General features: G+C 46.9%; 8 protein-coding genes across 12 annotated transcripts; 4 read left to right on the forward strand and 4 right to left on the reverse strand.

Annotated features, from left to right (window-relative positions):
- Positions 1-1,756: 1,756 nt before the first annotated feature.
- On the reverse strand, positions 1,757-3,500 carry LOC4330315 (pentatricopeptide repeat-containing protein At1g74900, mitochondrial). The gene has a single exon (XM_026022797.2). It carries the CDS (start codon positions 3,440-3,442, stop codon positions 1,967-1,969), a length of 1,476 nt encoding a protein of 491 aa, XP_025878582.2. The 5' UTR covers positions 3,443-3,500; the 3' UTR covers positions 1,757-1,966.
- Positions 3,501-5,026: 1,526 nt separating this feature from the next.
- LOC107280018 (E3 ubiquitin-protein ligase EL5) lies at positions 5,027-5,482 on the reverse strand. Its single transcript, XM_066307673.1, has one exon. It carries the CDS (start codon positions 5,480-5,482, stop codon positions 5,027-5,029), a length of 456 nt encoding a protein of 151 aa, XP_066163770.1.
- Positions 5,483-8,540: 3,058 nt separating this feature from the next.
- LOC4330316 (rho GTPase-activating protein 5) lies at positions 8,541-11,765 on the forward strand. The gene is made up of 5 exons (XM_015767605.3): positions 8,541-9,102; positions 9,972-10,092; positions 10,200-10,319; positions 10,665-10,895; positions 10,996-11,765. The coding sequence occupies exons 1-5, from the start codon at positions 8,645-8,647 to the stop codon at positions 11,533-11,535; spliced, it is 1,470 nt and encodes a 489-aa protein (XP_015623091.1). The 5' UTR covers positions 8,541-8,644; the 3' UTR covers positions 11,536-11,765.
- A 3,874-nt stretch (positions 11,766-15,639) lies between these two features.
- On the forward strand, positions 15,640-16,980 carry LOC4330317 (transcription repressor OFP8-like). The gene has a single exon (XM_015767606.3). The coding sequence runs from the start codon at positions 16,017-16,019 to the stop codon at positions 16,860-16,862; it is 846 nt and encodes a 281-aa protein (XP_015623092.1). The 5' UTR covers positions 15,640-16,016; the 3' UTR covers positions 16,863-16,980.
- Positions 16,981-29,083: 12,103 nt separating this feature from the next.
- Positions 29,084-35,308, forward strand: LOC4330318 (CAAX prenyl protease 1 homolog). The gene is made up of 14 exons (NM_001416826.1): positions 29,084-29,315; positions 30,153-30,300; positions 30,426-30,510; positions 30,587-30,682; positions 31,698-31,763; positions 31,932-32,030; positions 32,177-32,290; positions 32,500-32,610; positions 32,704-32,766; positions 32,848-32,940; positions 33,992-34,105; positions 34,317-34,388; positions 34,472-34,537; positions 34,786-35,308. The coding sequence occupies exons 1-14, from the start codon at positions 29,285-29,287 to the stop codon at positions 34,903-34,905; spliced, it is 1,278 nt and encodes a 425-aa protein (NP_001403755.1). The 5' UTR covers positions 29,084-29,284; the 3' UTR covers positions 34,906-35,308.
- A 151-nt stretch (positions 35,309-35,459) lies between these two features.
- Positions 35,460-37,674, forward strand: LOC107280019 (pentatricopeptide repeat-containing protein At1g11290, chloroplastic-like). The gene has a single exon (XM_066307301.1). It carries the CDS (start codon positions 35,508-35,510, stop codon positions 37,617-37,619), a length of 2,112 nt encoding a protein of 703 aa, XP_066163398.1. The 5' UTR covers positions 35,460-35,507; the 3' UTR covers positions 37,620-37,674.
- A 298-nt stretch (positions 37,675-37,972) lies between these two features.
- Positions 37,973-40,035, reverse strand: LOC4330320 (2-C-methyl-D-erythritol 2,4-cyclodiphosphate synthase, chloroplastic-like). The gene is made up of 3 exons (NM_001416828.1): positions 39,566-40,035; positions 39,314-39,444; positions 37,973-38,392 (listed from the first exon to the last, which is right to left on the reverse strand). Exons 1-3 carry the CDS (start codon positions 40,026-40,028, stop codon positions 38,159-38,161), a joined length of 828 nt encoding a protein of 275 aa, NP_001403757.1. The 5' UTR covers positions 40,029-40,035; the 3' UTR covers positions 37,973-38,158.
- A 972-nt stretch (positions 40,036-41,007) lies between these two features.
- LOC9272080 (protein REVEILLE 6) lies at positions 41,008-46,162 on the reverse strand. Of its 5 annotated transcripts, none has more exons than XM_066307069.1 (10): positions 45,634-46,076; positions 44,617-44,674; positions 44,180-44,303; positions 43,943-44,065; positions 43,710-43,829; positions 43,217-43,326; positions 42,894-42,953; positions 42,278-42,404; positions 41,805-41,905; positions 41,011-41,729 (listed from the first exon to the last, which is right to left on the reverse strand). In XM_066307069.1, the coding sequence occupies exons 1-9, from the start codon at positions 45,792-45,794 to the stop codon at positions 41,871-41,873; spliced, it is 918 nt and encodes a 305-aa protein (XP_066163166.1). In that variant the 5' UTR covers positions 45,795-46,076; the 3' UTR covers positions 41,011-41,729; positions 41,805-41,870. The 5 variants fall into 5 exon arrangements, with proteins under 5 accessions (NP_001403756.1, XP_066163166.1, XP_066163165.1 ...); XM_066307068.1 differs by having other exon boundaries at positions 43,710-43,832; NM_001416827.1 differs by lacking the exon at positions 42,278-42,404 and having other exon boundaries at positions 41,008-41,729; positions 43,710-43,832; positions 45,634-45,968.
- Between the last annotated feature and the right edge of the window lie 10,863 nt (positions 46,163-57,025).

Here is a 57,025-nt window from a genome sequence, read left to right on the forward strand (position 1 = left end):
AAACTCAGTCATTAAAACCAACAGTCTCTACTAGCAAAAAGCAAGATACATATGCCAATATGCAACCTCCATAATATAATGATGGACATCTTTTCTTTTTCTTTTTGCTTTGTTTGAGGAATTGGGTTTGCCATCTATACCCTATTATTGGAAACTAACAACTCACTAGCACATGATTTTTTTAATTATTTTTTAGACTTTTATTTTTAAATTTTATGAATAGACCATTCCAAAAAGTATTTCCAAATCTGAACCTTTTGGCCACGCCACCATGGTTGGCGTGGCTAAACAACGCAATATTTTTGGAATGGTCTATTAATAAAATTAAAAAATAAAAAAAATCCCACCACATTAGGCTAAGATCAGCATACCTAGCCAGTTTGATCATTTGCAGTTGCAAACTTTGCAGATTGTTGGATTTCTTTTATCGTCCCTCTACCTGTGCAGATGTAGAGATGCTCAGATGCCCTATCTGTCTTCTTTAGCAGCGCATCAACATGATCGGCTCCTGGGAATATCAATATTGACTTGGCCAAATCAATGACTACTGGAGCTCTGTGGCCTTGCAATACTCGCACTCCAAATACACCGACCTTCAGGCTAATGGCCAGGCATGGTGCAGTGGCGGTAGATTGAGATTTTCTTGACACTGTGGCCAGTACTTTCCTGATTTAGCATACTTGAGGTTTCAAGCATTGAACCTTTTCTCATCCGCAGGACATCAATGCTTCTAATGTTCAGGCATTGGTGCATAAGAGGGCATGGCTTCCAAGCATTCTCATGTGAAATTATGCAGTAATGTTTTTAAAAAAAGTATGTTTTATGTTTTCTCCTCCAGGGTGAAAACACATCTTGCAATTGTTTGCTAATCTATTGATCTCTTCTATCTGAATTCCAGCTATAGATGGCCATGTGGGCCGCCCGGCACGGCACGGCCCAGGCCCGGCCGTGCCTGGGCCGAGGCTTGTCGGGCCGGCACGGCCCGACCGACGCACCGGGCCGTGCCGTGCCAGCCCACGTGCCGCACTCACAGCCCAGGCACGGCCCAACACGCCTCGGGCCGTGCCGGGCCGGCCCGAAGGCACGATGGGCCATCGTGCTTTTCCTCAGAATAAGTCTAAATTTTCTCCCTCCTATTGGGCTATGACATTGTATAGCTAAAAAAAGTCTATTTTACCTCCCTCTTCTTTGTGATGTGGTATATAAATAGCTAAAATAAGTCTATTTAAGGTCCCTATTCTTTAGACATTGACATTTATATGTCTATTTTTAGTCCCTATACTTTGTGTATCGGGTCTGGCCTGCCAGCCCATCGTGCCAGGCCAGCCCGACCGTGCCGGGCCAGCCCAGCGTGCTGGTGAGGAGGCCCAGGCACGGCCCGACGGTCGGGCCGGGCCGGCACGGGCCCGACCCAAGTCGGGCCGTGCCGTGCTTGGGCCGGGCCAAAAAGGCGTGCCGTGGGCCGGGCCTTCGGGCCTCGGGCCTTATGGCCAACTATAATTCCAGCAGATGCTGCAAGAATACCATCAAAGAAAGTTGACAACAAATGATCAGAACCTGACAGTGGCAGTTCTTTTTAGATAACAAGTTTGCATCTCAAAAACATGCTTGAAGGTCCTTACCAGTCACCATAAATCATTTGGTACACAGCTTTGGAACCTATCATTCCAAACTGCAATTGCACTAGTAGAGATAAAGAAAAAATCTCTGTAGGAGCCCGCTCAAAGACTGAAACAAAAGATAAAACCAAGAACACTAACTGTTATACTCAAACAATTGAGTGAATTTCATGTTCAGACTCAGAATACATACCAATAATCAAGTGATATTTGCAGTTGGACTCATCATAGGACCACCTATGAGTACTTTTAAAACTGATATGGTGCTCTGAAGGCAAGAATTCACTTCTGTAACTAAGCCTCAGGATGAACATAATCTCAAATGTTTCGAGAACATCAAATGTCAATTACAGTCTTATTTCTCGTTGCAAACGTCTATATTTCTCTTGCATTCTCAAGAGTTTCCGTGAAAGCTCCTGATTCCCTGTCAGCATCAACCCGTTCAACACACGGTTGAACATGAACCTTCTAGGCAGATAACCTCTATCCACCATTTCTTCCACCATCCTTGCAGCCAGTACCATGTCCTCAGCCCTCTTGCGCATAAACATAGCACTTATTATGATGTTGTATGTGTCTTGGTTGGGCAGGCACTCCTCTCCTTTACTCATCTTCTCAAACAAATCCAAACCCTTTTCCATCTCCCCTTCCTCAAATAAATACCTTATAAGAACATTGTATGTCTGAACGATGGGTTCGCAGCCTCCATTCTTCATCCTCTCCAACAGCTTCAAACCTCGGTCAATCTTCCCAGCATGGCAGAGGCCTCGGATCAACACAGTGTATGTAACCACGTTAGGGACATAGCCCTTAACACGCATACCATCAAACACCGTTACTGCATCCTCCACATTACCCTTCTTGCAGATCACCTGAATAAGCGCATTGTAGGTAGCAACCGATGGAGCACACCCTTCTTTAGCCATTTCATCAAACACCTTGCGAGCTTTCTCCAGCTGCCCGGCAACACCCAGCCCATGAACCATGGTAGTGTACGAGACGACGTCGGGCTTACAGCTCTCGTCTTTACTCCCCCTCTTCTTCATCTGGAGGAAGAAGTCCCATGCGTGCCGTAGCTGTCCAGCACGGAAGAAGCCTTTAAGGATGATGTTATAGGTGGTCTTCGTGGGGGCAATACCGGACTCGACCATCAGCCGCAGCACGTCGAGCGCGCGGGAGGTGTCCTTGACGCGGCACCATCCGTCGGCGAGCGTGTTGTACGTCACCACGTCGGGGGTGAAGCGCTGCTCAAGAGCGCGGACGAGGGAGGCGGCCTTGCCGGCGTGGCGCGACTTGGACAGAGCGTCGAGGAGGGAGTTGAACAGGGGGAGGTCCTGCGCGACGCGGTGGGAGCGGTGGAGCGAGAGGAAGAGGCGGACGGCGAGGTCGGGGCGGCGCTGCGACACGGCGAGGCGCTCGAAGAGGATGGGGAAGGTGCGCGGGGTGAAGGCGAGGCGGTGGCGCGGGAAGAGGCCGAGGATGGAGTTGGTGAGCTGGCGCGGGCGGCGGAGGCGCGCGGAGAGGTCGAGCGCGAGGTCGAGCGTGGAGGGACCCACGGCGTGCGCGCGCGGCGGGAGGTGGAGGAGCGAGTGGAAGAAGAGGAGCGCGCGCGGCGCGTGGTGCCAGAGGAGCTTGAGGACGGAGTCGGCCACGGGGGTCGGGAGCGACGGCGCGACGGCGAGGAGGGACGCCGAGAGGGAGCGCGTCGAGGCCGGCGTGAGGGCGGACGAAGGGTGGTTCAGCACGACGGCGGCGATCTGGCGAGGGCACGGAGCTGGTGCGGCCGAGGTCGGTGTCGGCGGTGGGCGGGGCAGCGGCGGCATTGGAGAGCTTCGTGCCGTTCGGCGGCGTTGCGACTTGCCAGGAAGAGGGGATCGGTTCGTGGAAGGAACAAACGTGCAGTGTGCATTGCCGTATCGCATGGTATGGGCCGAATAATTCACAGCCCGGAGATGCTACGGCCTATCGGGTATCGGCCTATGAGGCCCAGAGGCCCATCTCCAAACGAGATGAACCCGCCATGGCAAAACGTGGCCTTCTTGTCATATGGATCCTTGCGAGCTGTCAAGTGAACTGGGAAAAAGTACACCCAAGGTCCCTCAACTTGTCATCGAGATACAAAATCGTCCCCCAATCGCAAAACCAGATACCGGCATCCCTCAACTAACAAAACCGTTCCCTCGGTGGTTTTGACACCGGTTTTGTCCGACGTGGCAGCTGAGTCAGCGTGGGAACCACGTGGGCCCCACATGTCAGACAATCCACATCAGCCTCTCTCTTTCCCTATTCTCTCCCTCCTCTCTCTCTCACTCTTCTCTTCTCTTCTCTTCTCTTCTGGGGCGGCGGCTGGGGCGACGAGGCGGCAAGCCGGCCGGCGGCTGAGGCAGACGATGCCGGGGAGAGGCGAGAGAGTAGGCGGCGGGCGACAAGGCGGCGGCGGCGGCTGCGACGCGGGAGAAAGCGAGGGCGGCGGCCGGTCGCGAATGGCGTCAATGAAGCTGCGTCGCCGCCGGCGGCGAAGCGGCCCCGCGCGGGCGGGCGCCGCGGCGTCGGGCACCGCCGCGGCGCGGGCGCGGAAGCGACTCGTTGTCCACCTCCCACTTAGGGAGATCCAGGCGAGGCTCCCGGCGAAGGAGGCGGCGGTGCGCCCGATCCGCGCCCCGCGGGACGCGCTCGAGGGCGTCGGGGAGTACGTCGACCGCGCCGTGAGGCCGGCCGCCGCCGTGCACAGCCTCGAGCCGCCGCTCCTCGCGGCGGGCTGTGCCGCCGCTCCTCGCGGCCTCCGCCGTCGCCGACGACCTCCCCGGATACCTCGCCGTGATGTCCCGCTTCAAGGAGGCGCTCCACTTCCTCTCCGACAACTGCGGCATCGCCTCCCAGTGGCTCGCTGACATCGTCAAGTACCTCGAGGACCGTAGCCTCGCCGCCGCCCTCGCCTTCTCCCGCCTCGCAGCCGCCGCCGCCGCCTCGTCGCCTGCCGCCTCCTCCTCTCCCGCCTCGCCCCGGCAGCCTCGTGGAAGGAGCAGCCATCGGCGCGGGGCCAGTCGGCGTCCTCGGCGAGGTGGCGCCGCAGCTCCTCCTTCCTCTCCCGACGCTTTTCCCCGGCGGCAGCAACCGGAGAGTAGGTCCCAGCGGTGGTGGTGGCGGCGGCGAGCGCGGCCGCGTCGGCCTTCCTTCGCGGAGCCACTTTCAGTGGAGCGATTTGGGGAAGGGTTGGAGACATGAGTGGCTAGGAGTAGCCGGCAAGCACCACCACTCCGTGCCGGCCCTACTCCCCCGTCGGCATCGCCGTGATGCTCAGCAGCGGCGTCGCCCTCGATGCGGCCGTCACCTGCCACGAAAAGTACGGGCACGTCTGGGAGGTGAGCGCGGCCATGGCGGGCGGGCCCGTACGTCGTCGTCGCGCATCACGGCGGCGTCGGCGGGACGGGAGAAAGAAGAGGCGGCGACGACACGATGACGGTGAGGCGGCAGCGCGGGCAGGTGGAGTGGGAACCGAGCCACATGTCGACGCACTCGGCGTGGAAGCCGTGGCCGCACCGGGGGAGGAACCTGGCCTCGTCGCCCTCCTCGAGCTCCGCGAGGCACACCGCGCACTCGATGCTGTCGTCCTCCTCCTTCACCGCCGCCGCCGCCGCCGCCATGCTGTGGCTGTACACCGTGACCAGCAGCGACCGCAGCACCTCCGGGTCGACCCCTCCTCCCCTTCCACCTTCCCCGCTGCTCCCAGAGCGTCGCCGCTGCGGCCGCCCCCGCCGCCCATGCCCGCTGGAGAAAAGTGAAGAGAGAGAAAGAGGAGAAAGGGAGAGGAAGGGAAAGAGAGAGAGGGAGTGACGACGTGGCATGCTGACAGGTGAGTCCATGGTGACTCAGCTGCCACATAGACCAAAACCAGAGTTAAAACCACCGAAGGATCTCGGGTGATCGGTTTTCTATAGTTGAGGGACCTCATGTATCTGGTTTTGCGGTTTGAGGACGTTTTCGGATCTCGGTGACAAGTTCAGGGACCTCCGGTGCACTTTTTCCAGTGAACTGCGAATCTGTGATGACTGACGAGCGATGCTGGATGATTATGGTCCATTGCATCCATGCTCCAAAATCTATTTTTGAAGCAAGCATACCAAAATTCGATAATGACATTTGCATGCACTAACGAACCAGGTTTAGATATATACTAGTACTCATCATGTCTACAGGTTTCAGAATAAAGTCTTTTGACTAAAGCAATGTGTCCGTTATCCAATCAAGAGGACCTCAGGCCACAAGACATGAAAAAGAACATCAAGTGTGTCCCACGGAAAGGACAGAAAAATGTCTGGATCTTATATATACTCCGTAGATTCTAGTAGTAGTGTGCTTTAAGAGCAAGGTCAATAGTATAGTCTGCTGCTGGCTCCATTATCTCCATATCATTTTATAGCTAATATTACAGTTAACTAATACAATAGACTAGCTATTGTGCTTACTACATCTCATGAAAGAAATATTTAATTATACATGCACATACTTTATGAGTACTTACAGTGTATGATCAAAAGTGAACTTCATGTTTGTGGCCATTCATGTTCTGAAACATGAGTTCTTATGTCTACATGAATAGAATTGAATGGAAGCTATCGAAAATCAGATGGAGCGAGGTAAAAAAGAATACACTCAGCGGCGAAAAAATACACGGAAACAAAATCCGCTTTTTGTAAACAAGATACGCATACATCTGAGATCAGGCAGAAATAGAGAAAAAACCAAGAAAAGAAAACCAAATCCACTGGTACGGAGGACATCAGAACTACTGAACCACTCCCTAGCCGATTGTTTGTTTTAATCAACGAAATCACCCACAAGACAGCAAGATTTAGGCTCTGTTTCTTTCAGCTTAGGATTATTATAATCTAGATTATTGAGTCAGATTACTATAAGCTAGATTGTTATAATCTGTAGTAAAATAAGCGGTTAGTTGTTTATTTCCTAGATTATTGGGTTTGCAAGTCTAAAGAGGAAGTGGGGTGGCATGATGGGTAATTTTTTACCCAATAATTTGGAAAAAGCTCACCTAAATGAGCTTATCAGATTATAATAAGCTGGGTTCCAGATTATAATAAGCTACTTCAATAAGTTGTCTGTTTCTTTCAGTTTACTCTCATAATCTGGATTATAATAATCTCAAGTTGAAAGAAACAGGGTCTTAGCATGGAGACAACGCCAGCTTCATGCGGTGGGCGTCGATCAAGCGACCGGCGCAGATCTAGCACACAGTGGTGTCGCCCGGAGGCTGGAAACTGGGATCAGTCTTTTAATGAACGGAAGAGAGTGCCGACGCTTTCAGATGGCCTTCATCTGCACGCCGCGGCGAACGGTGGCACCGACGGCGATGCTAGGAAGAAGCGTCGCTGCATCGGAGAAGATATGGAGGAGGAAGAGGAGAGCGATTCCGCGTGCTTGATCTGAACCTGTGTTGCGCAGTTGCACTGCTCGGCAATGGGAAATACTACTTGGGCGGAAGGAGAAGGAGAGCAAACCACACGGGATCGGATGGGGTGGTGTGGGGCCCAAAAAATGTATTTTTAATCGCTAGTACTAGTTGCATGCGCATATGGAGCCGTGCTATCGTCGGCGCTAGATTAGTCGTCCGTTCCCTTCCTTTTTCTGGTTTATCTTTCCTCCACGTAGAAATACGATGATATGTAACTTTTTGAAGCCTGTTGAGTTATTTTATTGTACCGGCTCTAAGCGCAAGGATCTCGTCCTCGCGGGTGGTCACATCCTCACGGTCACGGACACCAATTGACACCCAATAATTCCATGGCAAAGTGCCAAAGTAGAAACATGAGCGAGTACAAGCATGTGGGTGATGAGAGGTACATCTGATGTAAAGATTAGACGAATGAAAAACCGAGAGCAGGTTTGTTCCGGGGAAACCAGCTACTGGTGTGAATGCCCGTACCTGAATGCTAGTAATAACTAGGAATAAACAGACAGAATTTGGTTTCTTTCTTTAGATAAAGAAATTGCTTGCTTGATCAAGAGAACAGACCAGGGATTGGAAGCTCGCTGCACGGGTCCAACAGCAAATCAGTATCCATGCTTATCAGGTTCGGAAATTTGTCTGGAGCTCATTCCTGACGATCTTTGAAGTAGTATTAGTACTAGTTTCAGACTCTCAGGAAACATTTGTCAAGTAAAGGAAGATTTGCTACATCAAATTTGATGGTTTGAGTATGAGCTCAAGACAGCTTCACGCGCGAGTGTACGCCTGTACGTACATGTACAATGGCTAATGCACACACTCAAGTCAAAAGTTTAAGGGGCTGTCCGTTTGGCGTCTACGGACCAACGGATTTAAAAAGCTGGTTAACCAATACACTTTTAACCGGTAGTTCATCACGGCACCAAGAATCAACGTGTATTATTGACTTGCAAGAACAGAAAAATATCGACATGTACTAATCTGCAAGTCCGACCTTCCAGGACGATGTGCAGTGTTCCTCACGAAAATTCGACGAGCACCATCATCCGATTGATTGAAAAACTGGTTTGCATCTAATCATAAGCCGTGCAATTATTGTCACCCCGATGGTACGAGCATTACGGAATGTATTCACACCTGCCATTGGCTGTAACAACTGCACCATTTCATGAAAAAAAAGAGTTCATTTTCTTCTCCATCTTACTACAGTGGCTTCTGTTGTTTATTCCATTACTCTGTTTTTTTTTTCAAATGTATCTTCGATTGGTCACCTAAGGCAGACGAGAGGGCCCAAAAATGATCGATCGCATGATTAGGACGCCGGCAGATGGGGATTAAACGGTGGGCTTGTTTTTTTAGAGCCGAAGACAGCGAAGTTTAAAGAGGCAGTCAAGCAAACCAGCGAGGCAGCGAAGCGGGCTTAAGCTTAAGCCACCTCTCGTCACGCCTCCAAACCCACTTCTCTCCCACCACCGAGACCGCCGCCTATTCTTTCCTTCCTCCCTCTCTCCGGTCTTTGCTTCTCGCGAGGAAGTTGGCATCCTAGATACATACTCCTTCCATGGCGCCGTCCCAGATCCGCTTCGGCCACCAGATCCCCTTCTCCCGCCCCGACTCCGACGAGGAGGAAGAGGAGGACGACGAGGACGAGGAGGTGGAGGAGGAGGAGGAGGAGGAGGAGGAAGAGGAGTACGAAGGGGAGGAGGAGGAGATGGAGGGCGAGGTGCCGGTGTCATCGCCGCTGATGCTGCCGGCGGCGAGGGGAGGAGGAGGAGGAGGGGTGTCCGTCGTGGAGACGGTGGCGGCGGCGCTGCGGAGGTCGCTGCTGCTGTGCAGCAGCGTGCGCGCCGCGGAGGACGAAGGGGCCGCGGCGGCGGCGGCGGCTGCTGCGGGGATGCAGATTGGCCGGCCCACCGACGTGCGGCACGTCTCGCACGTCACCTTCGACCGCTTCGTGGGGTTCCTCGGCCTCCCCGCCGACCTCGAGCCCGACGTGCCCCGCCCCGCGCCTAGCGCCAGGTCAGTGCCGCGCCATTGCCTTGCTTCGCCTTCTCCATGCTCCGTGGATTTGAGGCGGGGGCTCTGGAATTGGAGTTCCGCTCCGGAGATCAGCATCTGCGGTGCTACTACCTGTGTGGATTAAGCCCATTTTCACCCTGCACTGCTGTTCGTTTCCGAATTAAGTTCATGGCATGATGCTAAATATAGTGCCACATTGCCGCGTAACTAAGCAAAAGTGCACACAGAATAGTTGCCTCGCCGAGCCCTTATTACCGATTCGGAATTGGTTACCCACGAGCGACGAGCCAATAGGACTGTTACGTTTGCAAACTCTTACAGGAAGCCAGAACTGTTGCCATTTCCAAGGATGGCACTGCCAAGTTCGACTACTGGGGAATCTTGTAAAGCACATTCCTTTTGTGGAGATGACTCTCTTTGTCCTTGTCAGGCATTGGGATGTTGTGATATATTCCTCAGTCCCAAAATATAAGCACTTTTAGCATTTGAAATTTATGCCAAAATATAATTAATTTTAGCACTATTTAGAATACTGCTTGTCCCATCTATCACTGTTTTAATTTTACTATCTTACTCTCAACCATCCGTTGGGGCACCAAAGTCTTTTTTCCGAACAGGCAAGGGCGCTCCATATGTTTCATCTTTTGTAGTTAGTTGTTACCCCTTACTGATTCCTATCCTGGTATTGTTGTATGTATGATACATAACCTTTCAGTTGTAGAGGGGAACTAAGGATCATTTCTGTTTCTTAAGTTCAATTGTTATAAGTTCTTTTCCTTAAAAGAACTTTGCAGCCTACCTTTATTAGTGAATTTCTAGCAAAGCTCAGACCCTAACTTAGTTTATGTTTAATCTATTTCCTTACACAGTGTGAGTGTATTTGGAGTTTCACCAACGTCCATGCAATGCTCATACGATAACAGAGGAAACAGTGTGCCAACAATACTATTGACCATGCAAAAGAAGTTATATCAACTTGGGGGGCTTCAGGTAAGGCCAAATGGCCAACAAATTTTGGAACCTTAATAATACTAGCATTTACACTACTCAGCAAAAAATGGAAAAAAGTTCTGAAATTCTGCTTCTTGTTTTCCCAGGCTGAAGGAATCTTCAGAATAAATGCAGACAATAGTCAGGAACTACATGTCAGGGAGCAACTAAACATGGGTGTTGTTCCGGATGGTGTTGACATGCACTGTCTGACGGGCCTCATAAAGGTGTGGTGACAATTATTTCTTGTGCTTTTAATTAACCTTTGATTTATTTACCATATGTTTTAAATGCATAAAACCCAACCTTATGGAAATCTTTCTCTATGGAAATTGAACATGTACAAAGCCTTCAAATATGATAATGCAGACATTGTTTATGCAGTACAGAGATTTAGATATAAGATTTCAGACAGTAATCAATAGATAGACTAGACTCTAGAGTATCTAGCGCATACATAGACTAAATTATATTTTTAAGAAGTCTACAGAAAAATGAGTTTTTGTATTGTTACTTTTTATCTGTTTGTTCTCTTCTACACCATTCCATGACCGGTGTGATGCTGATGGTAGGCATGGTTTCGTGAACTTCCAAGTGGAGTATTGGACTCATTGACTCCAGAACAAGTGATGCACTGCAACACTGAAGAAGAATGCGCTCTCCTTGCGAGTACTCTACCTCCAGTGGAAGCAGCACTACTTGATTGGGCCATCAATCTGATGGCAGATGTTGTGGAACATGAAAACTACAATAAGATGAACGCTCGCAACATTGCTATGGTTTTTGCACCAAACATGACTCAGGTTATTCTCAAAATCTATTTGGCTTTATTTATTTTTTCTTGCTATCTACAGAATTTGCTATTTCACAGACTAATCATGTAACATACCATCTCTTTTATAGATGGCCGATCCCTTGACTGCTTTGATACATGCAGTTCAAGTGATGAATTTTCTCAAGACACTTATCTTGAAGACTGTGAAGGGACGGGAAGAAACAGCTATGCCATCAAGTGCATTCCCATCAAGCTCTGGTTCCCCAAGTGACAAAGATGAACCTCAGGCATTAGAGCATTTGGACAAGCCCACCATTTGTTCAACTCAGCAAAATAATGATTTTCCAATGATTAGTGGGGCTACTCTTGATCACTTCCTCTTTAGAGCAGAACCATTGCGTCATAATGACGCACAAGGTAGTGCTGGACGACCCAAGAAACGCGACAATAAGGACCATGACAACAGCAGCAGGGAATTTTCTCCCATAGATAGTGATTCAAGTAGCCAAGCCAGCAATTCTGCAAGCAAATTCAGTAATGACAATGTGGAAGGTTTATTTGACAGATTTAAATTTCGGAAAGGAGTAGGGAGGCTGTGCAGACACCCTGTTTTTCAGTTGAGTAGGTCCATGAAAAAATCAGGTGAAGCGGGACAAGCCTGTGTATGAAGTAATGACACGATAGGGTGTAGTTGATAGTTTCCATTATTTTTAGAGGCATGTTTACTTAACATTTCATCAACCATTGTCCTAGATTTCGTGAGTAGAACTGTAGAAGGTATTAGCCAATTTGGTGGTAGTAGTACTGAACTACTGATGTCGAGTTCCTGCCTGTATATTTCAACTATTCATTTCTGACCAATCAACTTGTACGATGCCATCATTACTTTCGGTTGTTAGTTATACTTGTTACTAACAGAAATCAAGAGTAGCCTTAGCCCCTTTCCAATCAATTGCTGTGCAAGTGATTTGAATGGGACAGGTACAAAACGCCATCATCTTCAGTACTCCAGTTTTGTGGTGCTGGTAAGCGCTATCATCTTGGTTTGAAGCTAGTATCATTTTGATTTGAGCCCCTACCAAAATATTTAGCACTATCAAAAATGGTCTGGTCTGAAACCAAAATGTGCCCACAAGACAAATGCCAAGCAATAACAAAATTTTGGTAGGGTAACATTTCATTGGGTTTTAGTACGGGCAGAATTTGGTAGACTTCAATTCAATACGGCCCGAAGATAGCAGGGCAGATGTCTAATCAAACGTTGCTCAGTTTTTCAGGGCATGTTTGGTTCGTGCCAAACCTTGGACAAGTTTTGGCTTTTTTGGGTAGGGAAGAGTAATATCAAGTTATCAACTATATTGATCTTGGCAAAAATTGGTATCAATCCAAATGACTTTTATATACACTATTAAAGTTGCCAAAATAATTTTCGGAGCAACCCATTGGCTTCGGTTTTGGGCACAACTACAAATGTGTGAAGATGATGAAGAGTTTCTGAAAGTTGCATATCGAAAGTTGGAGACTATGGTTATACAACTTTTTGCCAATTATGGTTGGAGATTTACAAATAGACTTCAATAATTGTAATCTCCTTATGTTAGGCTAGATTCTTTATTGTTCCTTGCGGTGTGTTCTATTCAATTAGATTTACACTATGTTCGTCAAACGCTTCTATGTAATAATTGGCTGTAACTCTTTTGAGTAAAAACCGGGATGTTATATTCCATTATCTAAAAAAAATTAAAGTTGCCAAATAATTGTTGGGGCAAAATTTGGAACCAAACCAAACAGGCCTTCAGTCTTTCACCCGTTGGACTGCCGCATTGAGGAGGCGTTTTGCGGGCCGTCGGGCCGAGAGAGAGAGAGACATACAACTCCAAACTTCACGGGCCCTTATGGATCTTGTAAACTTTGCCTCGAAATGAATTCTTGTGTTTAGACTGGTATGTCGAAGTGAATGGTTTACTTCAAGTATGAAAAAATTGAAAATTAAAGAAAAAAAAAGTACGAATTCCCCCCCCCCCCTCCTCGAACTATCGCGGTCGTCCGAATTACTCCCCTGAACCACAAAACCGGACATTCTTCATCCCTAACTATGCAAACCAGATGAATTACCCCCCTTAATCCAATCCACGGTGGTTTTTGTCTACGTAGCGTATACGTGGCAGTCCAGTCAGCATTCTAATTATAAAAAAAAAGTGGGACCCATCTGTCATATTCTCTTCTACTGTTCCTCTCTCTCACTCTTCCTCTCCTCTCTCTCTCTTCTCTGTCTCACTCTTCCCCTCTCTCTCACACGCACGGCGGCAGGCGGGGACACGAAGGGGCGGCGGCGGCGCGCACGCACGCGGACGGGGCCGGAGGTGGCGGCGAGGACGGGGACGTGGCCGAGACGCGCACGGCGGCGAGGACGGCAGCACGCACGGCGCAGCGGCGCGCACGCATGCAGACAGGGGCGGCGGCGGCGAGGATGGCGGCATGCACGGCGCTGCAGCGCGCACGGCGGCGCGCGCGCGGCAATCAAACAATGAAGAGTTCACGCCGACGACAAAACAAAGCAATCAAACTGCAGGTCTGCAGGACATTGACAAATCACAAAAATCTTTCTATTCTAGCGGCTAAAAGAATTGCTACTTTGTCGGGGATTTTGTACCAAGGGGGAAATCAAGAAGCGGCGGTGGTGTGATCGAATCGATCCTCAAAGGAAGGTGGTTCCGGCGAAGCCGCGGTGGAGGAGGTTGTGGGCGATGTTGTCCCTGTTGCGCTTGGCGGCCTCGGAGCGGACGGGGGTCTCCGGCAAGGTCTCGTCGTTGACGAGCTCGTACCGGAGCTACGGCTCGAGCTCCTCGCCGCGCGTCTCGCAGATGTTGTGGAGGACGCAGCAGGTGCCGAGCACGACGGGGAGGTCCTGGAGCTTCACCTCCGTGCGCTTCTGGAGGCACGCCCACCGCGCCTTGAGCGCGCGAACGCGTCGACGGCGACGCGCCGGAGGTCGCCCACCCTCTCGTTGAAGGCGTAGATGGGGCGGCGCGTCGAGGAGGACAAGAGCGCTCGGGGCAGAGGGAGGTCGAGGCCTCGAGCCTGCGGCCGCGTGCGTGCCGCCGTCCTCGCCGCCGCCGCCCCTGTCCGCATGCGTGCGCGCCGCCGCGCCGTGCGTGCTGCCGTCCTCGCCGCCGCCTCCGGCCCCGTCCGCGTGCGTGCGCGCCGCCGCTGCCCCTTCGTGTCCCCCGCCTGCCGCCATGCGTGTGAGAGAGAGAGGGGAAGAGTGAGACAGAGAAGAGAGACAGGAGAGGAAGAGTGAGAGAGAGGAATAGTGGAATTGAATATGACAGGTGGGTCTAACTTTTTTTTTATAATTAGAATGCTGACTGGACTGCAGGTATATGCCACGTAGACCAAAACCACCGTGGATTGGATCGAGAGGGTAATTCATCCTGTTTGTATAGTTGGGGGTGAAGAATGTCCGGTTTTATGGTTTAGGGGGGTAATTCGGACGACCGCGATAGTTGGGCGGTAATTCGTACTTTTTTCCAAAATTAAATGCAGTTTGAGATGTGATACTCATACAAACCAGCGTTCCTTCAGTCTTAGGAGATGATGGGCATGATTAGCTTGAAACAGATTGCACTAGCGAAATTCTTTTCTTTCCCTTCCAATTCTAGTTTAGACTTCTAACGATGAACGTTTCAATCAACCAACAGCCAAGTGGACCCTCAAGAATATTGTTAGCAATCTTGGTACGATCTAGCTGATATGCCTTGGAAGCTTCCTGCTACGTAAATGTACAACATGGGTGCGTATCTTCAATCCACCAAAACAATAATAGTACGTGTGACGATCTTTTTGTCCCAAACACTCAAACAGCCCATGTTGAAGCTGTTGGCTCTGGTCCTTTTCTGTTTTGGATTGAATCAACTACCTCTTTTTCTCTACCAAAAAACTGAATCGTGTGTGCCCGTGGGGTGTGGAGTTAGGCTCTCACGATCAATACCGTCATTCAGAGCAGAGCCCAGCTGTCTCGGGCTCTCGGCCCCGTACAATTATCCACACGCGCCCGCCATCGACCTCACCATGCGATCCTTAACTTTGTCATTTTCGGGAACGCATTATGCATGTACTTGGAACACTACTGTACTAGTTTCTCACATTTTGTTGCCTAACTTAAGAAGCTCCTCCATTTACTCTACACATGCCCGTGTTCATTCATGCAAACAGAAACGACCGCAGCGAAGGAAACTCCCGCGCAGATCAGGCTCCGCCACTGTAACTTTCACTAAGAATTACCATTGATGTTCGAAAAATAGTTGATAATCAAAGAAACGTTATTAGCCGTTCGACTCAACCATGTTATTGGCTCTGCTGCTGCACAACAGAACAGAGCATTTACCAAGTCAAATCATGGCCAGTCGTGGACTTGAAAGTACGCCACATTTTCGCGCTGCCCTTAACTTATCAAATCTCAGAGACTACCTACAAACTTCCGAAAACGACGGCAGAATTCCAGCAGAATGCATGCACAGCAATTAACAGCCTAACAGAAGACGCGCGTCCGGAAATCACCCTGCCGTGCACGGCAAACACCAAACGGAAATGCATCAGCGATGCCCCGAGCTGACCAGCTACGCCAAACGCCAAAACGGTATACCCCGAAATTGCAGTTGCAAGGAGCCAGGGACCAATGGACCATCAGCCCATCGCGAGAAGTTAATGGTGCTACTGTACTATCCAACACGTAGTTAATTGTAAACACTGTACTAAGCAGTATACATTTTGCAGACAGGACAATACATTATACAACCATACAGTCATACAGATACAGATCAGTAGCTTTGCAACAAGAGAAAATCTTGTGCATGCGACAGCCTGTTTTGACTGCCTTTTGTTTTATATTGGGTGAGGAATCATTTGACGGCCCGGGTTGTGTTCTGTGCAACGAGACAATCCCGGCATTGATCCCTTTTTTCCCCTGGATTTTAACCGTGTGCAATTTGGGAGGACCACGCACTTGCGGTGCACGCTTGCCATCTCCGTTGCTTTATAAGCTTGCAGCGCGCGAGCCAACGAGAGAAACCGGAAGTCTCTTTTGAGGTTGCAACGCACGCACAGTTTGCATCCGCAGCTTAGCTAGCGAGTGACGAGATCACAGGGCATGATGAGTCCTGGCGTTTCGGCCAAGAAGCGCCACGCCGGCGCGGGGTTCACGCTCGGCTGCGGCTGCAAGGACGCGAAGAGCGTGTCCGTCTCGGCATCGGCGGCGGGGACGCCGTCGACAACGGCGACGCGGCGCAGGAGCGCCGGGACGAACCCGTCGGGGTCGACGACGACGGACACTCTTACCATGACGTCCGCGTCGTCGTCCTTCCTCTGGGAGCACTCCGTGGTGGAGTTCGACCACGACGGCGGCGGCGGCTGCGGGCCGGAGAGCTTCTCCGGCCTTCTGCGCGAGCTCAGCGAGCTGGAGCAGAGCGTCGCGTCGTGGGGCCGGAAGAGCCACCACCAGCACCACGACAAGAAACACTCGCCGGCGCCGTCGTCGCCGCTGCCGCCACAGGAGGACAGGAAGGAGAAGAACGGCGGCAACGGCGATGCCACGGACAAACCAGGAGACTGCCGCGACGGCGGCGGCGGCGGCGACGGCGTCGGTGTGGCTCTCGACGGCAGCGTGGCGGTGGTGAAGCAGTCCGACGACCCGCTGGGCGACTTCCGGCAGTCGATGCTGCAGATGATCGTGGAGAACGGGATCGTCGCCGGCGAGGACCTCCGCGAGATGCTCCGCCGCTTCCTCACCCTCAACGCGCCGCACCACCACGACGTCATCCTCCGCGCCTTCGCCGAGATCTGGGACGGCGTGTTCGCGGCTACTGCCTCCCTCGTCCACCACCACCACCCGCCCCCCTCCTCACGCCGCGAGCCGGTGGCTCCGGCGGCAAGGCCGCCCGCGCCGAGGACGCCTCCGCGCCACCGCCACCCTTCACCACGGGCATGGCGCGTGTAATCGTAACGCGTACGTGCAACGCTCGCACGCGCGCTGTGTAATCACCCGCGATGTGGGTTACTCCGGGGCAATACACAAGTACTGCTACTCGATATCAAATTGGAGATTAGTCCGGTGACACCGTGCGTGCGTCTCTGTGCTTTCGCGCGTCCTCGCATTTTGTCTCGTGTCATTTATCTTGCGGTGTGTGTGGTACACTGGTTACTGGTACAAATCATGAAGCCGAAAAGAGAAGGACGGGGGCAAAGCGGCAACGGCGTACGAAGGTTAGGACCGGCCGGTTCGGGGGCCGGAGTCACGGACGATACGGGCGCGCGAGTTGGAGGGGCCCCGACGCGCGGGCTTGCACGTACGCATGCGGGTGGATCGGCGGTGGGTGGTTGGCGCGCGCAGGCGGCAACGACGCGAGCGAGGGCCGAGGGAGTGGGACTGTGGGAGTGGGAAGGCAAGGCATCCACCTCGTCCTCGATGTCATGCGTGCTTGTCATTCCGCGTCCATCAGCAGCAGCCCATCACGGGCACTGAATTCTGATGTCCCTTTCAGGTAACATGTACGGGTTCCCGATTCGCCGTCCTCCGACCCGGGCGGTGGTTGCTTGTCAGACTCCTACACTGCAACAAAATTAACCGCAAGCTGTAGACGAATGGCTATATTGGAACAATGGAACTGGCTGTGTGGTAAAGTGTGGCGAAACAATCATCACGAACTGACGGGAGAATGGATCCAGGGGAAATATTTTTATTTTAGTTCTTTTTTAAAAGGGGATACGACGGAATCCCGTTTTCGAACGGGATGATCCCGAGTAGGTATCAGGTGTGATACCTATCAGGTATCAGACGATTCTACACACGTTTCAGGTGATACTTGCAAAGTATCATGTGATACTTATCAGGAATCATGCGATTTCTACCACGTATCGTGTGATACTCGCGAGGTTTCATGTGATACCTGTCAGGTATCAGACGATTTCTACCTCGTATCGCGTGATACTCGCGAGGTATCATGTCAGGTATCAGACGATTTCTGCTATGTATCGCGTGATACTTACGAGGTATCGGATGATACTTACCAGGTATCAGGTGATCCCTAGTAGATATAACTGTACATCCCGTTGGGGAGAGCATCCCGACGCGGCCGGCCACCTACAGCCGTCCCCTGTAGACGAGGACGGCGACGGCGGCAGCGGCGGTGGGTGCGGGCACGGCGGCGACGGCGGGGGACGGGCGCGGCAGCGGTGGGGGACGGGGATGGTGGCGGCGGGGGACGAGCGCGGCGGCGGCGGCGGCGGGTGCGGGCGCGGCGGCGACGGGCGTGGCGGCGGCGGGGGACGGGGACAGCGGCGGCGGTAGGGAACGGGGACGGCGGCGGCGGGGGACGGGCGCGCGCTGATGGCTTCGGCCGTGTCGCATGGGTGAGAATCGCGTTTGTGGGGGAAAAGCATCCCGTTGGGAAACGGTATCCCATCCCCTAGCATTCCCGTTTTTAAAGCCTTATTTTATAAATAGATCCTTAGGAAAACCTTATTCTAGAATTGAATCCTTATGGTGATGTTAGCATCCCTCTTGTTCCTAAGAAAACTAAATCATTGATGTAAAATGATCGACGCAAATGACACTAACGTCAAGGGGATGGTATCATCATATTGTCCATCATGTTAAACCACGGCGTTAATGACGTTGGTGCCGCGAAAGGCATATATTTATGTAAATAAGAAGTTAAGTAAAGTCTATCACCGGTCCCTAAACTTGTACCACTGTATCATCCCGATCCCTAAACTCGCAAATCGACCGTTCAGATTCTCAAACTTGTTTGACTGTGTCATCCCGGTCCCTAAACTTGCAGATCACTCGTTTAGGACCTCCAACTTGTTCAGTTGTGTCACCCTGGTCCCTAAACAGGACAGTCTAAAAACTTTATATCAAAAAATAATTCATAACTTTTTCATGTGAACTCTAATGAAGACAAACTTTATATCAAAATTGTAGCCCACGACGCGACCTACAACTTTGTAGTTGAAAAGTTTTTGAATTAAAACTGTTTAGGGTCCCAAAATATTGTTGCATGTTTATAGATTTTGAAATTTTAATTTTAAAATAACATATTGGGACAAAAAAAATGACTTAAAATAAAAAAAATTCAACTACAAAGTTGTAGATCGCGTCGAGGGCTACAAGTTTGATATAAAGTTTGTCTTCATTAGAGTTCACATGAAAAAGTTATAAATTATTTTTAAATATAAAGTCTTTTAGACCGTCCTATTTGGTCCAGATGATATACAAATCCAAGTTTAGAAACTGGTGTGACACAACTGAATAAGTTGGAGGACCTAAACGAGTGATCTGCAAGTTTAGGGATTGGGATGACACAGTCGAACAAGTTTGAGATCTGAACGGTCGATTTGCGAGTTTAGAGACTGGGATAACACAACGGTAAAAGTTTAGGGACCGGTGATGGACTTTACTCTAAGAAGTTTTTCTAGAGGTTTATTAGTAAAATATTTTTCTAAAAAAAATAAAAATCCTGATGGATCGATCTCTCACCTGACGATCAACCACACGTATCATATCCCCGCCGATTCAGGAACTGAACATGAGAACTTGGGCGTCCATGACCATGATGCATGTAATGATGTAGTACATGCGACATTGGGGAATAACAAAACTACAAATGGGATAACAAGATATCCCAAAACAAAGGGAAGAACAAAATCCTGGCACCGGAAACTCAACGCCCAGCAAGGAATCCGGGAATGATATCAGGGCATCAGGCAGGCAGGCATCCCGTCCCGCGCATCCCATGCCGGGCGGTGCACCTAATCTCTTCCCGAGACAAAGGCCACGGGCTCGACCAGGGCCGATCCCTTTGTTTGTTGCTTCGTATGGAGGCCATCGGCACGGGCGCGAAGGGAACAAATTAGTCCAAGCTGGCCTCCTGCTTACGGCCGGGGCCATCGGAAGAGACAGCTAGCGCGCGCGCGATGCAGGTCGCCTCCTCCGCAGCCTGCTTGGCTCGCAAGCGCTTGTCTCCACTCCCGTCTCCGGCATCCTCCCTTGCGTCATCACGGTCGCCGCTGACCGATGTGCTAGTAGTAGTATATACACTCATTTCTGATCTCCAAGAAATGCTTCTTCATCAGAGCAAGCAGGAGGCAATAGCTTGGGAATCCGATTCGTTCTCGCAGACCATTATAAGCAGGCGACGACGGTGAGTTTCAGAGCTCAGACTTTCAGTCTCCCCCTAGCTAAGATAGTCCGAGTCAAGTTAAGCTGAGGCAGTAGTATCAGAGAATATCTCCGGGTGAGATCGATAGGGTATGGCATGGATCGAGTACGCTATGGACCATATCTGTTCTTGGCCTGTGCACCCTGGTTCCAGCAGTGTTCCGAATTAATACAAGTTGAACTGGCAACTTGGACACTGGCGAGTGGGCGCGAGATTCAGATGCAGCAAGGGTGGGTCGGTCGATCATCATCATCAACGTGCAGTCTGCTGTTTCTTCTGTCGTCACAGTTTAGCAACTGTATTTCAATATACCTGGCAATACTCCTAGCCTTCGACAAAGGGCACAGCTCGTCAGGATTAACAGCGGTGACGTCAACTGTACGCTACAGTGTCAGTTGATGAGTATAGCTAGCTTTTGTCACGACTCGCTGATAAATTAACCCGGCCGGCAGCATCCTGATCGATGTTAGTGGATCTGCAAATCTATTTCGTCCGTAGTACTTGATCGGGACTGTAGAAAAGACGACCAGGGGCATCACTGTGTCAATAGATATCGACAGCAGCAAAGACCAAAGAGGGCATGCAAGGAGGCACGAGTTAGGTTAAGCGGTTGTCTCCTTGAACCAGTTGGTACTCGTCTGTAGTTGGTGCTCCAACTTTGATCAGTATCAGCAAATTCAGCATCCTCTGAACTCCGAAGAACAGCCGGTGGCTGAACCTACAAGCCCAAATATGACTGTGACAAAAGATACTCCCTCCGTCTCAAAATAAGTGTAGTTTTACACTATTCACATTTAACGTTTGACCATTCGTCTTATTTGAATTTTTTTTATGATTAGTATTTTTATTGCTATTAGATGATAAAACATGAATAGTGCTTTATGTATGACTAAATTTTTTAAATTTTTTCATAAATTTTTTAAATAAGACGGACAGTCAAACGTTGGACACGGATATCCACGGCTGCATTTATTATGGGACGGAAGTGGAGGTAGTAGGATGAATCTGACAGATCCGGTAAAGAATAATGCTTGCACAGAAATCCTAGGAGTTGCAGGATCCAATTCTGCTGCATTGCGTTGTTTTCAGTATGCAGTCGTTACAGGCGTACAGCAGTCGGCCAACCAGCCCACTCTAGTGCTGGTTGCTCGCTTGGGTCCCCATCTGGTGCCCACTTCTTATTATAAGGCCCTGTTTAGATGGGACTAAAACTTTTAAGTCCCTATTACATCGGATGTTTGAAAATTAATTATAAATATTAAACGTAGACTATTAATAAAACCCATCCATAATCTTGGACTAATTTGCGAGACGAATCTAATGAGCCTAATTAATCCATGATTAGCCTATGTGATGCTACAGTAAACATTCTCTAATTATAGATTAATTAGGCTTAAAAAATTTGTCTCGTGAATTAGCTTTTATTTATGTAATTAGTTTTGTAAGTAGTCTATATTTAATACTCTAAATTAGTGTCTAAAGACAGGGACTAAAGTTAAGTCCCTGGATCTAAACACCACCTAAGTCATAACGGTTTATTAGGAATTAAAAAATGATATGTTCTTACTGGTTAAAAAGCCAAAGTTGAAAAAGAACTATGTTGAAAAAATATTAAAATCAAATTCAAAAATAAGTTTTAAAATTCAAATTTTGGCTTTGGCTTCTAATGAGGCCCTTGCTCTTGCACGGCACGCACAAGTATCAGTATGTATAGTACTAGTATCAGAGCAAGTACAATAATGAGCTAATAGCCTGCTTACATAAGATTTTAACATACGTGGCAGAGAGAGAAAGAGCGGAGAGATAAAAGCGAACGACTATATTATCACCGGCTCAGGCGCGAGTGCCTAGAAACTTTCTCTGAGGGCACCCACAATGGTTATCTATAGGCTCTCTACAAGAGATCCATGTCAGCATATTTTCCTACTTGGAATGTATTAAATGAAGAGAGAGAGCAAAGCTATCTACTAACTTAGAGATAGTCTATAGAGAAAAACGAGACAATGCATGAGAGAGCTATAGATACAAATGTAGACATACTATTAAGGTGGTTTACTATTAATCGAGTCTATTGCTGAGATGTACATGTTTTATAGATAGCACCTTACTTTACCATTGCGGGTGCTCTGACGCAGCCCTGTGCAAGGGAAGAGATACCTGCGAACAGCCAATAGAAAGATAGAACCTTACGTTGGGTAAAGCAAATGTTATAGCCGATTACTGTATTTAGCGTGGTTTAATTAGCTGTTAGATGACGTGGTAAATTTTTAGCGCTTACAGGTGACTGTACTATTTAACTTACTCTTAGTTCGAGTGTCCGTTCCATATCACTGCATTTACAGTGGCTGGGGTTTCCCAGAAGGAATAAGTTCACTTTAGGTCCCTCTATTTGTCGGTCAGTTCGATTTTCGTCCCTTGACAACAAAACCGGGTACGACCCGTCCCCCAACTTACGAAACCGGGCAAACAAAGTCCCTCGGCAGTATGGAGGACGGTTTTGGCCGATGTGGCATCTATGTGGCGCCTACGTGGCTCCTTTGACTAGGTCTTCATCCCAAGTGGCATTGACGTGGCGATTACGTGGCAATTTTATCTCGAAAAAATAATAAAAATAGTGGGACCCATATGTCAGCTACACAAAAAATAATTAAAAAAAGGTGGGGCCATGTGGTCCCACATGTCAGCCTCCTTATCTCTATCCCCCTCTCTCTCCCCCCTACACTGCCAGGAGAGAAGGGCGAGCGACGGTGCTGAGGGGGCGACGGGCGGAGCGGCGATGGAGCGGAGTGGCGACGGAGCGAAGCGGCGCAGCGGCCAGCGATGAATGAAGTGACGGCGGGCGGTGGGTGACGGGAGGAAGCGGAGCGGCAGCGCGGCGAAATGGAGCGGCGGCGGGCGGTGGGCGGAGCGACGCTGATGACGCCGCTCCCGCCGCCCCCCAAGCTGAGCTCGCCGGCTCCCCTCACCTCTCCTTCTCCACTCTTGGCTCTTCCTCTTCTTCCTCTCGGCTCTCCCTCGTCCTTGCGGCGGAGCGGCGGTGGCGGCAGGCCACGGGGCGGGCGGAGCGGCGACGGACAGCGCATGGCTGGTGGCAGGCGACGGCGCGTGGGGTCGATGGCGACATCGGGCCGTGCGAGGAGGCAACGGAGCAAGTGGAGCTTCTCGTCCTCACCACCACCACCACCACCACCAGAAACAGCGGAGCCGCCATGGCGCTTGCGGAGCTCCGACAAGGGGAGGGTGTCGGTGCGGCCGTCCCGGCCGCGGTGGCGAGGAAGTAGAGTCGGCGGCGCGGGGGAGCGGGAGCGAGAGGGTGCGGCGGAGGGGGAGGACGACGGGAGGAGGGCCGCGGCGACTGAGGGACGGGGAGAGGCGCGCGGCTTCGATCCCTCTTCTCCCGCCGGTGGCCATCGAGGAGAAGGGCGGCGGACGGCTCGGCGAGCGTGCGCAAGAGAGATATGGCTGCCGCCACCCCAGGCGCCTCGCGTGCCGTCGCCCGCCGCCAGCCATGCGCTGTCCGTCGCCGCGAGGGAGGAGGCGAGCTCGTCGGGGCGGCCGGTGGGAGATGAGGCAGCGCACGCCGGCTGATGGGAGGGAGGGAGAGGAGCGGTGGTGCGCGAGCGTTGGCGGCCGGTGGGAGGGCGGGAGAGGAGCGGCGGCGCACGGGGACCAGCGGGAGGGAGTGGCGTGCGGCGACCCGCAGGTGGGAGGGAGAGGAGCTGCCGCCGTCGCCTGGAGAGAGAGGAGAGGAGAGAGAGATGAAGAGAGGGGAGATGGGGAGAGAGGAGGAAGAAGAGGAGGGATGAGTTGGACTGACATATGGGGCCCACGGGTTTTATTATTTTTCTAGATCGGATTGCCACGTAAGCGCCACGTTTGTGCCACATCAGATGAAGATCGAGTCAAAATGGCCACGTAGGCGCCACGTTAGCCAAAACCACCCTTAAAACTGCTAAGGGACCTCGTTTGTCCGGTTTTCGTAAGTTGGGGGACGGGTCATACCCGGTTTTGAGGTTCAAAGACGAAAATCAGACTAGGCGACAAATAGAGGGACCTAAAGTGAACTTATTCCTTCCCAGAATTACGGGTAGTTGAGCATAGCCACGGGGAAAAGGATTGGAGATGTCTGGCAGACTGGCACTCTGGCGCACATTTGTCATTCGTAGATTGGCCGTGGGTTGAAACGATCAGATCTGGGCCTCTGGCCCAAATACCCGAACTTATTGGAATAAGTTCACTTTGGGTCCCTTCTATTTCTAGTCCAGTCCGATTTTCGTCCCTTGACCGCAAAACCGGGTACGACCCGTCCCCCAATTTACGAAAACCGGGCAAACGAGGTCCCTCGGCGGTTTTGAAGGTGGTTTTGGCTGATGTGGCGCCTACGTGCCTTGTTTGACTAGGTCTCTGTCCGACGTGGCATTGACGTGGCGCTTACGTGGCAATTCAACTCGAAAAATAAATAAATCTTGTGGGACCCACATGTCAGTTTCACATAGAAATTATAAAAAAGGTAGGGCCCACGTGGGCCCCACATGTCATTCTATCCCCTTTTCTTCCACCGCCCTTCGCCGCCCGCGCCCGCCGACGGTTACCGACGACGTGACTCCATCCGCCGCCACAGCCCAGCGACCAGCGGCGTCGCCTGCCTCCCTGACCCGCCATGGCCACGAGTTAGTGCAAGCGCACCCGCCGTCCCGCCGCTCCCGCCGATAAGGAGGTTCCCCTGTTGCCATGCTGTATCGAAGATAACCAGCAATGCTTCCTCCCTGCTCCCCGTGCCGGCCATGGCAACGGTCTCCTCTTCTTCCCTCTCGCTGCCTCCTCTCTCCTGGTCCTTATTCTTCATGATCTCCGTGTCCTTCATGGCATTCGTGATCTCTCCAGCTGGCGTCTCCACCCGCTGTACATCCTCCACGCGGACCACGCCGCATTCTTGGCCACCTGATACGTCGGCGCGTTTCGCCGGAGTCGCTGCCTCTCCTTTGCCGTCAACGGGAGCCTTGTCGCCATGCACGTTGTTGCCACCGCCACCGCCACCGCCGCCGTCGTCCGCCGTGACGACCTCCAAGTTCTCGAGTTCCTTCCGAGCCCATAGGAGTAGCTCATACGCATATACGCCGGGTATAGATGGCCATATGGCCCGAGGCCCACGGCCCGGCACGAAGCCCGCAATTTTGGCCCGGCCCAAGCACGGCCCGGCCCGACTAGGGTCGTGCCCGTGCCGGCCCGGCCCGACAGCCGGGCCGTGCCTGGGCTGCACCCTCGGCACGGTGGGCCGGCCCGGCACGGCCCGATCAAATAAAAAAAATATAGGGACAAAAAATAGACTTATATAATCGTATAAGGCATGGCCCAAGAAAATAGGTATACAAAATAGACTTATTTTCCAGCCATTTAAACACAACCCACAGAGTTGAGGGACCAAAAATAGACTTATTTCCAGCCATTTAAACACAACCCACAGAGTTGAGGGATCAAAAATAGACTTATTTCCAGCCATTTAAACACAGCCCACAGAGTTGAGGGATCAAAAATAGACTCTTTCTGTGAGGCAGCACAATAGCCCATCGTGCCTTCGGGCCGGCCCGGCACGGCCCGACTAGTATTGGGCCGTGCCTGGGCCGTGTATGCCGCCCGTGGGCTGGCACGGCACGGCCCGGTGCATCGGTCGGGCCGTGCCGGCCCGACAAGCCTCGGCCCAGGCACGGCCGGGCTTGGGCCGTGCCGTGCCGGGCGGCCCAGATGGCCATCTATAACGCCGGGTACAGACGGCCGCATGCATATGCGTCTTCGTGCGAGCATATATATGCATGCATGGAGACGACCAGCTATAGCCTCTAGCTAGCTTCTTGTTGGTTTGCCGCCAACAACATGCAGACGTATATATTAGCCAAGCATGTGTATATGGCTGAGCACACTCACATGTATGTGTGTGTGTGTGTATATGCCATTTCGTGCATGACTCATGCATGAGTCATATTTAATTCATTAGCTTGCTTAGCACATTAGCGTTGTTAGCTAGCTAATTTACCTGCTTCCTGCAACCAGCCACTAACACACAATATGCGAGCGCGGCAGAGGAGCGGCGGCGGGCAAGCGCAACAGTGGGCAAAGCAGCGGAGGGCGAGCGCGGCGGCGGAGGGGCGGCGGGCGAGCGCGGCCGCGGGCAGAGCAGCGGAGGGCGAGCTAGGCGAAGCGAAAGACAGTGGATGGGATGGGGAGCTCCCCCGTGCTCGGCCGCCACCACCGCCGTGCCCCGTGCCCCAGCGGGTGCCCCACGGCGCCGGCGACGAAGGCCTCGAGGCCGTCGATCGCGCCGTGAGCTTGGCGGGCAGGGACTCGACGAGGAGGACGAGGTCGTCGGCCCTGCCGAGGACGCGCTCGGTGGCCGGGAAGAGCACCGCGGCGATGTCCTGGACGACGAGGAGGTGCCTGTCCATGAAGGCCAGCGTGGGGCCCACCAGATGTGCCCTAAAGACTGTGTGAAACTGATATGTGGGGCCCACGTGGGCCCCACCTTTTTTATAATTCCTGCGTGAAACTGACATGTGGGTCTCACAAGTTTTATTTATTTTTCGGGTTGAATTGCCACGTAAGCACCACGTCAATGCCACGTGGGACAGAGACCTAGTCAAACAAGCCACGTAGGCGCCACGTCAGCCAAAACCGCCGAGAGACCTCGTTTGTCCGGTTTTCGTAAGTTGGGGGACGGGTCGTAGCTGGTTTTGTGGTCAAGGGAAGAAAATCAGACTGGGCGACAAATAGAGGGACCCAAAGTGAACTTATTCCGAACTTGTTCGACGTATAGGCCTATTAGTGCCGAACTTGTTCGACGTGGGCTAGATGAACTCGCAGCCCATTGAGCCCTTGCCCATTGAACTCCAGGTGCGGTCCAATAGCCCACGTTTTTGTTTTTGAGAATGGAAGGTAATTCTCATTGCCTGGAATTTTGGAGAAAGCCAACTAGAAGATAACAAGGTCTTAAACAAAAGAAAAGGAATAGCCCATGTTTCAACCTACAAATATCTACAAGAAGTTTGTTTGGTCTTTTTTAGATAATAAATATGTATTTGGATTTTTAAGCCCCACGTTAAATCCGTCTTTCTTGGACTTATCAATTGACTTATAACTTAGTCTAAGTCCAAACAAATATTCTCTTTGTATTTAAACATGACACTGTTAGACTTTATTCATTCAAAATTTTTAAACTTTAACCATCAATAGCTCCTTTTAAGGCATAAGAATTATATGAGTGTTTTTTTCATTATAATTATTTTAACGATATAATAATTTTGTTAGATAGTACTCCATCCGTTTCACAATGTAAGTCATTTTAGCATTTCCCACATTCGTATTAATGTTAATGAATCTAGACATATATATCTAGCTAGATTCATTAACATCAATATGAATGTAGGAAATGCTAGAATGACTTACATTGTGAAACGGAGAAAGTACCATTTGGATCTAATAGAAAGCTGATAGTCAAAATTTTGAAAAAAAAAAGTTAAGAGCATTCTTAATTTGTATAAGATTAACACGCTCTTAAGCTAGGATTCACTTGCTTGAAAAAATGGTCTAGAACATTTCACAATGTTTATAGCTGGTGCAACGTAAAAAAATAATTTGTATCAAGCACTGACTGCTTCTCTCCTCTTGTTTGGTTCTATTTTTCAGTGTGTGTATACTGTATTATTTTATTGCTTGTGTTTGGGCCATAAGCTTATGGTTACTTTTTATATTTATTATTTATGGTCTATTGCCATAATATATATATAGCCAACCAAAGAAATCTTTTCAGCCTTATAATCCTTTTTATTGGCTTATTGTGGCTGCCCTAATGTCAAATAGACAGTTTTACGAGGTGTTTTTAAAACCTATAGCTCCTATCGCATTAATAAGCATTAATACACTATAAATTAGGGGTTTTGTTTTTGCATTTTGGGATTGGTGTGAGGTTAGGAGATTTGTCCTTAATATAGTTTTGTATGTGCAGAGAAGACAGGTGGGGCGAAGTTGGGTGGCCGCGAGCGGAGCAGGCAGGAGGAGTGGGACGATGACATGCGAAGTCAGCGGGGCGGCAGCGGACAGAGTAGGCAGGCAAAGTGGGGCGATGGTGGCGGAGCGACAACGCGCGAAGCCAGCGGCGCGGAGCGGGGTGATGGCGGATGAGGATGGCGATAGCGACAAGTTCGAGGAGGAGGAGTGGGACGATGACGCGCAAAGCCAGCGGGGCGGCGTCAGGCAGAGCAGGCAGGCGAAGTGGGGCAATGGTGGGCGGAGCAGCAACGTGCGAAGTCGGCGGCGCGGAACGGGGTGATGGCGGACGGCGATGACGATGGTGATAGGTTCTAGGAGGAGGAGGAGGAGGAGGACGCGCACCACTTCTTCCTCTTCCTCGTCTCCTCCATCTTCGCGCCGCCGTCCCTCACCACATTCGCTGTCGCCGTCCTCCGCACCCTGTCTCCGCTGTCCTTTGCACCGCCCTCCAACCTCGACGGCTTCCTTGCATAGGCGGCGGCTCGCCACGCTATCCCCTCGCCATGGGCGGAGGAAGTGGGACCCACCACCCGCACCCAGCTGCTCCCTCGCCGCTCCTCCCCCACCGCCCGCGTGCAGCTCCTCCCGCGACGGCGGCCCGCGCATAGCTCCTCCCCCGTCGTCTGTGCCCGCCACCGGCGACCAGCTGCTCCCCTCGGCTGCCGCCCGTACATAGTTGCTCCCCCACCGCCTCCCGTGGAGAGGAGAGGAGAGAGGAAGAGATGTGGAGAGGGGAGGGGAATAAGAGGCTGACGTGTGGGCCCACGTGGATCGCATGCTGAGTCAGCTGTCACGTCGGATAAAACCAGAGTTTACACTGGTTTTGTAAGTTGAGAAATGCGTTATATCTGGTTTCGTGGTTTAATGACGATTTTATAACTCAATGACAAGTTAAGAGATCTTCGGCGTACTTTTTTCCTATACCTTCCTCCCCAGTCCGGCTCTCCGAGGTCCGAGCAACGGAATCGAGCAAAGTATCCCCCACTCCCGACCCTTTCCGCATCATCACGCTCACGCAGCCCCTCTGTTATTCCCTCCCTCCCCCTCTTCTGGTCCTTCTGTCCCCGGCCCGGCCCGTGCCTCCCCCAGTCCTCCTCTCCCCCGTCTCCCGCCGCCTAGCGATTCCCGGAGCGCCTCCTCCGCCACCCATCCTGCTCCAATGGCGCTTCCTTACCTGGAGGCCGTGCTGTGTAAGATTTCCTCGCCTCCCCCATCTCTCGTTTGGTGCGGTGGTACGCTCGCCTTGATCGCTGATCTGTGTGGGGATGGCGTCGGGTTTCGGTTGGAACGGGGGATCCGTGCGTAAACCCTAGGGTTTTTGGGTGGGCGCTTGGGTTTTTAATCTCCGGCTCGATTTGCTCGTGCTGTGGTGGCGATTGGGCGTGGCGGCTTGGTGGTAGCGGGTAGGGTGGATTAATCTAAGTTGAGTCGAGGGAGCTTAATGCGATTGGCGATGGCGTTGGCGCTGGGGGAGAAGGGCCTTGGCGCTGATGCAATGAAGTTGCTGAATGTCGGTATCGATGCCATGTTTTATGTTGTTCGTGATTAGCTGTTCCTAGTATACTGGTTTGCTTTTGTGTTGATGATTTGCTGAGTGCCCATCATTCAATGATGTGATTATAGGAACCGGTGAAGTGAAAATGTATGGCACAGACGCTTTTGTTCTTAATAAATACAGTGAAGACCGTCTGTGATTGAGTGTAGTTAGAGTGGAGATGTGCGATAGAGCTGCGAAGTCATCTTGGCTTAATTGATCATGAGGGTTGAATTTCTGTATTTTTGTTGTGTTGCAACACTCTCTATCATGCAGTAGGATGCAATATTTGTAGAGTTTGTGGTGATTTATGAGTTTAAGATGGCAATATCTATTCTGAAAAGAAGTTACTTGTAATAGGATCTGTGACTTGCATATGTTAGCTAAGACTCATGCCTCTCGAGTGAAGTCAGGTCATGGTATATATTTACATTCAACACTGGATATTGTATATGATGAAATAATTTTTTAAAAATTTGTATTCGTTTTGCAGGCTTTATGATTCTCATGTATATATTTGAGACATATCTTGACATCCGTCAGCATAGAGCCCTTAAGTTGCCAACACTGCCAAAACCCCTGGTAGGAGTAATTAGTGGTGAAAAGTTTGAGCGCTCCAGAGCTTATAGCCTTGATAAAAGGTATGTGTAATACTGCTCTCACCTTTTGCAACCTTACATTATTCATTTTACTGCAATCGTTCTAAAGTAATTCAGACTGCCAATTTTTTGGATTTTGTGTGTTGACATTTATGCTCATGTTACAGCAAATTCCATTTTATCCATGAAGCTGTAACTATATTAATGGATACCACAATTCTGTACTATAGAGTTCTTCCCTGGGTTTGGAAGGTAAAACAAAATCAATCAGCTTGCCTCTGTAAACTCTTTATGCAAGTATTTTGTTGTGATTAGCCTTCTTTTGTAGAAATCTGGAGAGCTAGCAACCAATGCTGGCCTAAATGCTGAAAATGAGATACTACACACTCTTGCATTCTTAGCAGGTGTCATGATTTGGTCACAGGTATAGAATAATTACTTGTACCTGCCAAGCATCTTATATGTTTATTGCACATATATTTTTACCTTCATTGCATTCAAAATTAAATTAGCTTCCAGTTGTCTTCCAGCACATTGAGTTAGGTATAAACTGAAGCCTTAGCTTTCCATGATTGACAATCGCTAGCTTTAGTTTAACACAAATGGTGGTTGCTGGATTGTCTATGTCGTTAGTTACTGCATCAAAAGTTATTATTAGTCAGGACTGAAGCGCATAGCATAGTGACACCTATGAAACTATTGACATGCATTTCCCTATTCTGCTTTTGGCCCTGACAGACATGAACAGCCACTCTAGTTCTTCTCTGACTGGACCATTTTTCAACTTGAAAAATAGTGGCAAAAGTTGCCTGTATTTTCTTAAATTTGCATGTATCAAGATCAGGATATTTGAGATAAGAGTCTTATCTCAAATATAGCGCTTCGCGACCGCTATAACAGCCCGCTATTGACTTTGTTGGACCATTATAACGCTTAAATGTTGTTCTTCATTTATGGATTGTAGAACTTTACATTGTTTATCTTATTTATCTTATATATCTATATGTTATTTCATACTTTTTATGTTATGAAATATAGGAGTAATTAAAAATGTATGAATTTGATGTTAATATTGATATATTTATGGTTATTTTCTTATATTTGCTATTGGAACTTAGCGTCCGCAATAGCGCCCGCTATCCGCAATCCGCTACACAGACACTAATCCGCTAACAACCCGCTATACACTATTTATTACCTTGGATAAGAGTAATCATCCTTTTGCCCTTTTCTGTTGAGTACATCCAGTGACTTTTACATGTTAATCTACACCTATGTTCATAGTTGCATACTGATATTGATTGTTTAGGTCTACATCTACTAGAACTTTGGCATAGTGTTCTCTTATGGTGAATCAACTTCTTTTGCAAGCCATCAGCTAAAACATGCCAACTCCACTATTTGATGTGAAACACTGATACATACTTCATGCAATGCAGATCACAGACTTACCATTCTCTCTTTATTCAACATTTGTTATTGAAGCTAAACATGGTTTTAACAAGGTATGTTTGTGTTCTCAATTTTAGCACCTCAGTTATTATATGTTTTAACATTTGAATGGTGTTCACCTGCAAGATTAGTGAAGTACAAAAGTATCTTGGCTTATGAATTTGCTATGTTCTAATCCCCAACATATTTATTCTGAACCTCTAGCTTTGGACTTTTTTCAGCAAACTATTTGGCTCTTCATTAGGGACATGATCAAAGGGATTTTGCTATCCATCTTACTTGGACCTCCTATTGTGGCTGCTATTATCATCATAGTACAGGTATCTCCTGTCTTTCTACCACACACTTCTTCATTGTTGGCTAGTATCTGGAGAACAGGCTTACCTGTTTTTTGCGGGATCTGGGCCCGAATACCACAAACTCGTAGAAGTGTGTGAACTGATTAGTTTATTTCTCTGTGCTTCAGAATGGAGGGCCCTACCTGGCAATATATCTATGGGGTTTTATGTTTGCATTATCTCTTGTGATGATGACAATATACCCCATCGTGATAGCACCTCTGTTCAACAAATTCACTCCGGTTAGTATCTTTTTCTGTTGTAGAGCATACCTAGTATGCTGTAATTAGTTCACTTGTCTGTTTTTTGTGTGAGAAAGGTACATGCATCCATTGTGCATCTTCTAATTCGTGTCCCATGTTATTGAACTACGTTGACCTATTAATAAGCCGTACGGATGGCAAAAGCTCTTTTGAGGTATAACTAGATATGGTTGCACATATTTTAACAGCTTCCAGAAGGAGTACTCAGAGAGAAAATAGAGAAATTAGCAGCTTCACTCAGTTTTCCATTGAAAAAGCTTTTCGTGGTGGATGGGTCTACCAGATCAAGCCACAGTAATGTATGTTGATTACTCTACCTTCAGGGTTGTGGTTCATTGATAACTGATAGTTTGTAATTTTCTGTGTGCTTTGAACTGACAATTTTCTTTCAGGCTTACATGTATGGGTTTTTCAAGAACAAGCGCATTGTTCTCTATGACACGTTGATTCAGCAGGTTATATGCTAAGTTGTTTAGTTTCATTATAATTTTGAATTACATGCATGAAACTCACCTGGATCCTTTTGTCGGTTTCAGTGTAGTAGTGAGGATGAAATAGTTTCTGTTATTGCACATGAACTTGGGCACTGGAAACTCAACCACACTGTGTATTCCTTTGTAGCTGTCCAGGTATTCTCTTTGATGCCATGATAAACTTTGCATAACAATTGTTCATCTATTTTGTTGATATAGTATTTGTGTACTTCTGGGATAAAAAATGTGTATGTAATCCGAAATGTCCCGTTGGTTCTCCTAAAAGGACATGCAGCATTTTTGTGCCCCTCCCCCCAACTTTATCATTGTATCATGTAATGCATGAATGAGAACTATTGTTTTGGTTACAGATAAGAAAAGTGCATAAATGCAAGCATTTGATCACTAGGACAGGGTAGCTAATTTCAATATTGTTTCTGGTAAAGAATTTACTATTAAGAAAAGTGACTTCCCTGTTTGTTCAAAGTAAATACTGCATGACCATAGCATGAAAATCCTGACTGGTGCTTAACTGGTCACTCTGCTGGTACTTGGTTTTACTGGTCTACCCGGTCCAATTGGTGAATTGTCAAAAATATTATATTCAAACGTATTTTAAGTCTGATCCCGCAACTAATACACTTTTTTTCAAATATGCATAATATCGCCAAAGAATAATATTTAGCTCAATCCATTTGGCTAGAAGCCCAACATACTTGTGAGATGGGACCCAAGTTTGGTTTGACTCAAAAAACTATTTCCCCTATTTTTACCATAACTTTCTTTTTTTCTGACCGAACCAAACTAGGATCTGGTCCTGGGTTTTTCCAGTTGGACCCGCCTGGCCCCTTTTTTTGTACTGTGTTTGACATGCCTGCTTCTATGATGGATATGATGTGTGATGACTGATGAGTGGCTACTAGGTTATGCTAAGCATGCCATTTCCTTAGATGGATGACTATTTAACAAAACAAACCTTGGCATAAGGTTAGCAGAAAAAGTTACTATTCAATATCCAGAGCAAATAAACAGTGTTTAGCATGTAAGTAGGATTAATGGTTCTTTTTCGAAATTGAATCTGTGATACAGTCCCTTTGCATCTGTTGCTGGAGAGTACTGCTGCTTTTTAGTACAAAGAAGGAAAAAAAACAGATAAATCTTCTTTTGTGTGTTGAGAGTTTTTTCACTTCGTCTCCTTTTTATGCAGCTCCTTATGTTCCTACAATTTGGAGGATATACGCTAGTAAGGAACTCCAAAGACCTTTTTGAAAGTTTTGGTTTCGAGGATCAGCCTGTAATAATTGGGCTGATCATATTTCAGGTATGTTTACTCATATTTGTGAAGAATATTTTCTTCCTTAGATATACAAAGTCTTTCCCTAGCACAACTACCTGCTTGTACTGTGAAAATAGTACTACAGGTATTGTAATTTTTCATTTAAGTTTGCAGTGGCTTGCATTTTTTGGTGGATTTCTAGTATTGCTCTATTACAAGTTACAACTTGATTGACATGTCCGTTGCTTGATTGTAGCACACTATAATACCTGTCCAGCACCTTCTGAGTTTTTGTCTGAACCTTGTCAGTCGGGCATTTGAATTTCAGGTTCATTTTTCTATTTCCCTTCAAAGTTTCTGCTACTGCTGCTTTATAACTTTCAGTTGCACTTACCTTGATATAATTTCTAGGCTGATGCTTTTGCCAAGAACCTTGGGTATGCTCCTCAGCTCCGTGCAGCCCTTGTTAAACTACAGGTAACCATCGAAAGATCCTTTTGATTTATTCTCACTCTAATTGCTAGACACCTGAACCGCAAGGTCTGTCTGATTCTTGTTCTGTTACCCAAAGTACTTTCACGCTCATTATTCACTTGAACTGAACATCCGCATTAGCGTTCTCTTATCGTACTGTCGGTTCTCGTTGTTCGTATTGCCCTTGGTCACCTGCACAAACTGCTTGCAAATTTGCATAGCCTAATTTGGAATTTGCTTTCAAATTTCAGGAAGAGAACTTATCTGCAATGAACACAGATCCGTGGTATTCAGCCTACCACTACTCCCATCCACCCCTTGTTGAAAGGCTCTCTGCTCTTGAAGACGCAGACAGCAAAAAGGAAAACTAACGGAAAGTTGATCCACCTGAAACACCGAAGTCTTTACTCTTCCATGGGTTACCTTACGGTGTCATGGAATCGTTTCAATGTTCGGGATGTTAATGGAATGTGTGAGTACATGAGAAGTACTGTAAGCGTTCAAACATTTATCATACAGGGGAACGTTGGCAACTATGTAGCTCTCGATTAAGATAGTTTGCCTTCCATTAATTGGCTTACAGATATTGACATATACTCCTTCCATTTCACAATGTAAGTTATTCTAGCATTTTCCACATTCATATTGATGTATTAATATGAATGTGGGAAATGCTAGAATGACTTGCATTGTAAAACGGAGGAAGTACATGTCAGTGTATTCTCCTACTACTTTCGACAAGAAATAGAAGTGAATCAGCTATTGAAATGTTCAGATGCACACGCAGCACGGCGGAGTCCCACAGATGCACTGATGTATCTTGTACACGGTACACCCAAAGTTGCATTTCTTTGCTTTCTCCGTAGCCGGTGCACGTAGGTACGTATGCAAAGAAATTAGCAAGGTATAGAACGGTTCAACTTCTAATCCATTTGCTGGGCCGCTCTCGCTCTCAGTCTCACTCCAAGCTCCGATGCTCTCCCTCTCCACTCCGTCGTCGCCTCCGCCTCCTCTTCCTCCTCGCCGCGCCACCACCGCTCCCACCCCCGTCAGCCTCCTCCGCGGGGCAGCTGACCGGCGGGATGCGCCGCTCACCTCCGCGCTCCACGCTGCCCTCCTCAAGTCCGGCGCGCTCGACCGTACCCAGCCTCTCACCGCGTCGAACTCTCTCCTGCACGCCTACCTCCAATGCGGCCTCCTCTCCGACGCGCTCCGCCTGCTCGACGAAATGCCCCGCCGCGACGCCGCCACCTGCGCCTCCCTCGTCTCCGCTCTCTGCCGCCTCGGCGCGCCCCTGGACGCCATCCGCGCCTACATGGACATGCTGACCCAGGATGCCGACGACGAGGACGGTGGCCTCCGCCCCAACGAGTTCACGGCGGCCGCTCTCCTTCAGGCTTGTGGGCTAGCCAAGGTCGCGAGGCTAGGGAGGATGGTGCATGGCCACCTCGTGACAAGTGGGTTTTGCTGTGACCCGTTTGTTGTTGGCTCGTTGGTCAATACGTACGCCAAGGTTGGGGATGTGGTGAGCGCAGAAAAGCTGCTTCTTGGAATGGATTCCAGGGATGTGGTTTCTTGGACTGCCCTGCTTTCAGGGTGCGTGCTTAATGGGATGCTAGCAGAAGCTCTCAAAGTGTTCGTCATGATGCTGGAGGATAACGTCCTTCCCAACAACGTTACAATGTTGAGTGTTATTCAGGCGTGCTCTTTGATGGGAGAGTCAGGATTGTTCAGTTCATTGCATGCGCTTGTTGTTCGCTTGGGGCTCGAGAATGATGTTTCAGTGGTGAATTCTCTCATCATAATGTATGCTAAGAATGGATTTGTTGAGGAGGCCACAGGTCTTTTTGAGGATTTGTACCTGAGGAGAGGAGATGTATGCCCTAATTCTGATGTTCTTTCTGCGCTTCTTTTTGGCTGCACTGTTTCAGGATCCTTGAAGTATGGAAAGGGAATCCATGCGCACTTGATTAAAATGAATGATTTGCCAAGCATTAGCATCGAAAACTCCCTGATGGGCATGTATGCTAGATTTGAGCAAGTTGATGCAGCATATGTGGTGTTCAAAGGTATGCAAATTAAGGATATTGTTTCGTGGAACACCATGATCTCATGCCTGGCAAAGAGTGATCATGTGGATGAAGCCTTGGAGCTTTTTAGTATTCTTCATGGTGGTGATGGACTTGTGCCTGACTTTGTCACTGTCTTGAGCGTAGTGCAGGCATGTTCTAATGCTGGATTACTGCAGCAAGGGCAGATGCTCCATGGATACATTATAAAGTCTGGATCTTTGTATGATGTCTCAATCTGCAATGCCCTGATAAGTATGTATGCTAAGTTGGGAAGAATTGATTTCTCTGAGCAGATATTTGAGCAGATGGATATTAAGGACATTGTTTCGTGGAACTCAATGATCAATGCTTATGGTATTCATGGAGATGGGCTATCATCTCTAAGGATTTTTAATGAGCTGCAGGATGATGGAACATGTTCACCCAATGCTATCACATTTGTGAGTCTGATATCGGCTTGCAGTCATTCTGGTTTGGTTTCAGAAGGCTACAGATGCTTTCAAAGCATGAAAAACGACTACAGAATTGAGCCTAGCATGGATCATTATGCTTCTGTAGTTGATCTACTTGGAAGATCTGGGAGGTTTGCTGAGGCAGAACAATTTATCAGAAACATGCCTGTTCATCCCAATTCATCCATTTGGGGACCTCTTCTGGCTGCTTGCTCTCTTTACGGGAACATTGATCTTGCAGAAAAAGCTGCTATAGAATTGTCAATCTTGGAACCGGAGAGTGACATATGGAGAGTCTCCTTGTCAAATGTCTATGCCGTTGTTGGGAGATGGAAGGACTCTGCAAAGATTAGGACTGAAATGAAGAGAGTTGGCTTGAAAAAGGAAGCGGGGTGGAGTTTTGTAGATGTAGGAGGGGTCGAAGGTTTTAAGTTTGTGGCAGCAGATACAAGGCACGGCGACTCTGAGCAAATATATGCAGTATTGCGCAGTATGAACAAACACATGGCAGATGTAGCTGGTGATGTACATCAATCGAGTCTAGTGAGTGTAATTAGTTGATGTCTCAATATACTCATATACACTGATTCTCTCTTTTAATTTAGTAATTTACTAATGTGTGAAAGTACTAACTTAAAGTGACATGCGATATATCGATTTGGGCATACAAACAGTATAAATTGAAAGCAAAATGGCATCTGAGGTGAGGACGCTGCTTTGTTGTACTATTTTGCTCTTCCTGTTAAAACTTTGTTTGTGTGTGTTCTTGGTATAATTATTTGCATTTTGGTTTCAGTTTCGGACCTGTGCTGTAATCTGGGATGTAAAAAACTTTTACTATGTTTAACAGTAACTTTTATTTCTTCTGATGAATGATGATCCCGTATGCCACCAGAATTGTTGCTGAAAATCTTGCTGCCATAAAATTCTAATGTTCATTGTGAAACAGTCAAGACACAATCTGGACACATAAAATTTTACATTGCACTCGGTTTTATTGTTTTTGCCCTAAAATTTCAGTGATAAACCACTTACATAAGGACAATTTGTTCACTATGTTACAATTCAATTCCTGTAATATGTAGTACACTTCCATTTTCCTATTTCCGCATCAGAAGAACTACAGTGTGAGCAGCTATGCTCCTGTTTTCACCAAGACTGTCGACTTTCTCGTGCGTCTTGGCCTTCAGATTGACGACGGATGGATCCGCCCCCAGCAAGTCACACAAGTTAGACCGTATTGTCTCCTTGAATGGGCTAATTTTGGGTTTCTGCAAGATCAATGTAGCGTCTAGGTTCCCCAGCTCATAGCCAGCTTCATGCATCAGTTTCACCTGAAATTGCACATTTGCACTATGATCAGAGACAGATGAAGCCACCTAAAGCTGCATCAACTAGCATATGTTTTGACTTTAATGATATAGCACCAAAGAGAAAGTGCACACGAAATATCAGGCCAGTTGGATAATACACTATACAATTGCCTGATGACTAAGACAGGACCAAATGCTGTTTAATGCAAAATCAAAGAGGAAATAAGCTAATTTCAGTTCTCAATGTTCCATGAGGTCATGTAGAGAAATGATCACATGTTGAGTTGAAATTCTAAAGCATGGGGATACTTTCCATCCAAAAGTCCAAGGGGAAACATGCAGTCAGCATTCCAAGCACATGATAAGCACCTTGCTCAAATTCTAAAACGTGGAATACCTTTTGCCCTGGTAGAGTACAAAAAGTCCAAGACCTAATTTGAAAGTCAGACTCACGTGCACCTTATGCAATCAGGAGCTAACATAATCAAGACAGAAGCAGCCGCCGATGTTTATGGTGTTTCATTCTTTCAGATGCAACAAATAAAATGGTAAAAATGAACTGTCTGTCCTCCACCCACAACAACAACATTAAGGGGAAATTCTTCCTTTTCCGGGGAGGACTTGCGTTAGTTTTGACCAATGCAACACACCGCATTGCGAGAGTGCGAGTACAGACACTTTGGATGTTTGGAGTCTAGACTTCAAACTTGATTTCCTATCTCTAATTCAAGTAGGCAAACTAGTTAACTAGACATAAGAATTCAATAATATCTGAAACTGCAAATTTATTCAGCAAATTTGTTTAGGTGAAGCATTCCATGGACTCCTAAAAGTCTAAACAGTCCTAATAGCACACAAATAGTCTAACATGCTTGCAGAAACAAAATCGAATTGCCTTAAAACAATGAACTGAAAAGTGGTTCCAGAGCTCGAGAAACTCACAGCTTCCCTCATGAACACCGACGAATCGGCGCCCTTCCAACGGGGGTCGGAGTCCGGGAAGATCTGCCCGATGTCAGGCAGCCCGAGCGCGCCGAGAATCGCGTCCACCACGCAGTGCAGCAGCACGTCCCCTGCGCGCACAAAGAAAGGCCAGCGACGGAACGAGTCAAGGAGCGGAAGCGGAAGCACATAGAGAAGAGAACCAAGCAGCAACAATAGCCACCACCACCACCACCACCACCGCGCCCGTACCGTCGGAGTGGGCGTCGCAGCCGCGGTCGTGGGGGATGTCGATGCCCCCGATGATGAGGGGGAGGCCCGGCTCGAGGCGGTGGAGGTCGAAGCCGTGGCCGACGCGGAACGGGAGTGCCGGCGGCTTCGGCGCCGCGGCGACCGCGGGCTGGTGCTCGGCCTGGACCGCGGCCGCGGCCAACGTCGACGGCCGCCGGAGGCGCAGGGACGGCCGGGCAGGGGAAGCCGAGGGTGTGGACCGGGCGCGGGCTGTCGGCGCGGTGGCGACGGGGGAGGCGAGGAAGAGTGAGGAGGCGGTGGCCATGGCGTCGTCGCGAGGCGAGATAGCGCGCAGCGACCGAGCAAGCTTGGCTGTTTTGTTTGGGGGCTTTTTCGGCTGTGGAATGCTAAGAAAACCTGCGGTTTTTTTGCGTGCGCCGGAAGCCCCGAAGTATTTGCGGTAAGGCGAAGGCGAGACGAGCATCTGGCACCGGAGATGCGATGTGGGCGGGGACACTCTTATATTTTTTTTCTTACTAATATATACTCCATCCGTTTCACAATGTAAGTCATTCTAGCATTTCACATATTCATATTTTTCACATATTCATATTGATATCAATATGAATGTGTGAAATGCTAGAATGACTTACATTGTGAAACAGAGGAAGTAACTACCATTCATTTTATTTAATTTTTTTTACAAAATTTAGAAATATAAATAATACTTAAAGTCCCTTTAGTAACAAATAAAAAATATTTACTTAAATTTTTTAATAAGACGAATGATTAAAAAGTTAACGATATTATATATTGAAAAGGTGAATGTAGTACTTATTTTACAATTTAATACTTTTCTTTTAACTTATCAGCAACAGCTAAAATTTTATTATATAGTTGATGTGAGGGTTTTTTAAAGCAGTTTTTTTCCGTCTTGAATTTAAATTCACAAATAATACATATATAAAAGTTTTACTATTTTTGTTGCTTTATTTTTTCTTTTACAAGTCGTAGCTCAACCGATGAAAAAGCAATCGGTGCACCATTATCATAGGCGTGCTTACTAAGCGATTTTTGTTTTTTAAAAAACTTTATTCATCAGCATTTCCTGAAATACTCCACACTTTTTACTTTACGGCCTCAAATAATTATCATAAACTTACTTAAAGCACACCCTTGTAGTCCAAGATTAGTAACCCTACTCCCCGAAAAAAAAAGAGAAAGTCAACAGCGTGAGATGAACAAACTCATCGATTTTTATGAAGATAGGCAAACGGCCAAACGCATTACTAGACTAACTAGATTAGTTGCCAAACAAGGTTAAATAACTAATTCCCTTAACCCAAACAAAATGTAGCATTCACATTGGGGTAGTCTAGCATGATCAAATATTCAAATCCCGGTAGGTATCCGGAGGCTTTCACTCCTTACCGATTGCAGTTATGCAAAAACTGAAATGATATACATAGACAATAGTACACTTGGCCTTTTTCATCATAGAGAACTTACATGGCAAGTGCACAACTCACTTTTGCATCCAGAACTTCCAAGGATCATACATGATACATGGTGCATAACACATGATTTACATAGTGCTAAGCCGCTTTACAGCACTATAATCAGCTCAGCTGAAACCTCTTCACACATATCTCATCAGATGGACTGATGGAGCATTCTGTTTCTGGCTATGCCATGGGTCACTTGGGGCAGTAGTGCCTTCTCTGCCAGATGACAGAAACGAGAATGCCATCACCAGCTGAACTCAATGGAGGAAAAAGGGAGCAACCAGCAATCCAGCATCACTCAAAATTTCCTTTCCATTTCCCATTACTAAGAACAGCCTTTTAACTAGAGAAAGATTTGCGCGCCAAGGCGACCGAGGTATTGGGTGAGGAAAACTACACGCTTCAGGGCTAACATATATACACAATTAGGCTATTATACCGCTATAGACAGATCTCACCTGTGCAAGCCTACTGTACACGGTTGCACCCTTACACATTCTGCAGTTGAAGGCTTGAAGCTTAGCTAGAGATACAATGTTGCAAAGTGCCTTCCTAGTGCTTCACCAAGCTCCGAATGACTGACGAGCTGAAATTATCGGTGGAGAGACTTCTCAGCACCTTTTAGCCAGTTTGGCCAGGGAAGAGACCTCACACTTTCTCAGCACTATTCGCCCTTAATCCTGTATTTGTTGCATGATCCTCATTTCTCTGTGAATTATAGACATAAAACAAAAACAAAAGGATGCAGGCCTTACATGAATGGAGCACTTAATGGTCTATCAGCTAGAACTGAGCTTCTGGTGCTTCCTAGCTCAAGCCCATCAGACGGGGTACTGTATGAAGATAGCAACTTCTTCTATAATAAATTTCATAGGACACAGGTTAGTTCCTTTTTTCAGAAGAACAGACATATGCTCTAATTGGGTAATGGAAGCATACTGAATGCCATAATTGTGTAGCCTTGTAAATGACATCCTATTTCAAATTGCTATGATGCACAGCATGTCCAACATACTAAAGAAAGCTATTTTTTTCAGTGGTGAGTAACTCTTTTGAAAAGAAAATTCAATATGGTATCAACCTTTTATTATTATTATTATTATTATTTTGGATGCCCTCATGCTTCATAATGTTATGGCTTATATACATCATCTCAATTGTGTGTTACAAGAGAAGGGCTAGAACTTAAGACCTGCTGTACTGGAGAAAATTTGATATTGGTACATACCAAAAATTTCTGATAGTTTCAAAAGTTTGCTAAAATTTGGTGACTTTGCACACATTTTCTGATAGCTGCCCATACATTCCAGCCATTCTGCACAGACAGTACCAGAAACCATGGCAAATGGGCAACCCTGCTAGAAGCACAGAATGTGAACACAGACACCTAAGTCCAATAAGGCATGAACTTGCTTCTAAAATCATGTTTAGTTTATCCATATGAAAGAAATAAATTATGATATTGATAAAATGAAGGTGTTAAAAATCAGAAACGAATACTCATCATACATGCATTTATGGGATTTTCAGAACTAGTTACCTCCAAACCACAGTAAACAATAACTGTTAGCGTACTACAGCACATGCACAATGTGGTGCTAACATTACCTTTCATATGTTTCAAGAAGTCAACAAAATATCACAGAGAAAAAGGCAAGTATGGAAAATGCAGCAGACAGAAAATGCTTGAATTCTGTTGCATGGAACATTTTCTGTAAAACAAACAGCAGTGAACCATACACAAGCATGATCCAAATTCTAAAGGCATTTTTCTTTCTTTTGAAGGAAGTAATGGCAGTACACAGCCAAACTGAATTCTAGAGGCATGCTGGAGAGCTGCGTACCTGATCTTCAAAATCAGGACTAGTCAAATTGATGGAGAGATTTCTCATTAACAACAATGCCTAAAGGGGAGAAAAATGGACACACGTCAGTTGAAATGTCGAGTTTGAAAATTGCATGCTAAGGAAATTATGAATTAAATATGCCTTTTGTTGGTTTCAACAAAGATAACAAAACAATCTAAAATGCTGACTAAAAGCATACATATTGCTTGAGTGAAGTACCACAAAGAACATTCTTTATGCTTATGTTTCAGTTGTCTTGACTTGTCACGTACAATTATACTTTAACTGAGCAGAACAAAGCTTATCCATGATTCACATACCGTCTCAACATCAATTGGATTCATCTCCTTTAGTTTCTGTAAATGGCCACTTGTGCTTGGATCGAAAACGCTGCCCAAGAAGCTGTATACTTGTGCAAAATCTGGCATAACTACATTAAAAGATTAAAAGTTAACAATGCCAGTCTGAAATTTTGAATCATGTAAATAAAGCATTGGTTGAAGACAGAAACCTCAATATTGTTACTGATCAAATCTATGAAAAAAAAAATATCTGTAAGGTGCCAGGACCTGGGAATGGACTGTGCTGTCGTGTAACACTACTTTTCAGTTCTAAAACACCTCAAGCAGAATCAGTAATTTGTTGGTGGTAATTGTTATTCTAAACAAGTAACCAAGTGTTATAAAGATTGAAACAAAACAAGTGCACAGAGAGGAAGATCAAAACAGAAGCCACAGAAACAATAAAAATGGGCAATATGACTCAAACTGCAGAAAGATAACTATATAAAGAAAAATCTTAAGAGGTACTAACGGCGGAGTGACGGAACTTGATTTATCTGATCATTAGTTTCACCAGGTTGCCATGCCCTCGCAGGGCCTTCAGTACTGCTAGAGCAAAAATTGTTGGGGGCCATTGCTCCAGCACCTAAATCTTCTGAGTGAAAGAAGATAAGGATTAAATCTTCTGAGTGAAAGAAGATAAGGATTAACTGATGGATATTGCATTTGAATTTTTATAAGGAAGAGGTACCACGGACAACAAACCTTTCACCATGGATGAGGCTACAATTGGTGGGATAGAATTGTGTGTCCATGACGAAACAGTGGCATTCATGCCTGAGTTCCTAAGCATGGAAGATGAATCTGCCTTTATGGTATATCCTGGCTCTGCAAGATGAGAATATATATTGAAGTAAATGTTTTGTGCAGAGGGGGGTACTGTTAGTATCAAAGATATATGTGTTGGGTGCGTGCTGAACTTATGAGCATATGAGGATCTACCATTTTTGGAGGCCTTTTGAGGGTATGGATGAGCAGCTTTACGCTTTGGTCGTGGAGGTGGGACATGCTCACTTGTTCCATTCTTTTGAACCTTCAAAAAATACTTCTGTGCATGGCTCCTAATCTGCAAAATCAAGTTGAGATGGTAAACAAAAATTATTTCACTGGAGAGTTGATCGTGTGCAATGTCTGCAAATATTTTATTGTGAGAAGTGGAGAAAAGGGATTTGAACCCATGGACACAAGCACCAACGCACTGTGTATTACACCACAAAAAAAGGCATTGTGTATTAGTTGTTTATTATAGGTCAACATATATGACATATATCAACAAATCAGGGATTCAGTTCTGCTAGGTTTGTGACGAAATTTGATGCCACAATTCCCTTTATTCATTTGCCAGAGGATATCCCCTTTTCCATTTATAATTTGCCCACCTGAATAACAGTCTTCGATCCAACAAAAGCTTCTATCTTTTTCCAATCACGATCAAAGCTGAAAAGAAGCAAGGTATTACACATGAATATCAGATGTAAAAGGACAGTCCTACAATTGAATATCAAACCTTTTGTACAGATACTTGAATTCAACAGCAACAAATGCAGTGTTTTTGGTGCGCCAAAACACATTATTGGCAATCATATGCAAATAGGGGGACCAATACGTTGGAAGCATTTCATAGTAATTATGATTACTAAAATGTCCAATAATTCAGGTGTGCTCAACCAGGTCAAAGAAATATCAAGTATTATAGCACCAAAAGTCCAAAACTACGAAGCAGAGAACTGCAGGATACTGCTGTACTAATTTGTGAGTTGTGAATTTGTGACTTTTGGCTAATTACGAGAGCAAATGCTTTGAGGCCTTAAAATATCCAGTGGGGGTGCTATACCCGGACAAATGGCATCACTAGATGAACACAAAGCACCTCAGTTTGTAAATTTGTGCTATTATTTCAATTCATATAATCTGCAAATTTTAGTCAAAAAAATATAATCTGCAAATTGGATCCTTAGATTTCCTCTTTGCCCAAAGGTTGTACCAGTACTACTGATTATTGTCCTTGTGCACAACAGCAGCTTATGAAATTCTGAAACACGGCTTCATCTCAGTACAGACAAGAAATCTTTAAAAGATCCCCTGACTAAAAAACTCTCCATATGCTACTCCAAGACCAAATTTAAAAACAAATGAACAAACAAACAAGTTTTGTTTTTTTTACGTAAAACAAGTTAAGTAAGCTATTTTGCTACTGTTTTATATCAATAATACACAAGACAGCAAAAAAACATCGGAACCTAACTAACGCATCACAAGAGCTAGAAAAACATTCAATCTTCACCTCAAAGACCGCACGATTGCAAAATTCCGAGCAAAACCACGCATCGAGTTGGGTGGCAAAAGACGGGGTGAAATTAAGGAAAAAGGCACGGCAATTCCGCGATTTTGCTTACAGCTGGAGGGCCTCAAGGAACTTGTCGTGCTCCTGCTCCGTCCAGCTCTCGCGCGACTTGGTGATGGTGTACGGCTTCCGCACCTTCTTGCTGGCGTCCTCCCCAGCCGAGCCCGCCGCTGCCGCGGCCGCGTCGGGCGGCGGCTGGTTGGCGGAGACCATGGGAGCGGAGCGTGCGGGCGCTCGGCGTAGGCGTCGGCGTCGGCACGGCGGCTCAGAGTCTCTGGCTCTGCAGGCGTGGCGTGATGGTGGGTGGGAGTGTGTGGGTGGTGGCGCAGCGGCGGTGTGGCCGTGCGTTTGGTTTGGTTGGGGAGGGGAGGCGGAGAGATTGGGAACGGGGAAGGGGACGGCGTGCGCTGGGGGGGCTTGTGGCTGCGCGGGCGGCAGAGCGCCAGCCAGCCACTAGACTAGACCACCACTTACCACTGACCACCGCTGTGCTGTGCCCCCGCCCACTTGCCTCCCGTCCCGTCCCTCTCACGCGCGTCGCGCTCGCGATCTCGGCCCGCTCCTTCGCTTGCTCGCTCGCTAGCTTTTTTTTTGGTTACTCATTTCTCAATATGTGGCTCCCCGCGCGCTCGCGGCTGTTCGTGAGACACGACCGGGTAAACAAAAATTTGGGGCGAAAATTTTCTAAGGCGTTTGCGTCGTCCTGTTTATCGGTGAGTCCGTGAATATCCTACAGTTTCGTATCTATCCTACTACAGTCTTCCTACTGGTACATCAAAATTGGCCTGAAATTTTTGAGTGGGACGTTTTGTTCTAAAGTTAGATCATCGTGGATGTGCTTATCAAGGTGCTAAACAACGTGTTTTGTTTAAAAAAAACACTTTCTTCATCCATATTTCTTTTAATTCATTTCCAACTTTTATATTTATATTTAGTTTATTTGTTTGCGATATTAAATAATTGTTGTGAAGTCGGAATATCTACCGTCCATTACCTGTCCTCGCTGGTCAGCTTTAGATTATAAGATATTGAGTTATGATGTTTGATTTTTTATCGTAGTTGTAGGGATTTTTTTTCCTTGAACAAGGTAGATTATATTAAATGGGCATGTTCGGCTGTTGATTTGCAGCTGCAATTGGAACGAGCCTAATACTAAGCGAGGTATGATATAAAAGGGTTATAAAAAATAGAATAAAGAGCCTCCACATCTTAAAATGTTACAATATATGCGAGCGACGAACGTATCCACGACGCTGACCAACTCCAGCATATGCAGAACAAATGAACAAATATCAACCATCATCTTCATTCAACATAATAGCAAACCGATGTCATCAGGCAAATCGAAAACCTAAATACAAAAGCCGTCGCTGCCGATTTGACTATTAACAGCTTGACAAGAAGTCTAGTAAAAAATGTGTACCATCTCATGAAAAATAAAAGAAGCCTAGTAAAATATTAGTATATCAAACATTTGGTGTGAAAATATTTTTCAATTCATTAAAAAAACAAATCCCATTGTGCGTCTGTCGCCGAGCTCGGGCGGTCACTAGGGATCGCTGGCAGCAAATCCACCCCTACTAACATGAAATGCCTTTTGCAAACTATGTGACAATCAAAAACACAAAAAAGAAATTTATTGCACCCTTCATCCCCGAATATAGCAAGTTTTAGTGTTTGGTGTGGGTATCAACTATCAAGGAGAGATAAAAAGATTGATCGTTTTCTCGGGATGAGTAAAGTATATATAGGCTAGGATTATTTATGGTTATAATAAAACCAAGAGGTAGTAAAGGTAATATAGGTATTTTAGTGATAAAAATCACATTTTACTCGTACCAGCACCGGTGGAGAAACCTTTTTTTACTCCGGTTGGTAACCCCTTTAGTTCCGAGTTTCTAACCGGGAGTAGAAATCTGGGACTAAATCTTTAGTCCCGGTTGGTAATAAAAACCGGAACTACAGAGAGGGTAGCGGCAGTCCAAATGGTCCCCTTTTCTTTTTTTCTCTTTCTTATTTTCTCTCGTATCGAGTGGCATGCATATCCCTAAATCAAACCCCAAATCACCAAATCAAAATAGCATCCCAAATCCACATCACAAAATCAAAGTAACATCCCAAATCCACATCACAAATCTTAAAGTTACTTATACATACAAATCAAATACATCACAAATCCTAAAAAAATTACACACAAATCAAATACATCACAGATTATACATCTTAGATCCGTACAATGAATCACAAAATTATACATCTCAGTCAACCACAAATTATCAAAAAAAGAAAAGAAAAGAAAACAACGCCTGCCTGACGCCTGCCGCCGCCGCCTGCGGCCCCACCGGCCGCCCGCCGCCTGCCCGCCGCCACATGCGGCCCCACCGGCCGCCGGCCGCCTGCCCGCCGCCACATGCCTGGAGGAGGGGGGAGGAGAGGGGAGGGGAGGAGGAAGGGGAGGAGAGGGAGGAGATCTGTGAGAGGGGAGGATCGATCGATCTGTGTGAGTGGTTGCGATCGTGGAGGAGAGGATAAGTGATAGGGATTATATACTACGCGTTGAATTTTAGTCCCGGTTGGTAATACCAACCGGGACGAAAGATCATCTAGATCTTTAGTCCCGATTAGTATTACTAACCGGTGAAGCATCTAGGCCCCCGTTGTTAATTTTGGTAATTAATGACAAACGCTAATTGTGGACTAACCGTTGCTATTGAGATAATATTTTAAGTTAGGTCCACGTCATGTGTGCGCATGGATGACTATCGATGGATTAAAATTGACGGCGCAAAGCAAAGAGAAAGAAGACGGTAAAAGTAGTGCTTTAATTTAATTGATCGAGGTATAGGGCGATCAAATTTGCTAGTTTATTTTTTAGTTTTGCCGTACTATTAAGAGGGGTAATGACCTAGCAAAGAGATGATTTTAATTGCCACATTAGGTCATTATGCATTTAGACTTGTGCTCGCTTTTCATCACACACACAATCACTTGGGATTTCACTGGTTTCGGCCTGATCAGGGGCGGTCAGACCGGCCACATAGTGGCGGTTTGACCGGCGTGCCCTGGCCGGTCTGACCGGCCGCAAGACGGCGGTCTGACCGGCGAATAAGGCCGGTCTGACTGGCGGCACATGCGTGGTCAGACCGTCCCCCTGGAGGCCGGGATGGTGCTACTCGGGGTGGCCGATACAGAGCCGACGGAGCCGTATTCGGTCAGACCGAGGCGATGGCGGTCTGACCGAGCCAAGGTCGGTCTGACCGCCCACTCAACGCCGGTCTAACCGGCCAGGCCGATGGGGCCCTCTGACAGCACTACAACGGCTAGTTTTCTAGCCGTTGCAGAGTAGCACGGTCTGACCGACCGCATACCTTCGGTTAGACCGGCAGAGCACAAAGTTAGGGGATTTCGCCCCCAACGGCTAGTTTTGGTTGGTGGGAGTATAAATACTCTCCCTCCAGCAGCAAGGGGTCTCTCTTGACACCCAATTCAATTGCATACACCCCTTGCACCTCTCTCACACCCACTTGAGCTTTGTGTTCATCCATCTAGTGTGTTAGAGGGTTAATTAGCCAAGAGTCAAGTGCATTGCTTCCATTTGTAGAGCTAGTGTGGCACTTGATTGATCACCTTTCAAGAAGTGCATTGCTCTCCAAGCCGAAGTTGAAGATAAGAGCAAGGGCAAGGTGAATGAAGTCAATGAGGACTTGGAGGAAGAGATTGCCCTTCTTGCTAGAAGGTTCAATGATCTCTTGGGAAGGAGAAAGGAGAGAGGAAGGGGCTCCAACTCAAATAGGAGTAGAAATAGAAGACCCAACAAGACTCTCTCCAACTTGAGGTGTTTTGAGTGTGGTGAGAAGGGACACTTTGTTTCCAAGTGCCCTTTCAAGGATGATGATGGAGACAAGTCATCCAAGAAGAAGAGTGGAGGCTACAAGCTCATGAAGAAGCTCAAGAAGGAATGCAAGAAGATTGAGGCATTCATCGGGGAATGGGACTCAAATGAGGAGAGCTCCGCCTCATCCGGGTCCGAGGAAGAAGGTGGTGATGATGCAAGCTCCAAGAAGAAGAAGATGACCGTTGTTGCCATCAAGGAGGCTCCATCACTCTTCGCTCCACTTTGTCTCATGGCAAAGGGTTCCTCTAAGGTAACATCTCTTAGTGATAGTGAGAGTGATGATGATTGTGATGATGTTTCCTATGATGAGCTTGTGAGTATGTTTGAGGAGCTCCATGCTTATAGTGAGAAGGAGATTGTCAAGTTCAAGGCTCTAAAGAAGGATCATGCTTCTTTGGAGGTCTTGTATGAGGAGCTAAAGACCTCTTATGAGAGACTCACCATTTCTCATGAGAAGCTTAAGGAAGCTCATGACAACCTCCTTTCCACTACTCAACATGGAGCTCTTATTGATGTTGGCATATCTTGTGATTTGCTTGATGATAGTGCTACTTGCCATATTGCTCATGTTGCATCATCTAGCATTTCTACCTCTTGTGATGATCTTGTGGATATGTCTAGCTCTAGCTCTTGTATTTCCATTTGTGATGCCTCACTTGTTGTTGAGAACAATGAGCTTAAGGAGCAAGTGGCCAAGCTCAACAAGAGTTTGGAGAGGTGCTTCAAGGGTAAGAACACTCTTGACAAGATTTTAAGTGAGCAACGATGCATCCTTAACAAGGAGGGACTTGGATTCATTCCAAAGAAGGGTAAGAAACCTTCTCACCGTGCCACTCGTTTTGTCAAGAGCAATGGTAAGTATTGCTCCAAGTGCCGTGAGGTTGGGCATTTGGTGAATGATTGCCCTGGTGGTAAGCCTCCTAAGACATGCATGTTTGATTCTCATTATATGCTTAGGAAGGCTCATGATGGTAGCATTGTTGCTAGATATGTGGGTTCCTCTATACTCGGTGGTTAAAAGAATGCCATTTGGGTGCCCAAAGCTTTGGTCTCTAACCTCCAAGGACCCAAACAAGTTTGGGTACCTAAAAGAGCTTGATCTTCTTTTGTAGGTGAACTACCGCACCGGTGGGAGCCATTGGGTGCTTGATAGTGGATGCACTCAACACATGACCGGTGATAGAGCTATGTTCACCACATTTGAAGTAGGAGAGAAAGAATAAGAGAAAGTGACATTTGGAGACAATAGCAAAGGAAAGGTAATTGGGTTAGTTAAAATTGCTATCTCCAATGATTTGTCAATTGATAATGTCTCTCTTGTTAAATCTCTAAATTTCAATTTGCTTTCAGTTGCTCAAATTTGTGATCTTGGCTTGTCATGTGCTTTCTTCCCGCAAGAAGTTATTGTTTCTAGCCTTCTTGACAAGTCTTGTGTGTTCAAAGGTTTTTGATATGGAAATCTTTATTTGGTTGATTTCAATTCTAGTGAAGCAAATTTGAAAACTTGTTTAGTTGCAAAAACTTCATTGGGTTGGCTTTGACATAGGAGGCTAGCCCATGTTGGCATGAATCAATTGAGCAAACTTTCAAAACGTGATCTAGTTGTGGGCTTGAAAGATGTGAAGTTTGAGAAAGATAAACTTTGTAGTGCTTGTCAAGCCGGCAAGCAAGTTGCATGTTCTCATCCTACTAAGAGTATCATGTCCATATCTAGACCATTGGAGCTCTTGCATATGGATTTGTTTGGCCCAACAACCTATAAGAGCATTGTTGGTAATAGTCATTGTCTTGTGATTGTTGATGATTATTCTCGCTATACTTGGGTGTTCTTTTTGCATGATAAGTCTATTGTTGCCGAGCTTTTCAAAAAGTTTGCAACAAGGGCCCAAAATGAATTTAATTGCACTCTTGTGAAAATTAGAAGTGACGATGGTTCCGAGTTTAAGAATACCAATATCGAGGACTATTGTGATTATCTTGGTATCAAACACGAACTTTCCGCTACCTACTCACCTCAACAAAATGGTGTAGTGGAGAGGAAAAATCGTACATTGATTGAGATGGCAAGGACTATGCTTGATGAATATGGTGTTTCCGATTCCTTTTGGACGGAAGCCATAAACACCGCTTGCCATGCAACCAATAGGCTTTATTTTCATCGTCTCTTGAAAAAGACTTCCTATGAGCTAATTGTTGGGAGGAAGCCAAATGTTGCATATTTTCGAGTTTTTGGTTGCAAGTGTTATATTTATCGAAAGGGTGTTAGACTAACCAAATTTAAAAGTCGGTGTGATGAAGGGTTTCTTCTAGGTTATGCCTCAAATAGCAAGGCATACCGGGTCTACAACAAGAACAAAGGTATTGTGGAAGAAACCGCCGATGTTCAATTTGATGAGACTAATGGCTCCCAAGAGGGGCACGAGAATTTGGATGATGTAGGTGATGAAGGCTTGATGAGAGCTATGAAGAACATGTCAATTGGAGATGTCAAGCCTATTGAAGTGGAAGACAAGTCATCCACCTCCACTCAAGATGAGCCATCTACTTCCGCTACGCCAAGTCTAGCTCAAGTTGAAGTGAAGGAGGAGAAGGCACAAGATCCACCTATGCCACCAAGGATACACACCGCTCTTTCCAAGGATCACCCAATTGACCAAGTGTTGGGTGACATTAGTAAGGGTGTTCAAACTCGATCTCGTGTCGCTTCGATTTGTGAACATTACTCGTTTGTTTCTTGTCTTGAGTCAAAACATGTAGATGAAGCTCTTTGTGATCCGGATTGGATGAATGCTATGCATGAAGAGCTCAACAACTTTGCAAGAAACAAGGTGTGGATTTTGGTTGAAAGACCTAGAGACCACAATATCATAGGGACAAAGTGGGTCTTTAGGAACAAACAAGATGAGAACGGGTTGGTGGTGAGAAACAAGGCAAGATTGGTGGCACAAGGTTTCACACAAGTTGAAGGTTTGGACTTTGGTGAAACTTTTGCCCCCGTGGCAAGACTTGAGGCTATTCGTATCCTTCTTGCATTTGCATCATGCTTTGATATAAAACTATTTCAAATGGATGTGAAAAGTGCTTTTCTAAATGATGAAATTGCCGAACTTGTCTTTGTTGAACAACCTCCCGGTTTTGAAGATCCTAAAAATCCTAACCATGTTTATAAACTCTCAAAAGCTCTTTATGGTTTAAAACAAGCTCCTAGGGCTTGGTATGAAAGATTGAGAGATTTTCTTTTGTCAAAGGATTTCAAAATTGGAAAAGTTGACACCATCCTTTTCACAAAAATCATTGGTGATGATTTCTTTGTGTGTCAAAATTATGTTGATGACATCATATTCGGTTCTACTAATGAGGTAATTTGCAAGGAATTTGGTGATATGATGTCTAGGGAATTTGAGATGTCCATGATTGGAGAGTTGAGCTTCTTCCTTGGACTTCAAATCAAGCAACTCAAAGATGGGACGTTCATGAGCCAAACCAAGTACATCAAGGATCTACTCAAGAGGTTTGGCTTGGAGGATGCGAAGCCCATCAAGACACCTATGGCAACCAACGGACATCTCGACCTTGATGAGGGAGGTAAACCGGTAGATTTAAAGCTTTATCGTTCTATGATTGGTAGCTTGCTTTACCTTACCGCATCTAGGCCGGATATCATGTTTAGTGCTTGCATGTGTGCACGGTTTCAAGCCGCTCCTAAGGAGTGTCACTTAGTGGTCGTGAAAAGGATTCTAAGATATTTAAAGCATTCATCTACTATTGGCTTGTGGTACCCAAAAGGTGCTAAGTTTAAGCTTGTTGGCTATTCCGATTCGGATTATGCCGGTTGCAAAGTGGATAGAAAGAGCACAAAATGCTTGGTAGCTCCCTTGTGTCATGGTCATCCAAGAAACAAAACTCCGTAGCCCTCTCTACCGCCGAGGCGGAATATGTTTCGGCGGGTAGTTGTTGTGCCCAATTGCTTTGGATGAAACAAACATTATTGGACTATGGTATATCCTTCACCAAAACCCCACTCCTATGTGACAATGATAGTGCCATAAAGATAGCCAATAACCCGGTCCAACATTCTAGAACCAAGCATATTGATATACGCCATCACTTCCTAAGAGACCATGTTGCCAAGTGTGACATAGTCATTAGCCACATTAGAACCGAGGATCAACTAGCCGACATCTTTACCAAGCCTCTTGATGAAACCCGCTTTTGCAAATTGAGGAATGAGTTAAATGTCATAGATTTCTCTAATGTGGCTTGAGATGGTGCACCATGGTTTCTTCTTTTTGCATTATGTATATTTGCTCTCATTTGCTCTTATGCTTTGGATTTATTGCCATTTGGTTCTTCATTGCGAAAATGGAGCATGTCACATTAAGGGGGAGTTTTGCACTCTTACATGTGCTCTACTTCCTTTTATATGTGAGCAAACCAACTAGTGGTGTTAATAGTATTTTCAAAATGCCCAAGTCAACCTAAGTCAAAACTTTTGCAAAATCAATGTAATTTGAAAACTATCTGTTGGAAAATGTTTCAAAAGGTTTCCTATATGTTTTCCAAGCCTCACATTGCAAGAAAAATGATTTTTGAATAAAAATGCCATTTTGGTCCTATTTTAAAGAAACTAGATTCTTAGTTTTGGCCAAAATGAGATTTATCCCCAAAATGAGATTGAGAAGGAATTTGAGAAAAGTTTCAAAACAAAGTTGGTAGAGAAGAAGATTTGATATGTTTTTGGTTTTCAAACCTATTTCAAAAACCTAATCATTCAAAAGTTATTTGAAAATCAAATTCGCCCAAAAACCCCTATAAACCATAAAAGGTCACCTCCTAGCACTCAAGTGAGTTTTGTTGCAAATCTTCATAATTTTCAAATGTTATGAATGGTTGGCAATATTTCAACTCACACATTTTAAAATTGCTCCAAAAATCAATTTTTTGTTGAATTTTATTGTGTGGGGGTTGCCGGCTTGTGCAAGGGCTGTGCACAGCCGACAGGGGCCTGGCGGTCTGACCGGCGCTATATGCGCGGTCTGACCAGCCGAGGTGGGCCCAGGCAGTTTTGCCCCTTTTCTTCTCCATCCCGCACCTACCCTCTCCCATCTCATCCCCATTCATCCCCAACTCGAAAAACTCTCTCTCTCTCACCTTCCCTCAAACCCTAACTCTTTCCTCCACCAAATCCCCTCGGTTTGACCGCGGATTTCTCTCCGGTTACACCGTAAGTGATTCTCCTCCGCTTCCTCTCTCTATTCCATGGATTAGTTCGTGTTTTTGTTGAGTTTTTGATCCATGGCATGGAACCCTAGGTGAAGCACGAGGTGTTCTTCGATTTGCACTAGTAGAGGGTAGTTTCTTGGTGTGATTCATCCCCTTCAACCGGTAAATCACTCTCTCTCTTGTGCATTCTCTCAAATCAATCTATTTCACCCTAGGGCTATGGGTAGTTATTCCAATCTTGATGAACTAGGCCATACCCTTTGTTGTTCTAGTTCCAATCTTGAGCTATATTGTTCTAGCGATTTTTAGACTCAAATGTGAAGATGTGAAAATTTTTGGATGCTTGAACTTGTGGGAGGAGGTCTGCCCAGAGCCATAGGCGGTCTGACCGTGGGTCAGCCGCCGGTCTGACCGGCGTGTGCGCCTGGTCTGACCGGCCGGCAGCCGTCAGTCTGACTGGCCACCAGCGGGCGGTCTGACCGGCCTGATGCCGTCGGTTTGACCGCCCTACTAGCTGTGGTCTGACCACCCTTCCACAGGATATAGGCAAATTTTCACCTCTCCAAATTGTTTCTAGAATTATTGCTAATATCTATCATCCTTTGCTCTTTGACAGTGATGCCTCCCCGCACTCGCCATGGTCTTCGTGCACCCACTCCGGATCCCGTGAGTGAGCCTGAGGAATCGAGCGGAGATGAGTACGCTCAAAGTGATGAAGAGGTTAAGGCCAATGTTGAAAGGGCTAGTGAGGAGGCTAGTGGAGATGATGACTGTGGAAGTGGAGAGGATGAGGATGAAGGAAGTGATGATATGCACATTGATCCCTCCATCCAATTTGTTGTGAACATGAGGAATCCATCGCAGTATACCATCTTGAGGCACCATGATCAGTTTTTGAGGCCTCGGGACACCCCGGATCCCCGTTTTCACACCGCTTCCCAGAAGAGTGTGTATGAGCAGGTTTATGCAGGGAAAGCTTTTGCAGAGCATAAGTGGATTTCTTGGAGAGACATCAATGAGACTCCAGAGTTTGAGGGCTTGCAGGATCTCTTCAAGACTGTTGGCATTGACCGGATTGTGACTCTCAAACAAGACTACAATGAAGATTTGATCCGGCAGTTCTATGCTACAGTGTGGGTGGCTGGAGACTATAGTGAGATGAAGTGGATGTCCGACACCCTTCAGTGTTCTATCTCCAGGAGGCAATTCCGGCGGCTCCTCAATATTCGCTTGGACTTTGAAGATGACTTGCATGAGGAGCACACCCATAATCCGCTCTCCATAGACTATCTCTCTCATTTTTATGAAGATGGAGTGCGGTACACACATGGGAAGGTTGCCGGCCTAAGGACTATCCCCAGTGTGGTTAACAGGATTGTGAGAGCTACCATCCTCCCTCGCCTTGGTAATAATGATGATATTAGGGGGTAGCTTGGCACGTCATCGATGCCATCATTCGTGGCCGTTAGTTCGACATTGTGTCTCTCATGATGCAAGAGATTTCCATCTCCAAGGAGACCTTTACTCAGGGAATCTATTATGCCCCTTACATCATGAGGTTGATTCAAGACAAGCTTGGGGCTGTTGGGCAAAATTTGAAGAAGCACAAGCAGTACAAGCCCCGCCTTCAGCTTGGAGCTCCCCGTGCTCCTAGGGCGGCGCCCTCCTCTCGTCCTGGAGCTAGCTCAAGCTCAGCACCTCCTCCTCCTCCTCTTGGGTATGATCCAAATGCTTTCTTCCATCCACAGTATGCTTATTTTGGAATGCAACCCAACGAATACTTCAACCCGGTACTTGGGGCTATTAATACCCTAAGTGAAAGCATTCAACGCTTGTCTACCGGGCATGAAGCTTTACATGAGGATGTTCGTGGCTTGCGCACGGACGTTGGAGACTTGAATGCTTCCGTGGGGAGATTGCACACTAGAGTGGGTACATTGGATTCTCGAGTCCAACTGTTGGAGAGCTCCCAAGCATTTGTGTATCATCGTTGTCGTGATGCTCCTCATCCTTCCACTTCGGCGTGTCCTCCTTCTCCTCCACAAGAGTAAAGACCTTTTTGGTGCTTGATGCCAAAAGGGGGAGAAAAGAGTGCTTTATGTTTTGTGGGTTGGGACTAGTAGTAGTGAGGATAGTGCCCTCATTTCTAATAGGCTAAGGTGTTTTGAGCTATATTTTGTATGGGTATGGGCTATTACTCTATATTGTGTGTTCTTTGTCGTTTTGTTAAACTCTATGTCATTTGGACCCTTCGTGGTCTTGTAATAGCCTATGTTTATTTGTGAGCCCTTTTAGGATGATTTGTGACTTTTGTGATTTGATTGGT

This window comes from Oryza sativa, chromosome 2 (assembly GCF_034140825.1).
Source record: "Oryza sativa Japonica Group chromosome 2, ASM3414082v1".
NCBI lineage: Eukaryota > Viridiplantae > Streptophyta > Magnoliopsida > Poales > Poaceae > Oryza > Oryza sativa.

What these genes read in the sequence shown, in the direction of transcription:
- LOC107280019 (XM_066307301.1), top strand. Translation starts at nt 35,508, where the DNA reads ATGCTCTCCCTCTCCACTCCGTCGTCGCCTCCGCCTCCTCTTCCTCCT.
- LOC107280018 (XM_066307673.1), bottom strand. Translation starts at nt 5,482, where the DNA reads ATGGACTCACCTGTCAGCATGCCACGTCGTCACTCCCTCTCTCTCTTT.
- LOC9272080 (XM_066307068.1), bottom strand. Translation starts at nt 45,794, where the DNA reads ATGGTCTCCGCCAACCAGCCGCCGCCCGACGCGGCCGCGGCAGCGGCG. An exon ending in GATCGAAGACTGTTATTCAG is followed by an intron (nt 44,304 to 44,616) that starts GTGGGCAAATTA and finishes TTGATTTTGCAG; the next exon opens with ATTAGGAGCCATGCACAGAA. An exon ending in ATCCAATTGATGTTGAGACG is followed by an intron (nt 42,954 to 43,216) that starts GTATGTGAATCA and finishes TCTCCCCTTTAG; the next exon opens with GCATTGTTGTTAATGAGAAA.
- LOC4330318 (NM_001416826.1), top strand. Translation starts at nt 29,285, where the DNA reads ATGGCGCTTCCTTACCTGGAGGCCGTGCTGT. An exon ending in TGTTCAACAAATTCACTCCG is followed by an intron (nt 32,291 to 32,499) that starts GTTAGTATCTTT and finishes ATATTTTAACAG; the next exon opens with CTTCCAGAAGGAGTACTCAG. An exon ending in CAGCCCTTGTTAAACTACAG is followed by an intron (nt 34,538 to 34,785) that starts GTAACCATCGAA and finishes TTCAAATTTCAG; the next exon opens with GAAGAGAACTTATCTGCAAT.
- LOC4330320 (NM_001416828.1), bottom strand. Translation starts at nt 40,028, where the DNA reads ATGCTCGTCTCGCCTTCGCCTTACCGCAAATACTTCGGGGCTTCCGGC. An exon ending in CTGCGACGCCCACTCCGACG is followed by an intron (nt 39,445 to 39,565) that starts GTACGGGCGCGG and finishes TTGTGCGCGCAG; the next exon opens with GGGACGTGCTGCTGCACTGC. An exon ending in CGGTGTTCATGAGGGAAGCT is followed by an intron (nt 38,393 to 39,313) that starts GTGAGTTTCTCG and finishes GTGCAATTTCAG; the next exon opens with GTGAAACTGATGCATGAAGC.
- LOC4330317 (XM_015767606.3), top strand. Translation starts at nt 16,017, where the DNA reads ATGATGAGTCCTGGCGTTTCGGCCAAGAAGCGCCACGCCGGCGCGGGG.
- LOC4330315 (XM_026022797.2), bottom strand. Translation starts at nt 3,442, where the DNA reads ATGCCGCCGCTGCCCCGCCCACCGCCGACACCGACCTCGGCCGCACCA.
- LOC4330316 (XM_015767605.3), top strand. Translation starts at nt 8,645, where the DNA reads ATGGCGCCGTCCCAGATCCGCTTCGGCCACCAGATCCCCTTCTCCCGC. An exon ending in ATCAACTTGGGGGGCTTCAG is followed by an intron (nt 10,093 to 10,199) that starts GTAAGGCCAAAT and finishes TTGTTTTCCCAG; the next exon opens with GCTGAAGGAATCTTCAGAAT. An exon ending in TTGCACCAAACATGACTCAG is followed by an intron (nt 10,896 to 10,995) that starts GTTATTCTCAAA and finishes TCTCTTTTATAG; the next exon opens with ATGGCCGATCCCTTGACTGC.